The following is a 72089-nucleotide window of genomic DNA, read 5'->3' as shown; positions in this document are numbered from 1 at the left end:
GCGCGTGCGTATTCCGAAACGAGTATGCGCGTGTGCATTCAAAAACGAGTATGCGCGTGCGCATTCAAGACGAGTATACGCATGCGCATTCGAAAACGAGTACGCGTGTGCCTGTTCAAAATCGCGTATGCGCGTGCGCATTCAAAAACGAGTATGCACGTGCCTATTGCAAAACGAGTATGCGCGTGCGCATTCAAAAACGAGTATGCGCGTGCCTATTCCAAAATGAGTATGCGCGTGTGTACTCAAAAACGAGTATGTGTGTGCGCGTTCAAAAACGAGTATGCGCGTGCTTATTCCAAAACGAGTATGTGCATGTGCATTCAAAAACGAGTATGCGCTTGCGCAATCAAATACGAGTATGCGTGTGCGTATTCAAAAACGAGTATGTGCGTGCCTATTCCAAAACGAGTATGCGCGTGTGCATTCAAAAAAGAATATTCGCGTGCGCATTCAAGAACGAGTACGCGCATGCCTATTCAAAAACGAGTATGCGCGTGCGCCTTCCCAAACGAGTATGCGCGTGCCCATTTCGAAACGAGTATGCGCGTGTGCATTCAAAAACGAGTATGCGCGTGTGCATTCAAAAACGAGTATACGCGTGCGCAGTCAAAACGAGTTTACGCGAGCGCATTCAAAAACGAGTACGCGCGTGCCTATTCAAAAACGAGTATGCGCGTTCACGTTCAAAAACGAGTACGCGCGTGCCTATTCAAAAACGAGTATGCGCGTGCGCATTCCAAATTGAGTATGTGCGTGCGTATTCCGAAACGAGTATGCGCGCGTGCATTCAAGAACGAGTATGTGTGTGCGCATTGAAAAACGAGTATGCGCGTGCCTATTCGAAAAAGAATATGCGCGTGCGCATTCAAAACCAGTATACGCGAGCGCATTCAAAAAATAGTACGCGTGTGCATGTTCAAAAACGCGTATGCGCGTGCGCATTCAAAAACGAGTACGCGTGTGCATGTTCAAAAACGCGTATGCGCATTCGCATTCAAAAACGAGTACGCACGTGCCTATTCCAACACGAGTATGCGCGTGCGCATTCCAAAACGAGTATGCGCGTGTGTATTCCGAAACGAGTATGCGCGTGTGCATTCAAAAACGAGTATGCGTGTGCGCATTCAAAAACGAGTATGCGCGTGCCTATTCAAAAACGCGTATGCGCGTTCGCGTTCAAAAACGAGTACGCGCGTGCCTATTCAAAAACGAGTATGCGCGTGCGCATTCCAAATTGAGTATGTGCGTTCGTATTCCGAAACGAGTATGCGCGCGTGCATTCAAGAACGAGTATGTGTGTGCGCATTGAAAAACGAGTATGCGCGTGCCTATTCGAAAAAGAATATGCGCGTGCGCATTCAAAACCAGTATACGCATGCGCATTTAAAAAAGAGTACGCGTGTGCATGTTCAAAAACGCGTATGCGCGTGCGCATTCAAAAACGAGTACGCGTGTGCATGTTCAAAAACGCGTATGTGCGTTCGCATTCAAAAACGAGTACGCACGTGCCTATTCCAACACGAGTATGCGCGTGCGCATTCAAAAACGAGTATACGCGTGCACATTCGAACGAGTGTACGCGTGCGCATTCAAAACGAGTATACCCGTGCGCATTCATGACAAAGTAGGCGTGTGCATGTTCAAAAACGCGTATGCGCGTTCGCTTTCAAAAACGAGTATGCGTGTGCGCATTTAAAAACAACTATGCGCGTGCCTATTCGAAAACGAGTATGCGCGTGCGCATTCCGAAACGAGTATACGCGTGCGCATTCAAAAACGAGTACGCGCGTGCCTATTCGAAAACGAGTATGCGCGTGTGCATTCAAAACGAGTATACGCGTGCGCATTCAAAAACGAGTACGCGTGTGCATGTTCAAAAACGCGCATGCGCGTGCGCATTCAAAAACGAGTACGCACGTGCCTATTCCAAAACGAGTACGCGCGTGTGCAATCCAAAACGAGTACGCGTGTGCATGTTTAAAAACGCGTATGTGCTTTCGCATTCAAAAACGAGTACGCACGTGCCTATTCCAAAACGATTATGCGCGTGCGCATTCCAAAACGAGTATGCGCGTGCGTATTCCGAAACGAGTATGCGCGTGTGCATTCAAATACGAGTATGCGTGGGCGCATTCAAAAACGAGTATGCACGTGCCTATTTCAAAACGAGTACGCGCGTGTGCATTCAAATACGAGTATGCGTGTGCGCATTCAAAAACGAGTATGTGCGGGCCTATTCCAAAACGAGTATGCGCGCGTGCATTCAAAAACGAGTATGCGCGTGCGCATTCAAACACGAGTACGCGCGTGCCTATTCGAAAACGAGTATGCGCGTGTGCATTCAAAAACGAGTATGCGCGTGCGCAATCAAAAACGAGTACGCGCGTGCCTATTCAAAAACGAGTATACGCGTGCGCATTCCAAAATGAGTATGCGCGTGTGCATTCAAAAACGAGTATGCATGTGCGCGTTCAAAAACGAGTATGCGCGTGCTTATTCCAAAATGAGTATGCGCATGTGCATTCAAAAACGAGTATGCGCGTGCGCATTCAAAAACGAGTACGCGCGTGCGCATTCAAAAACGAGTATGCGCGTGCGCATTCCAAAACGAGTATGCGCGTGCGTATTCCGAAACGAGTATGCGCGTGAGCATTCAAAACGAGTATGCGCGTGCGGAGTCAAAACGAGTATACGCGTGCGCATTCAAAAACGAGTACGCGTGTGCCTGTTCAAAAACGCGTATGCGCGTGCGCATTCAAAAACGAGTATGCACGTGCTTTTGCAAAACGAGTATGCGTGTGTGCATTCAAAAACGACTATGCGCGTGCCTATTTCAAAACGAGTATGCGCGTGTGCATTCAAAACCAAGTATGCGCGTGCGCATTCAAAAACGATTACGCGCATGCCTATTCAAAAACGAGTATGCGCGTGCGCCTTCCAAACCAGTATGCGCGTGCCTATTCAAAAACGAGTATACGCGTGCGCATCATAAAACGAGTATGCGCGTGTGTATTCAAAAACGAGTATGTGTGTGCGCGTTCAAAAACGAGTATGCGCGTGCTTATTCCAAAACGAGTATGTGCAAGTGCATTCAAAAACGAGTATGCGCGTGCACAATCAAAAACGAGTACGCGCGTGCGCATTAAAAAACGAGTATGCGCGTTCGCATTCCAAAACGAGTATGCGCGTGCGTATTCCGAAACGAGTATGCGCGTTTGCATTCAAAAACGAGTATGCGCGTGCGCATTCAAGACGAGTATACGCGTGCGCATTCAAAAACGAGTATGCACGTGCCTATTGCAAAACGAGTATGCGCTTGCGCAATCAAATACGAGTATGCGTGTGCGTATTCAAAAACGAGTATGCGCGTGCCTATTCCAAAACGAGTATGCGCGTGTGCATTCAAAAACAAATATGCGCGTGCGCATTCAAAAACGAGTACGCGCATGCCTATTCAAAAACGAGTATGCGCGTGCGCCTTCCCAAACGAGTATGCGCGTGCCCATTTCGAAACGAGTATGCGCGTGTGCATTCAAAAACGAGTATTCGCGTGCCTATTCGAAAACGAGTATGCACGTGTGCATTCAAAAACGAGTATACGCGTGCGCATTCAAAGCGAGTGTACGCGAGCGCATTCAAAAACGAGTACGCGCGTGCCTATTCAAAAACGAGTATGCGTGTTCGCGTTCAAAAACGAGTACGCGCGTGCCTATTCAAAAACGAGTATGCGCGTGCGCATTCCAAAACGAGTATGTGCGTGCGTATTCCGAAACGAGTATGCGCACGTGCATTCAAGAACGAGTATGTGTGTGCGCATTGAAAAACGAGTATGCGCGTGCCTATTCGAAAAAGAATATGCGCGTGCGCATTCAAAACCAGTATACGCGTGCGCATTCAAAAAAGAGTACGCGTGTGCATGTTCAAAAACGCGTATGCGCGTGCGCATTCAAAAACGAGTACGCGTGTGCATGTTCAAAAACGCGTATGAGCGTTCGCATTCAAAGACGAGTACGCACGTGCCTATTCCAAAACGAGTATGCGCGTGCGCATTCCAAAACGAGTATGCGCGTGCGTATTCCGAAACGAGTATGCGCGTGTGCATTCAAAAACGAGTATGCGCGTGCGCATTCAAGACGAGTATACGCGTGCGCATTCAAAAACGAGTACGCGTGTGCCTGTTCAAAAACGCGTATGCGCGTGCGCATTCAAAAACGAGTACGCGCGTGCCTATTCAAAAACGAGTATACGCGTGCGCATCATAAAACGAGTATGCGCGTGTGTATTCAAAAACGAGTATGTGTGTGCGCGTTCAAAAACGAGTATGCGCGTGGTTATTCCAAAACGAGTATGCGCATGCGCATTCAAAAACGAGTATGCGCGTGCGCAACCAAAAACGAGTACGCGCGTGCGCATTATAAAACGAGTATGCGCGTTCGCATTCCAAAACGAGTATGCGCGTGCGTATTCAGAAACGAGTATGCGCGTTTGCATTCAAAAACGAGTATGCGCGTGCGCATTCAAGACGAGTATACGCGTGCGCATTCAAAAACGAGTAAGCGTGTGCCTGTTCAAAAAAGCCTATGCGCGTGCGCATTCAAAAACGAGTATGCGCGTGCGCCTTCCCAAACGAGTATGCGCGTGCCCATTTCGAAACGAGTATGCGCGTGTGCATTCAAAAACGAGTATGCGCGTGTGCATTCAAAAACGAGTATTCGCGTGCCTATTCGAAAACGAGTATGCGCGTGTGCATTCAAAAACGAGTATACGCGTGCGCATTCAAAACGAGTGTACGCGAGCGCATTCAAAAACGAGTACGCGTGTGCCTATTCAAAAACGAGCATGCGCGTGCGCATTCCGAAACGAGTATACACGTGCCCAGTCAAAAACGTATACGCGTGCCTATTCAAAAACGAGTATGCGCGTGTGCATTCAAAACGAGTGTACGCGTGCCTATTCAAAAACGAGCATGCGCGTGCGCATTCCGAAACGAGTATACACGTGCGCAGTCAAAAACGAGTATGCGCGTGCCTATTCAAAAACGAGTATGCGCGTGTGCATTCAAAACGAGTATACCCGTGCGCATTCATAACAAAGTACGCGTGTGCATGTTCAAAAACGCGTATGCGCGTTCGCTTTCAAAAACGAGCACGCACGTGCCTATTCCAAAACGAATATGCGCGTGCGCATTCCGAAACGAGTATGCGCGTGTGCAATCAAAAACGAGTATGCGTGTTCGCATTCAAAAACGAGTATGCGCGTGCCTATTCGAAAACAAGTATGCGCGTGCGCATTCCGAAACGAGTATACGCGTGCGCATTCAAAAACGAGTACGCGTGTGCATGTTCAAAAACGCGTATGCGCGTGCGGATTCAAAAAACGAGTACGCACGTGCCTATTCCAAAAAGAGTACGCGCGTGTGCAATCAAAAACGAGTACGCGTGTGCATGTTCAAATACGCGTATGCGCGTTCGCATTCAAAAACGAGTACGCACGTGCCTATTCCAAAACGAGTATGCGCGTGCGCATTCCAAAACGAGTAAGCGCGTGCGTATTCCGAAACGAGTATGCGCGTGTGCATTCAAAAACAAATATGCGCGTGCGCATTCAAAAACGAGTACGCGCATGCCTATTCAAAAACGAGTATGCGCGTGCGCCTTCCCAAACGAGTATGCGCGTGCCCATTTCGAAACGAGTATGCGCGTGTGCATTCAAAAACGAGTATTCGCGTGCCTATTCGAAAACGAGTATGCACGTGTGCATTCAAAAACGAGTATACGCGTGCGCATTCAAAGCGAGTATACGCGTGCGCATCATAAAACGAGTATGCGCGTGTGTATTCAAAAACGAGTATGTGTGTGCGCGTTCAAAAACGAGTATGCGCGTGCTTATTCCAAAACGAGTATGTGCAAGTGCATTCAAAAACGAGTATGCGCGTGCACAATCAAAAACGAGTACGCGCGTGCGCATTAAAAAACGAGTATGCGCGTTCGCATTCCAAAACGAGTATGCGCGTGCGTATTCCGAAACGAGTATGCGCGTTTGCATTCAAAAACGAGTATGCGCGTGCGCATTCAAGACGAGTATACGCGTGCGCATTCAAAAACGAGTATGCACGTGCCTATTGCAAAACGAGTATGCGCTTGCGCAATCAAATACGAGTATGCGTGTGCGTATTCAAAAACGAGTATGCGCGTGCCTATTCCAAAACGAGTATGCGCGTGTGCATTCAAAAACAAATATGCGCGTGCGCATTCAAAAACGAGTACGCGCATGCCTATTCAAAAACGAGTATGCGCGTGCGCCTTCCCAAACGAGTATGCGCGTGCCCATTTCGAAACGAGTATGCGCGTGTGCATTCAAAAACGAGTATTCGCGTGCCTATTCGAAAACGAGTATGCACGTGTGCATTCAAAAACGAGTATACGCGTGCGCATTCAAAGCGAGTGTACGCGAGCGCATTCAAAAACGAGTACGCGCGTGCCTATTCAAAAACGAGTATGCGTGTTCGCGTTCAAAAACGAGTACGCGCGTGCCTATTCAAAAACGAGTATGCGCGTGCGCATTCCAAAACGAGTATGTGCGTGCGTATTCCGAAACGAGTATGCGCACGTGCATTCAAGAACGAGTATGTGTGTGCGCATTGAAAAACGAGTATGCGCGTGCCTATTCGAAAAAGAATATGCGCGTGCGCATTCAAAACCAGTATACGCGTGCGCATTCAAAAAAGAGTACGCGTGTGCATGTTCAAAAACGCGTATGCGCGTGCGCATTCAAAAACGAGTACGCGTGTGCATGTTCAAAAACGCGTATGAGCGTTCGCATTCAAAGACGAGTACGCACGTGCCTATTCCAAAACGAGTATGCGCGTGCGCATTCCAAAACGAGTATGCGCGTGCGTATTCCGAAACGAGTATGCGCGTGTGCATTCAAAAACGAGTATGCGCGTGCGCATTCAAGACGAGTATACGCGTGCGCATTCAAAAACGAGTACGCGTGTGCCTGTTCAAAAACGCGTATGCGCGTGCGCATTCAAAAACGAGTACGCGCGTGCCTATTCAAAAACGAGTATACGCGTGCGCATCATAAAACGAGTATGCGCGTGTGTATTCAAAAACGAGTATGTGTGTGCGCGTTCAAAAACGAGTATGCGCGTGGTTATTCCAAAACGAGTATGCGCATGCGCATTCAAAAACGAGTATGCGCGTGCGCAACCAAAAACGAGTACGCGCGTGCGCATTATAAAACGAGTATGCGCGTTCGCATTCCAAAACGAGTATGCGCGTGCGTATTCAGAAACGAGTATGCGCGTTTGCATTCAAAAACGAGTATGCGCGTGCGCATTCAAGACGAGTATACGCGTGCGCATTCAAAAACGAGTAAGCGTGTGCCTGTTCAAAAAAGCCTATGCGCGTGCGCATTCAAAAACGAGTATGCGCGTGCGCCTTCCCAAACGAGTATGCGCGTGCCCATTTCGAAACGAGTATGCGCGTGTGCATTCAAAAACGAGTATGCGCGTGTGCATTCAAAAACGAGTATTCGCGTGCCTATTCGAAAACGAGTATGCGCGTGTGCATTCAAAAACGAGTATACGCGTGCGCATTCAAAACGAGTGTACGCGAGCGCATTCAAAAACGAGTACGCGTGTGCCTATTCAAAAACGAGCATGCGCGTGCGCATTCCGAAACGAGTATACACGTGCCCAGTCAAAAACGTATACGCGTGCCTATTCAAAAACGAGTATGCGCGTGTGCATTCAAAACGAGTGTACGCGTGCCTATTCAAAAACGAGCATGCGCGTGCGCATTCCGAAACGAGTATACACGTGCGCAGTCAAAAACGAGTATGCGCGTGCCTATTCAAAAACGAGTATGCGCGTGTGCATTCAAAACGAGTATACCCGTGCGCATTCATAACAAAGTACGCGTGTGCATGTTCAAAAACGCGTATGCGCGTTCGCTTTCAAAAACGAGCACGCACGTGCCTATTCCAAAACGAATATGCGCGTGCGCATTCCGAAACGAGTATGCGCGTGTGCAATCAAAAACGAGTATGCGTGTTCGCATTCAAAAACGAGTATGCGCGTGCCTATTCGAAAACAAGTATGCGCGTGCGCATTCCGAAACGAGTATACGCGTGCGCATTCAAAAACGAGTACGCGTGTGCATGTTCAAAAACGCGTATGCGCGTGCGGATTCAAAAAACGAGTACGCACGTGCCTATTCCAAAAAGAGTACGCGCGTGTGCAATCAAAAACGAGTACGCGTGTGCATGTTCAAATACGCGTATGCGCGTTCGCATTCAAAAACGAGTACGCACGTGCCTATTCCAAAACGAGTATGCGCGTGCGCATTCCAAAACGAGTAAGCGCGTGCGTATTCCGAAACGAGTATGCGCGTGTGCATGTTCAAAAACGCGTATGCGCGTTCGCTTTCAAAAACGAGCACGCACGTGCCTATTCCAAAACGAATATGCGCGTGCGAATTCTGAAACGAGTATGCGCGTGTGCATTCAAAAACGCGTATGCGCGTTCGCATTCAAAAACGAGTACGCACGTGCCTATTCCAAAACGAGTATGCGCGTGCGCATTCCGAAACGAGTATGCGCGTGCGTATTCCGAAACGAGTAGGCGCGTGTGCAATCAAAAACGAGTATGCGTGTACGCATTCAAAAACGAGTATGCGCGTGCCTATTCGAAAACGAGTATGCGCGTGCGCATTCCGAAACGAGTATACGCGTGCGCATTCAAAAACGAGTACGCGCGTGCCCATTCAAAAACGAGTATGCGCGTGTGCATTCAAAACGAGTATACGCGTGCGCATTCAAAAACGAGTACGCGTGTGCGTGTTCAAAAACGCGTATGCGCGTTCGCGTTCAAAAACGAGTACGCGCGTGCCTATTCAAAAACGAGTAGTCGCATGCGTATTCCAAAACGAGTATGCGCGTGTGCATTCAAAAACGAGTATGCGTGTGCGCATTCAAAAACGAGTTTGCGCGGGCCTATTCGAAAACGAGTATGCGCGTGCGCATTCCGAAACGAGTATATGCGTGCGCATTCAAAAACGAGTACGCGCATGCCTATTCAAAAACGAGTATGCGCGTGTGCATTCAAAACCAGTATACGCGTGTGCATTCAAAAACGAGTACGCTTGTGCATGTTCAAAAACGCGTATGCGCGTTCGCGTTCAAAAACGAGTACGCGCGTGCCTATTCAAAAACGAGTATGCGCGTGCGCCTTCCAAACGAGTATGCGCGTGCGTATTCCGAAACGAGTATGCGCGTGTGCATTGAAAAACGAGTATGCTTGTGCGCAATCAAAAACGAGTATGCGCGTGCCTATTCGAAAACTAGTATGCGCGTGCGCATTCAAAACGAGTATACGCGTGCGCATTAAAAAACGAGTACGCGTGTGCATGTTCAAAAACGCGTATGCGCGTGCGCATTCAAAAACGAGTACGCGCGTCCCTATTCCGAAAGGAGTATGCGCGTGCGAATTAAAAAACGAGTACGCGCGTGCGCATTCAAAAACGAGTACGCGCATGCCTATTCAAAAACGAGTATGCGCGTTCGCCTTCCCAAACGAGTATGCGCGTGCCTATTTCGAAACGAGTATGCGCGTGTGCATTCAAAAACGAGTATGCGCGTGTGCAATCAAAAACGAGAATGCGCGTGCCTATTCGAAAACGAGTATACACGTGCGCAGTCAAAAACGAGTATGCGCGTGCCTATTCCAAAACGAGTACGCGTGTGTGCATTCAAAAACGAGTATGCGCTCCGCATTCCAAAACGAGCATGCGCGTGCGCATTCCAAAACGAGTATGCGCGTGCGTATTCCGAAACGAGTATGCGCGTGTGCATTCAAAAACGAGTATGGGCGTGTGCGTTCAAAACCGAGTATGCGCGTGCGCATTGAAATGCTTATACGCGTGCGCATTCAAAAACGAGTACGCGTGTGCCTGTTCAAAAACGCGTATGCGCGTGCGCATTCAAGAACGAGTATGCACGTGCCTATTTCAAAACGAGTATGCGCGTGTGCATTCAAATACGAGTATGCGTGTGCGCATTCAAAAACGAGTATGCACGTGCCTATTTCAAAACGAGTACGCGCGTGTGCATTCTATTACGAGTATGCGTGTGCGCATTCAAAAACGAGTATGTGCGTGCCTATTCCAAAACGAGTATGCGCGTGTGCATTCAAAACGAGCATGCGCGTGCGCATTCAAAAACGAGTACGCGCGTGCCTATTCAAAAACGAGTATGCGCGTGTGCATTCAAAAACGAGTATGCACGTGCCTACTGCAAAACGGATATGCGCGTGCGCAATCAAATACGAGTATACGTGTGCGTATTCAAAAACGAGTATGCGCGTGCCTATTCCAAAACGAGTATGCGCGTGTGCATTCAAAAACAAGTATGCACGTGCGCATTCAAAAACGAGTACGCGCATGCCTATTCAAAAACGAGTATCCGCGTGCGCCTTCCCAAACGAGTATTCGCGTGCCCATTTCGAAACTAGTATGCGCGTGTGCATTCAAAAAACGAGTATGCGTGTGTGCATTCAAAAACGAGTATGCGCGTGCCTATTTGAAAACGAGTATGCGCGTGTGCATTCAAAAACGAGTATACGCGTGCGCATTCAAAACGAGTGTACGCGTGCGCAATCAAAAACGAGTACGCGCGTGCCTACTCAAAAATGAGCATGCACATGCGCATTCCGAAACGAGTATACACGTGCGCAGTCAAAAACGAGTATGCGCGTGCTTATTCAAAAACGAGTATGCGCGTGTGCATTCAAAACGAGTATACCCGTGCGCATTCATAACAAAGTACGCGTGTGCATGTTCAAAAACGCGTATGTGCGTTCGCTTTCAAAAACGAGCACGCACGTGCCTATTTCAAAATGAATATGCGCGTGTGCATTCCGAAACGAGTATGCGCGTGTGCATTCAAAAACGCGTATGCGCGTTCGCATTCAAAAACGAGTACGCACGTGCCTATTCCAAAACGAAAATGCGCGTGTGCATTCCGAAACGAGTGTGCGCGTGCGTATTCTGAAACGAGTATGCGCGTGTGCATTCAAAAACGAGTATGCGTGTACGCATTCAAAAACAAGTATGCGCGTGCCTATACGAAAACGAGTATGCGCGTGCGCATTCCGAAACGAGTATACGCGTGCGCATTCGAAAACGAGTATGCGCGTGCCTATTCAAAAACGAGTATGCGTGTGCGCATTCAAAAACGAGTATGCGCGTGCCTATTCGAAAACGAGTATGCGCGTGCGCATTCCGAAACGAGTATATGCGTGCGCATTCAAAAACGAGTACGCGCATGCCTATTCAAAAACGAGTATGCGTGTGTGCATTCAAAACGAGTATACGCGTGTGCATTCAAAAACGAGTACGCGTGTGCATGTTCAAAAACGCGTATGCGCGTTCGCGTTCAAAAACGAGTACGCGCGTGCCTATTGAAAAACGAGTATGCGCGTGCGCCTTCCAAAACGAGTATGCGCGTGCGTATTCAGAAACGAGTATGCGCGTGTGCATTCAGAAACGAGTATGCTTGTGCGCATTCAAAAACGAGTATGCGCTTGCCTAATCGAAAACTAGTATGCGCGTGCACATTCAAAACGAGTATACGCGTGCGCATTAAAAAACGAGTACGCGTGTGCATGTTCAAAAACGCGTATGCGCGTGCGCATTCAAAAACGAGTACGCGCGTGCCTTTTCCGAAAGGAGTATGCGCGTGCGAATTAAAAAACGAGTACGCGCGTGCGCATTCAAAAACGAGTATGCGCTTCGCATTCCAAAACGAGCATGCGCGTGCGCATTCAAAAACGAGTACGCGCGTCCCTATTCCGAAAGGAGTATGCGCGTGCGAATTAAAAAACGAGTACGCGCGTGCGCATTCAAAAACGAGTACGCGCATGCCTATTCAAAAACGAGTATGCGCGTGCGCCTTCCCAAACGAGTATGCGCGTGCCTATTTCGAAACGAGTATGCGCGTGTGCATTCAAAAACGAGTATGCGCGTGTGCATTCAAAAACGAGTATGTGCGTGCCTATTCGAAAACGAGTATACACGTGCGCAGTCAAAAACGAGTATGCGCGTGCCTATTCCAAAACGAGTACGCGCGTGTGCATTCAAAAACGAGTATGCGCTTCGCATTCCAAAACGAGTATGCGCGTGCGTATTCCGAAACGAGTATGCGCGTGTGCATTCAAAAACGAGTATGGGCGTGTGCGTTCAAAACCGAGTATGCGCGTGCGCATTCAAATGCTTATACGCGTGCGCATTCAAAAACGAGTACGCGTGTGCCTGTTCAAAAACGCGTATGCGCGTGCGCATTCAAAAACGAGTATGCCCGTGCCTATTTCAAAACGAGTATGCTCGTGTGCATTCAAATACGAGTATGCGTGTGCGCATTCCAAAAACGAGTATGCACGTGCCTATTTCAAAACGAGTACGCGCGTGTGCATTCTATTACGAGTATGCGTGTGCGCATTCAAAAACGAGTATGTGCGTGCCTATTCCAAGACGAGTATGCGCGTGTGCATTCAAAACGAGTATGCGCGTGCGCATTCAAAAACGAGTACGCGCGTGCCTATTCAAAAACGAGTATGCGCGTGTGCATTCAAAAACGAGTATGCACGTGCCTATTGCAAAACGAGTATGCGCGTGCGCAATCAAATACGAGTATACGTGTGCGTATTCAAAAACGAGTATGCGCGTGCCTATTCCAAAAAGAGTATGCGCGTGTGCATTCAAAAACAAGTATGCGCGTGCGCATTCAAAAACGAGTACGCGCATGCCTATTCAAAAACGAGTATCCGCGTGCGCCTTCCCAAACGAGTATTCGCGTGTCCATTTCGAAACTAGTATGGGCGTGTGCATTCAAAAAACGAGTAGGCGTGTGTGCATTCAAAAACGAGTATGCGCGTGCCTATTCGAAAACGAGTATGCGCGTGTGCATTCAAAAACGAGTATACGCGTGCGCATTCAAAACGAGTGTACGCGTGCGCAATCAAAAACGAGTACGCGCGTGCCTACTCAAAAATGAGCATGCGCATGCGCATTCCGAAACGAGTATACACGTGCGCAGTCAAAAACGAGTATGCGCGTGCCTATTCAAAAACGAGTATGCGCGTGTGCATTCAAAACGAGTATACCCGTGCGCATTCATAACAAAGTACGCGTGTGCATGTTCAAAAACGCGTGTGCGCGTTCGCTTTCAAAAACGAGCACGCACGTGCCTATTCCAAAATGAATATGCGCGTGCGCATTCCGAAACGAGTATGCGCGTGCGCATTCAAAAACGCGTATGCGCGTTCGCATTCAAAAACGAGTACGCACGTGCCTATTCCAAAACGAGTATGCGCGTGCGCATTCCGAAACGAGTATGCGCGTGCGTATTCTGAAATGAGCATGCGCGTGTGCATTCAAAAACGAGTATGCGTGTACGCATTCAAAAACAAGTATGCGCGTGCCTATACGAAAACGAGTATGCGCGTGCGCATTCCGAAACGAGTATACGCGTGCGCATTAAAAACGAGTATGCGCGTGCCTATTCAAAAACGAGTATGCGTGTGCGCATTCAAAAACGAGTATGCGCGTGCCTATTCGAAAACGAGTATGCGCGTGCGCATTCCGAAACGAGTATATGCGTGCGCATTCAAAAACGAGTACGCGCATGCCTATTCAAAAACGAGTATGCGCGTGTGCATTCAAAACGAGTATACGCGTGTGCATTCAAAAACGAGTACGCGTGTGCATGTTCAAAAACGCGTATGCGCGTTCGCGTTCAAAAACGAGTACGCGCGTGCCTATTGAAAAACGAGTATGCGCGTGCGCCTTCCAAAACGAGTATGCGCGTGCGTATTCCGAAACGAGTATGCGCGTGTGCATTCAAAAACGAGTATGCTTGTGCGCATTCAAAAACGAGTATGCGCGTGCCTATTCGAAAACTAGTTTGCGCGTGCGCATTCAAAACGAGTATACGCGTGCGCATTAAAAAACGAGTACGCGTGTGCATGTTCAAAAACGCGTATGCGCGTGCGCATTCAAAGACGAGTACGCGCGTGCCTATTCCGAAAGGAGTATGCGCGTGCGAATTAAAAAACGAGTACGCGCGTGCGCATTCAAAAACGAGTATGCGCTTCGCATTCCAAAACGAGCATGCGCGTGCGCATTCCAAAACGAGTATGCGCGTGCGTATTCGGAAACGAGTATGCGCGTGTGCATTCAAAAACGAGTATGGGCGTGTGCATTCAAAACCGAGTATGCGCGTGCCTATTCCAAAACGAGTATGCGCGTTTGCATTCAAAAACGAGTATGCGTGTGCGCATTCAAAAACGAGTAGGCGCGTGCCTATTCGAAAACGAGTATGCGCGTGCGCATTCCGAAACGAGTATATGCGTGCGCATTCAAAAACGAGTACGCGCATGCCTATTCAAAAACGAGTATGCGCGTGTGCATTCAAAACGAGTGTACGCGTGTGCATTCAAAAACGAGTACGCGTGTGCATGTTCAAAAACGCGTATGCGCGTTCGCGTTCAAAAACGAGTACGCGCGTGCCTATTGAAAAACGAGTATGCGCGTGCGCCTTCCAAAACGAGTATGCGCGTGCGTATTCCGAAACGAGTATGCGCGTGTGCATTCAAAAACGAGTATGCTTGTGCGCATTCAAAAACGAGTATGCGCGTGCCTATTCGAAAACTAGTATGCGCGTGCGCATTCAAAACGAGTATACGCGTGCGCATTAAAAAACGAGTACGCGTGTGCATGTTCAAAAACGCGTATGCGCGTGCACATTCAAAAACGAGTACGCGCGTGCCTATTCCGAAAGGAGTATGCGCGTGCGAATTAAAAAACGAGTACGCGCGTGCGCATTCTAAAACGAGTATGCGCTTCGCATTCCAAAACGAGCATGCGCGTGCGCATTCCAAAACGAGTATGCGCGTGCGTATTCGGAAACGAGTATGCGCGTGTGCATTCAAAAACGAGTGTGGGCGTGTGCATTCAAAACCGAGTATGCGCGTGCCTATTCCAAAACGAGTATGCGCGTGTGCATTCAAGAACAAGTATGCGCGTGCGCATTCAAAAACGAGCACGCGCATGCCTATTCAAAAAACGAGTATGCGCATGCGCCTTCCCAAACGAGTATGCGCGTGCCCATTTCGAAACGAGTATGCGCGTGTGCATTCAAAAACGAGTATGCGCGTGTGCATTCAAAAACGAGTATGCGCGTGCCTATTCGAAAACGAGTATACACGTGCGCAGTCAAAAACGAGTATGCGCGTGCGTATTCGGAAACGAGTATGCGCGTGTGCATTCAAAAACGAGTATGGGCGTGTGCATTCAAAACCGAGTATGCGCGTGCCTATTCCAAAACGAGTATGCGCGTTTGCATTCAAAAACGAGTATGCGTGTGCGCATTCAAAAACGAGTAGGCGCGTGCCTTTTCGAAAACGAGTATGCGCGTGCGCATTCCGAAACGAGTATATGCGTGCGCATTCAAAAACGAGTACGCGCATGCCTATTCAAAAACGAGTATGCGCGTGTGCATTCAAAACGAGTATACGCGTGTGCATTCAAAAACGAGTACGCGTGTGCATGTTCAAAAACGCGTATGCGCGTTCGCGTTCAAAAACGAGTACGCGCGTGCCTATTGAAAAACGAGTATGCGCGTGCGCCTTCCAAAACGAGTATGCGCGTGCGTATTCCGAAACGAGTATGCGCGTGTGCATTCAAAAACGAGTATGCTTGTGCGCATTCAAAAACGAGTATGCGCGTGCCTATTCGAAAACTAGTATGCGCGTGCGCATTCAAAACGAGTATACGCGTGCGCATTAAAAAACGAGTACGCGTGTGCATGTTCAAAAACGCGTATGCGAGTGCGCATTCAAAAACGAGTACGCGCGTGCCTATTCCGAAAGGAGTATGCGCGTGCGAATTAAAAAACGAGTACGCGCGTGCGCATTCAAAAACGAGTATGCGCTTCGCATTCCAAAACGAGCATGCGCGTGCGCATTCCAAAACGAGTATGCACCTGCGTATTCGGAAACGAGTATGCGCGTGTGCATTCAAAAACGAGTGTGGGCGTGTGCATTCAAAACCGAGTATGCGCGTGCCTATTCCAAAACGAGTATGCGCGTGTGCATTCAAGAACAAGTATGCGCGTGCGCATTCAAAAACGAGCACGCGCATGCCTATTCAAAAACGAGTATGCGCATGCGCCTTCCCAAACGAGTATGCGCGTGCCTATTTCGAAACGAGTATGCGCGTGTGCATTCAAAAACGAGTATGCGCGTGTGCATTCAAAAACGAGTATGCGCGTGCCTATTCGAAAACGAGTATACACGTGCGCAGTCAAAAACGAGTATGCGCGTGCGTATTCGGAAACGAGTATGCGCGTGTGCATTCAAAAACGAGTATGGGCGTGTGCATTCAAAACCGAGTATGCGCGTGCCTATTCCAAAACGAGTATGCGCGTTTGCATTCAAAAACGAGTATGCGTGTGCGCATTCAAAAACGAGTAGGCGCGTGCCTATTCGAAAACGAGTATGCGCGTGCGCGCTCCGAAACGAGTATATGCGTGCGCATTCAAAAACGAGTACGCGCATGCCTATTCAAAAACGAGTATGCGCGTGTGCATTCAAAACGAGTATACGCGTGTGCATTCAAAAACGAGTAGGCGTGTGCATGTTCAAAAACGCGTATGCGCGTTCGCGTTCAAAAACGAGTACGCGCGTGCCTATTGAAAAACGAGTATGCGCGTGCGCCTTCCAAAACGAGTATGCGCGTGCGTATTCCGAAACGAGTATGCGCGTGTGCATTCAAAAACGAGTATGCTTGTGCGCATTCAAAAACGAGTATGCGCGTGCCTATTCGAAAACTAATATGCGCGTGCGCATTCAAAACGAGTATACGCGTGCGCATTAAAAAACGAGTACGCGTGTGCATGTTCAAAAACGCGTATGCGCGTGCGCATTCAAAAACGAGTACGCGCGTGCCTATTCCGAAAGGAGTATGCGCGTGCGAATTAAAAAACGAGTACGCGCGTGCGCATTCAAAAACGAGTATGCGCTTCGCATTCCAAAACGAGCATGCGCGTGCGCATTCCAAAACGAGTATGAGCGTGCGTATTCGGAAACGAGTATGCGCGTGTGCATTCAAAAACGAGTGTGGGCGTGTGCATTCAAAACCGAGTATGCGCGTGCCTATTCCAAAACGAGTATGCGCGTGTGCATTCAAGAACAAGTATGCGCGTGTGCATTCAAAAACGAGTACGCGCATGCCTATTCAAAAACGAGTATGCGCATGCGCCTTCCCAAACGAGTATGCGCGTGCCTATTTCGAAACGAGTATGCGCGTGTGCATTCAAAAACGAGTATGCGCGTGTGCATTCAAAAACGAGTATGCGCGTGCCTATTCGAAAACGAGTATACACGTGCGCAGTCAAAAACGAGTATGCGCGTGCCTATTCCAAAATGAGTACGCGTGTGTGCATTCAAAAACGAATATGCGCTTCGCATTCCAAAACGAGCATGCGCGTGCGCATTGCAAAACGAGTATGCGCGTGCGTATTCCGAAACGAGTATGCGCGTGTGCATTCAAAAACGAGCATGGGCGTGTGCATTCAAAACCGAGTACGCGCGTGTGCATTCAATTACGAGTATGCGTGTGCGCATTCAAAAACGAGTACGCGCGTGCCTATTCAAAAACGAGTATGCGCGTGCGCCTTCCAAAACGAGTATGCGCGTGCGTATTCCGAAACGAGTATGCGCGTGTGCATTCAAAAACGAGTATGCTTGTGCGCATTCAAAAACGAGTATGCGCGTGCCCATTCGAAAACTAGTATGCGCGTGCGCATTCAAAACGAGTATACGCGTGCGCATTAAAAACGAGTACGCGTGTGCATGTTCAAAAACGCGTATGCGCGTGCGCGTTCGAAAAGGAGTACGCGCGTGCCTATTTCGAAACGAGTATGCGCGTGTGCATTCAAAAACGAGCATGCGCGTGTGCATTCAAAAACGAGTATGCGCGTGCCTATTCGAAAACGAGTATACACGTGCGCAGTCAAATACGAGTATGCGCGTGCCTATTCCAAAACGAGTACGCGTGTGTGCATTCAAAAACGAGTATGCGCTTCGCATTCCAAAACGACCATGCGCGTGCGCATTCCAAAACGAGTATGCGCGTGCGTATTCCGAAACGAGTATGCGCGTGTGCATTCAAAAACGAGTATGGGCGTGTGCATTCAAAACCGAGTATGCGCGTGCGCATTCAAATGCTTATACGCGTGCGCATTCAAAAACGAGTACGCGTGTGCCTGTTCAAAAACGCGTATGCGCGTGCGCATTCACAAACGAGTATGCACGTGGCTATTTCAAAACGAGTATGCGCGTGTGCATTCAAATACGAGTATGCGTGTGCGCATTAAGAAACGAGCATGCACGTGCCTATTTCAAAACGAGTACGCGCGTGTGCATTCTATTACGAGTATGCGTGTGCGCATTCAAAAACGAGTATGTGCGTGCCTATTCCAAAACGAGTATGCGCGTGGGCATTCAAAACGAGTATGCGCGTGCGCATTCAAAAACGAGTACGCGCGTGCCTATTCAAAAACGAGTATGCGCGTGTGCATTCAAAAACGAGTATGCACGTGCCTATTGCAAAACGAGTATGCGCGTGCGCAATCAAATACGAGTATACGTGTGCGTATTCAAAAACGAGCAGGCGCGTGCCCATTCCAAAACGAGTATGCGCGTGTGCATTCAAAAACAAGTATGCGCGTGCGCATTCAAAAGCGGGTACGCGCATGCCTATTCAAAAACGAGTATCCGCGTGCGCCTTCCCAAACGAGTATGCGCGTGCCCATTTCGAAACTAGTATGCGCGTGTGCATTCAAAAACGAGTATGCGCGTGTGCATTCAAAAACGAGTATGCGCGTGCCTATTCGAAAACGAGTATGCGCGTGTGCATTCAAAAATGAGTATACGCGTGCGCATTCAAAACGAGTGTACGCGTGCACATTCAAAAACGAGTACGCGCGTGCCTACTCAAAAATGAGCATGCGCGTGCGCATTCCGAAACGAGTATACACGTGCGCAGTCAAAAACGAGTATGCGCGTGCCTATTCAAAAACGAGTATGCGCGTGTGCATTCAAAACGAGTATACCCGTGCGCATTCATAACAAAGTACGCGTGAGCATGTTCAAAAACGCGTATGCGCGTTCGCTTTCAAAAACGAGCACGCACGTGCCGATTCCAAAATGAATATGCGCGTGCGCATTCCGAAACGAGTATGCGCGTGTGCATTCAAAAACGCGTATGCGCGTTCGTATTCAAAAACGAGTACGCACGTGCCTATTCCAAAACGAGTATGCGCGTGCGCATTCCGAAACGAGTATGCGCGTGCGTATTCTGAAACGAGTATGCGCGTGTGCATTCAAAAACGAGTATGCGTGTACGCATTCAAAAACGAGTATGCGCGTGCCTATACGAAAACGAGTATGCGCGTGCGCATTCCGAAACGAGTATACGCGTGCGCATTCAAAAACGAGTTCGCGCGTGCCCATTCAAAAACGAGTATGCGCGTGTGCATTCAAAAACAAGTACGCGCGTGCCTATTCAAAAACGAGCATGCGCGTGCGCATTCCGAAACGAGTATACACTGCCCAGTCAAAAACGAGTATGCGCGTGTGCATTCAAAAACGAGTATGCGCGTGTGCATTCAAAAACGAGTATGCGCGTGCCTATTCGAAAACGAGTATACACGTGCGCAGTCAAAAACGAGTATGCGCGTGCCTATTCCAAAATGAGTACGCGTGTGTGCATTCAAAAACGAATATGCGCTTCGCATTCCAAAACGAGCATGCGCGTGCGCATTCCAAAACGAGTATGCGCGTGCGTATTCCGAAACGAGTATGCGCGTGTGCATTCAAAAACGAGCATGGGCGTGTGCATTCAAAACCGAGTACGCGCGTGTGCATTCAATTACGAGTATGCGTGTGCGCATTCAAAAACGAGTACGCGCGTGCCTATTCAAAAACGAGTATGCGCGTGCGCCTTCCAAAACGAGTATGCGCGTGCGTATTCCGAAACGAGTATGCGCGTGTGCATTCAAAAACGAGTATGCTTGTGCGCATTCAAAAACGAGTATGCGCGTGCCCATTCGAAAACTAGTATGCGCGTGCGCATTCAAAACGAGTATACACGTGCGCATTAAAAACGAGTACGCGTGTGCATGTTCAAAAACGCGTATGCGCGTGCGCGTTCGAAAAGGAGTACGCGCGTGCCTATTTCGAAACGAGTATGCGCGTGTGCATTCAAAAACGAGCATGCGCGTGTGCATTCAAAAACGAGTATGCGCGTGCCTATTCGAAAACGAGTATACACGTGCGCAGTCAAATACGAGTATGCGCGTGCCTATTCCAAAACGAGTACGCGTGTGTGCATTCAAAAACGAGTATGCGCTTCGCATTCCAAAACGAGCATGCGCGTGCGCATTCCAAAACGAGTATGCGCGTGCGTATTCCGAAACGAGTATGCGCGTGTGCATTCAAAAACGAGTATGGGCGTGTGCATTCAAAACCGAGTATGCGCGTGCGCATTCAAATGCTTATACGCGTGCGCATTCAAAAACGAGTACGCGTGTGCCTGTTCAAAAACGCGTATGCGCGTGCGCATTCAAAAACGAGTATGCACGTGCCTATTTCAAAACGAGTATGCGCGTGTGCATTCAAATACGAGTATGCGTGTGCGCATTAAGAAACGAGCATGCACGTGCCTATTTCAAAACGAGTACGCGCGTGTGCATTCTATTACGAGTATGCGTGTGCGCATTCAAAAACGAGTATGTGCGTGCCTATTCCAAAACGAGTATGCGCGTGGGCATTCAAAACGAGTATGCGCGTGCGCATTCAAAAACGAGTACGCGCGTGCCTATTCAAAAACGAGTATGCGCGTGTGCATTCAAAAACGAGTATGCACGTGCCTATTGCAAAACGAGTATGCGCGTGCGCAATCAAATACGAGTATACGTGTGCGTATTCAAAAACGAGTAGGCCTCGTGCCCATTCCAAAACGAGTATGCGCGTGTGCATTCAAAAACAAGTATGCGCGTGCGCATTCAAAAGCGGGTACGCGCATGCCTATTCAAAAACGAGTATCCGCGTGCGCCTTCCCAAACGAGTATGCGCGTGCCCATTTCGAAACTAGTATGCGCGTGTGCATTCAAAAACGAGTATGCGCGTGTGCATTCAAAAACGAGTATGCGCGTGCCTATTCGAAAACGATTATGCGCGTGTGCATTCAAAAATGAGTATACGCGTGCGCATTCAAAACGAGTGTACGCGTGCGCATTCAAAAACGAGTACGCGCGTGCCTACTCAAAAATGAGCATGCGCGTGCGCATTCCGAAACGAGTATACACGTGCGCAGTCAAAAACGAGTATGCGCGTGCCTATTCAAAAACGAGTATGCGCGTGTGCATTCAAAACGAGTATACCCGTGCGCATTCATAACAAAGTACGCGTGTGCATGTTCAAAAACGCGTATGCGCGTGCGCATTCCGAAACGAGTATGCGCGTGTGCATTCAAAAACGCGTATGCGCGTTCGTATTCAAAAACGAGTACGCACGTGCCTATACCAAAACGAGTATGCGCGTGCGCATTCCGAAACGAGTATGCGCGTGCGTATTCTGAAACGAGTATGCGCGTGTGCATTCAAAAACGAGTATGCGTGTACGCATTCAAAAACGAGTATGCGCGTGCCTATACGAAAACGAGTATGCGCGTGCGCATTCCGAAACGAGTATACGCGTGCGCATTCAAAAACGAGTTCGCGCGTGCCCAGTCAAAAACGAGTATGCGCGTGTGCATTCAAAAACAAGTACGCGCGTGCCTATTCAAAAACGAGCATGCGCGTGCGCATTCCGAAACGAGTATACACGTGCCCAGTCAAAAACGAGTATGCGCGTGCCTAATCAAAAACGAGTATGCGTGTGCGCATTCAAAAACGAGTATGCGCGTGCCTATTCGAAAACGAGTATGTGCGTGCGCATTCCGAAACGAGAATATGCGTGCGCATTCAAAAACGAGTACGCGCATGCCTATTCAAAAACGAGTATGCGCGTGTGCATTCAAAACGAGCATACGCGTGTGCATTCAAAAACGAGTACGCGTGTGCATGTTCAAAAACGCGTATGCGCGTTCGCGTTCAACAACCCAGGCAGCACAGAAGGTTGGCCCAATATTGGGGATAGATCGGCATTGCCTGGCCCATGAACGGCCCAGTTTTCACAACGTACCGCCAAGATTGGCGTTGCCAGCCTAATAGAACGGCGACGTTGGACCAGCGTTGACAACGTACCCCCAATATTGGTTCTGCCATCCGAATAGAACGGCTATGTTGGAACAGCATTAACAACATTCCGCCAATGTTGGCTGTGCCAGTCTATTAGATTGGTTATATTGGGCCAGCTTTCAGAACTTTCCGCCCATATAGGCTGTGCCGGCCTATTAGAACGGACACATCGGGCCAGGTTGTACAAGTAGCAGTCAATATGGGCGGAGCCATCCAATAAGACCGGCATTATTGGCCCGCCGTTTGAACGTTATTGCCGGCGTCAGCTGAAAAGTCAACATCACGATGTCATAATATTAGAATATGAGCCAATTTCTGCGTGTGCTGCTTTTTGGTGCTGTTCTGGCCCCAATTCACGCGCCGATTTTTCAAGTTAGAGAGAGAGTAATATATGTGCCGGGCACAATATTAGAACTATCTTTTCGTCATTAAACCATGCCCCACCGCGGCGGTCTAGTGGCTAAGGTACTCGGCTGCTGACCCGCAGGTCACGGGTTCGAATCCCGGCCGCGGCGGCTGCATTTCTGATGGAGGCGGAAATGTTGTAGGCCCGTGTGCTCAAATTTGGGTGCACGTTAAAGAACCCCAGGTGGTCGAAATTTCCGGAGCCCTCCACTACGGCGTCTCTCATATGGTGGTTTTGGGACGTTAAACCCCACATATCAATCAATCAATCATTAAACCATGCACAGCTCGTTGAAATGCATAATCGTTGGTTGAAGTTGTGCAAGGTAGACTTTTTAAGTGAGAAAAAATTACCGATCAAGTTTCCCTGTCAGACGTGACGTCCGATGCGGTGCTATCCGTACGTATGACGAAGCTGCTGCGGGTACCGCTGTCTTACGCGTGCATGTAGACGTCGAATATCTGACGCAAATCTTATCGTATCATGTGTCGGGCTAGCTATCTACGCGACCTATTCGAATCTGTTTTGCGTTCACAGCACAGTACGGTTAACGGCACTTGCTGCTGCTTGACGTGTGGGAAGAGCGGGGGTCGTCAGTTGCGTTATGGTGACTGAATCATACAACATATGCAGTAGCCGTGATCTAACACACAGACACGCGTGCGCACGCACGCACGCGCTATATTCGTGCAACGACCACACGAATTCCCAACAACATTCCAGCGAACGGTTGGTAAGGTGTTGCGGAGTGTGTGGGCGTCGTAGGGCACCCTGTCGGTGCCCAGCTCGTTGCGAACGCGAATTTCGGCGTGGAACGCTTCTTTTTTATGTACTTTTTTTACGTGTGCCCAAAACGGTAGGCTGCGCGATACGAGCAGTACGACACACACAAAAAAGAAGAAACGTGAATGCATAGGGCAAATCGTTAATAACAAAACAAAAAAAACCACGCACGCTCACGCCACTGCAGTGGCGTGAGCGTGCGTGTTTTTTTATTAACGAAGCACATGTGCTTCCACAAAACATGACAGCCAAGAATGATGAAGTATTCATTTACATACAAATTACTATGAGTTGCTGAAACTCACGCAAAAGAACATAATTTTCTTCCTTGGATATTGATCGAGTGCCTTGGAATTATGCTATGTGAATTTGACACATCAACAGTGCATTATGATTCCCACCATAAGGGGCCACAATCTTGGCAAGTAATAGAAGTACTCTTCCCACCTGATGTGCACCTAACGTAAAGAGGCCTTGTTTCTCAAGTTAGCAATATATATTATATATATATATATATATATATATCCACTGGAAAAATATACCAGGTGTAACCAGAAAAAGGTGCACCTGCAGTTTTAAAGTTTCAAAGAAGCAATGACATGCCAACCATCCAAAATAGAACACCCGAGAAAGGAGCATCAATCAGTATTACAGCAGCTAAAAGCCTGCTAACAGCTGAAGGTAGTCATGCTGCTCTTCCATTCAAGTATAGTGTACACTGAGAAAAGATACTGAAGATACACCATCAGCAAATGACAAAAGCAATACAGACAGAGCTTTCTCTTATAATACAAAAAGTCTTTAGCCGAGGAGGCAAATAAGTCATTGTCACACAATAAGTGCACAAAAAAAAAAGCTGTCGCACGAGGCTCTCAGCGCTTAGACAACACAGGCAAAAATACAGTCGACTTAAGAAGGGAAAACCCATAGCAAAAGTTACCATACTCCTGAGTTCTTGCTTTGCGTGCAAATGAAGCTAGCGTGAAGTTGAACACTACATTAAAGCACCACAATCAAAATCTAGAAGTCAATGCTTTAGGAATAATACAAAGTACTGAAGAAGCATGCAAAGAGCATTCCTGTGAAGGTAAATATAAAGAAAGATTGAAAGCTCTGTGGCCCTGAACAAGACAACACCACAACCAATCGAAGAGCCGTTCGGACACACCAGCAGTTCTGGCCAACACTAAAAAGTCACAAAAACATACCTTTAAGGCCTTTTTTACAAGAGAACTTCAAAAGAAATGTGCATACACCAATGCCAGAAGTATCGATGGAAGCTATTACTCATATTCAGCTCTTCATTGAAACACTGACAGAAGATACTTGTACCTGGATGCTTAATTACTTTGATACAACTCAAGAGCGTCGACGCCAAGTGGCAAAAAAATTATGATGGAAGACTACAATGTGATCAAATGGACACGTCAACCACCAACCAAGGTCCTATGCTAGAGTGAATATCGCAAAAAGTTTTGAACGCCTAATGTCACTGGCTCATGCTCAGCGTTCTCAATCGAAATCTTGACCTCCCAAGCAGCATATTATTTCAACAACCTGCCACCTCTCACCATGTCATGAAACAAGCTCGAGTATACACAAACCCTCCTCACCGTTAGGTAGTTAGATAGCTCCACTAGTGCTTCACTCTCGGAACACATAGACCAGGGCCGTAACTAGACGGGTAGTGAGGAGGTTCTGAGCCCCTGAAGTATTTTCATGCTCTGACTTTTCGTCAACAATAGCTTAATCTGGGCAAGTTGGTTCATCGTGGTTGTGTTCTAGTAACAGTGAGAGAAGTTCAGGAAGAGACAAAAAGGACAGGAAAGAGCGCTGACTGCCAACTAAATTTTATTGAAGGTACTACGCCCACTTTTTTACAGAGTACAAGAACAGTGCTCATGCACAACGACACATGTGAGACCATGATAATATAATCTTAACTGAGAAAAGAATACTTTCTCTCCGAATGGATGAGTGAAGGTATACTGATGCACTGATCCATGGCCTTCCTGACAAGAAAATGCTTTCACAGTCTCTCTTTCATTTTTTGTTTTTGCTTTTTTCAAAAACAGTGTTTTATGAAACATAGAACTGCACTTACATTCTTTACAGTGTAAGGCCATGCGACTACTATAGCCATTCTTAACATTTTAAGCATGCTGTCTTGCTCAAACATTGGGGCATTGCCCAGTTTGTCTTATGTTTACGTTTCCACGTGTCAATAGTATCTCATACACAACATTCTATTGGCATTCAGTATACCTATTCTCGTGACGAATGGTGAAATAATGGCTATTCCTGTTGCTTTTTAGTACACACACTTTTGAAAACTTGCAAGAGATGGCAAATAACAAGATAAAATCATATCGGCTCGCTATTTTCTTTATATTGTGAAACACCTTACTGACCTACGGTACAGCATGCAAAGATCTTTGGTCATTCTGTTTTTATTTTGGTCCTGTTTTGTTTAACTTGACTTTCTGCAGGAGGGTTTAGCACACGGGTGTGATGGTGCTGTTGGGATATCCAGCATCCTTTAGTCTTTTAATCTGTTCTTTAAGGCTTACCTCATCCTTGTGCTCACATGACTTCTGAAGGGTGGCCTCAATGCACGTGGTGGCAATTCCTCTGTGTAAATTGTGTAAATGTGTAATTATGTGTTATGATGTACTGAAAAAGATGTCCCAAGAATCTGAATAAGTGACAGTAGTCAAAGTTTTTGTCACTGCCTTTATACAAATACCAGTTTATTTGTTGCCTCCTGCAGTATTTTAGGGCCTCTTATATAGATAGGATGTTTTCTCACTTTTATTACATTTTTGTATTGATGATGCCATATGCTCAGGAGGTAGAATGTCGTTATGTTCTTTCTGATAACTTCTAGCTTCTGAGCAAAGATAATGTTTCAGAAAAATGAAAAAAGGCTAGCATAATATTAAGACATGGGAAGAAATCAGAGTTTATCAAAAATGAATGCATTAGTTGGGAATGAGAAAAAAAGATGGATGACAGGTCAGTAATGTCAATTAATTTATATTAGGACACATGAAATGTAGCAGAGGGTGGCAGGTGATTAGTTCCAATGAGATCGAGAAATTATCAGCCATAATATGAAATTGGCTCATACAGGACAGGGAACATTGATTGGGCTTCCACCCTGCAGTGGACATAATATAGGCTTAACGCTAACATTGAGCAAAGCCTGTGAAATTAATGCTCCATGAAATGAGCAGTACTGCACAGATTGCTGTGCTAGACTTTCCATTTTGCATGTTTTTACCAGCTTATACTGCTCGCTGTTCAGACACAAAGCTTCACCAGAAAAACAATGTTATACTTGGTGAGGATAATGCCAGTGAATCCAGTGTTTTATCTACACCTTTCCTTGCTTAAGTCCTCCTCCAAACTATACGATTTTTCTTGGAAATGTTCTGCTTACAGCACACCAAACGATCAAGTGAAACAACTTTATTGGGGTCCTGCAGGACGCGCCCTAGTATGCAATCACCATTTCACTTCACGTTACAACATACTGGTGGTAAAAATATTCTCTGGCAGGGTACAGAAGTGCATGCACTGAGCTAGCTTGTGCAGCGCGGTCTATTCCAGAAAGCTGAACCTATGTTTGGTACAGAATTTTGTAACCACACGATGCTTGCACAGATTAAATGTGGCCACACATAGCAACTTCTGAGCTTTTTTATGAAATCATCTCGCAGTATCTGAAAACATTTGTTTTTTTGTTTACTTCATAGTTCCCAGTGAAATATTTCTCTTGTTCCTCTCATTGAATAATGGCATTTGGTGTGACTAAGGTGTTCCTAATGGCTCACCATGAGATCAGAAAAACGATTCTCCTTGAAATTGCTTCACAAGCATTTCCTAAGATATTGAATGACACTGCTTGCACATGTACAAACATTTACTAGTTTTATTGAGGGTTGATGATAAAGGGAATCAGTTGGTGCATCCAAGCCGGACAGAAATTTACTGGCCCTGAAAAGGGCCGTTCAGTTATATATCTTGCAGCTTGTTCCAAGTAGACAGGGCTTCATTCTGTAGAAATGGTAACTCATCACACTGGTTCCCCAGCATGAAGAACATAACTTGATGCTAACACTGACTCAGATGTTCTGAAATGTCATAGAGGGTACATGAAGGCTGGGTACATAAAGGTTGCAGTTATACTAACTGTACAGTCAGCATGCTTGTGTGATATGTGCATAGCTGCATCAAAGCCACGTGTGAGAATTGCGTGAACAGCTGAAAATCTCAATGGCAGCATAGCTTAAGAAGTCTGTCATCCCTTTTTTGCCAGTTTCCAATATCATCCTTCCCTTTTCATGCATCTTCTTTCAATATATCTGGGGTTTTGATTCCCAAAACCACGATATATTAATGAGAAGCAAATTTTGAACATCTGGTGTTCTTTAACATCTTCACTTGTAGCGCAACACCAGAAACACAGGACAGGGAAGGAGCAAAAGAGAAAGAAAAGACGGCGCCGACCCTGAAAAAGACGGCACTGACATCATGACACGCACATGTCGTGATGTAAGCTGCCCAAAGAGTGGCCTCCCGTGAGAATAGTGAAGAATTGGGAATAGGATCTACCAGTAAGGGCTTTGTGTGCAATTCACAAACAGTGAAAAAGATCCACCAGGGGTGAACCACAGGTACACGGTGCACTCTGGTTGAAAGAGAGCAGAGTAAAACAGACGTGCCAGACAGGAGATTATAAATGGTTTTGTCTGGAGCTGGTGCCAGACCGAGCTCTGATTAAGCGTAAGGGAGTATTGAGCGCCAGGCCAATCTAATCCCATTCCTGTGATGGGGTGCAATGTGATGACAGGTGCGAATTCCATTTTCTTTTTTTTCCATGGGTTTAGGGAAATAATTTTTCAGGGATCAGATGAAAATGCCTCCGACATACATAATAACATGCTTATTCTTGGGCGTAGTCATGCCTAGCCACCAGATTGGGAGAAAAAGGAATGTTTCCCGAAATGTGCGATAAAGTGTTTGGTGCTACGCCTTGACGGAAGTATTGATAGGTGCTTCGGAAATCGGTATGCCATTTCTGTAATCGTTAAATATGCAACTGCATGTGCCACTGCTAGGGATAGAGTGACACTCCCAGCCATTTCGGGGTAAGCCGTTTTAATCTACATGAAGATGTTAATGAGCCCGTTCTCCATCACAGCAGTAGCTGTGGCCACTCCTTCAACTAGGCCTACTGCAGCGCCAACTAAACGTCTGCATGAATTTAGCGCTAGTACCGTACATAATAATCAGCACGTGCTTTGGGTTCACTTCGATGGTGTTGTGAATTCATCTTGCGTGACAATGGTTTAAGTTGCATGCGTGTCTTAATCATTATTGCAATAGGAGACCATGATTTATCGTCACGCATGGTGTTGCTTAGCTCGGTCCTCAGTGTTCGAAGCAGGTTCCGCCTTGTGAGTGCATGAGAGAGGCACAAGAGTTGATTTCTGCTCTGTGTTTCTATAATTCCCTAGCCTGTATTATACAGGAAGCAGATAGTGCTGGTGTGCGTCAGCTGCCTCGGTGCGCTCTCAACCGCCTGCCTGGTAAGACTGATAGCTCATTCTATCAGCGCCTTGTCGTACTCCCTCCTCACACTGCGACATGTCCTCCACTTGGAGGACATGATGATGGAACAAGATGATACGAAGCCCAAAACCGCAATGTTTGCAAGCCACAACCCGAGCAAACAATTCAACGGTGAGGCCAGAAAATCTACCTGACTAGGCCTGGAGCAACAAGCCAGAGAGCATATTCTTGGCTGGATAGATGGATGGATGTGGCCGTACCCTTTAGATCGGGCGGCGGCTAACGTCACCTAGCCGTAATGCTTAGTGAACTAACTACTAGATTTTTTTCCCCTTTAAATAGTAAAGTTGTACGGGTACTTTGAAGTGAAGGGTTTAATTTTCAATCGTGCCTTGTCTTTAGCCACCAATCAGATAACCTCCTTCTAGTTAAGTCTACCCGCTTAAAGTATATTTTGCCCTCCCTGTCCCTAAACACCAGTGCTTTGAAAAACTCTGCGCCATCATCTTGAACTATAATGTGAAGCCCTTTACAGAGCATTGTCAAGTGTTCGACAGTTTTTTCTTTCTCTTCGCACGCACTGCATATTGTGTCTACCTTTTCATATTTGGCCCGATATGTCTTGGTTCGCAATACTCCCGTCCTGGCCTCAAACAGTAGAGAACTACCCTGAGTATTATCATAGATTCTTTCTTTGGCAATATCCTGCTTAAAATTTCGATAGATCTCTAGTGCGGACTTCTTAATCATGCCAATTCTCCACATGTCAGTCTCCGTTTCCTGCAGTTCCTTTTTAACCGATAGTTCTTTCTGGTTTGGCCACCTGCTGTTTTCTAAGTATTTACCAGTCAATTTCCTGGTTCGCTTCCTCCATTTTGTATTGACATTCTTCATGTACAAGTAGCTGAAAACCTTCATAGCCCAACGCTCCTCCCCCATTTCTCTCAATCGCTTCTCAAATTTTATCTTGCTGCTAGCTTCCCTGCCATCAAACGATGACCATCCCATATCACCTTGTACTCCCTGGTTTGGTGTATTCCCGTGAGCTCCTAAAGCAAGCCTACATATTTCACGTTGCCTAATTTCTAATCTTGCTTGAACTTCTGACCTCATGCACAAGACCGCGTTGCTGAACGTCAGCCCAGGAACCATGACCCCTTTCCATATTCCTCTCACAACATTATACCTATTGTAATTCCACAGTGCCCTATTTTTCATCACTGCTGCATTCCTGTTATCTTTAGTCGTCACGCATATTTCGTGTTCCCTCAGGTACTCGGTCCCATCGCTTATCCATACGCCCAGTTATTTGTATTTATCTGTTATCTCTAGCGTGACTTCCTGTATTCTAAACTCACTACCTTTGTTATCATTAAAAATCATGACTACTGATTTTTCCTAACTGAATCTAAAATCTAACCTATCTCCCTCATTACCGCAGATGTCCATCAACCTCTGCAAATCTTCCTTGTTGTCGGCCATTAGCACTATATCATCTGCGTAGATTAATGCTGGTAGTGCCTGATCAATGAGTTTTCCTTGTTTGACTAAAGAGAGGTTGAAGCCAAGTCCCCTTGCCTCTAATTTGGCCTCTAATCCTTGTAGGTACATCATGAATAAGAAGGGTGACAGTGGGCACGCTTGCCTAAGTCCACGTTTCACCACTGTGGGCTTGGATACCTGTTTTTCCCACTTTTTAACTACCTTGTTAGTTTTATAGATTACCTTTAAACGATTAGTGACGCCATCTTTTACACCCAGTGTGTCTAGTATTCCCCACAAGTCCTCTTGAACCACGCTATTGTCCGCTCCCTTGAATTTCTGCAGGCCGGTAGGAAGCTTCACAGCGCAGCGCCTGATCTTGTGAAACGGCGCAGCCATGCAGGCAGGGCATTCAATTCCCTCCCTATTTTTTGTATACTACTGTCCTTCTGTACATCGTAGAACACATAACAATAATGATAGCAAACAGATCATTGATTCGGGTAGGCTTGGTGTTTTTATTTAAAATGGAACAACGAGGAAGCTGCTGAAGCTCGTGCCTGTATACAGCTGCTTTATATGGAGATGAAACTTTAACGAAAAAAAAATGTAATGATAAACAGTAGGCTCATAACAAACAACATTTCTCTGAGGGTGCATGGAATATAAGTCCCATGCAAGGCTAGGATTGCAGTCCTTACTGCATTAATTATGTACACGTACTGCAGGGCATGCAAGTGTATGCAGACACACGCTGACGAAATGACATTTTTTGCTACATACAAACGTGCACCGCACCGATTAAGACGCACGTGTTTGTATAGTCAGGGAACACTCGTGAATATTGATGAAATCACACAGCTCGCTTAGAGTATAAAACAAACACAATTGCGAACAATAAAATGCGACGCTGTTTAAAGAGGCGGACCCAGGTTACGAGGAGAATTATCAGTATGGCATACACACCACGTGTCAAGCTTTTGCAACATCTAAAGAGACTAAATATGGAAAGTTGCCTTTGTAAGTTAACATGACAGTACCAAATGGAGAAGCCACACGAGAGAACAATTCATCGTGGGCTAAAGAATGTGTTTTAAATATTATACACAGCTTTGCAAGATAATATCGACGAGTTTTACTCGTCTAGGTGTGGGAGGTGTAGGCCTGATAAAATGCGATGTTGCTTCAGAGCCTTTCTTTCGTAATATTGCAATTTTATTCAACTCTTTCAAACGCGGCACCGTAAATTTCTACTGGGTGCTCGAACACGGCAAGCAGGTCGCGGGGCAAAATCTTTGTAACATTTTATTACCGAAACAGCGATACTAGCAATGCTTGAGCTGCACTTGCTGTTTTCTAAATTGTAACCTCCTCAATCTCATCACTGTGATCAGGAAACAGAGAGGAAAAGTACAGCAGTAGTACGTAGAGAAATATTCAATTTCAAGCCCTTTAGCAATATCATCTAAACAAATTGCCAGTTCACTGTTGAATTCTCGATGGAAACAAACAGCTGATCAGGGACGCAAGCTTGGCTTGGCACTGGCTTGGCCGTTCATACAGAGCCAAAAGCCGCTGCAGGAAACTGGATTGCGGATCGTATTGAGACAAAATATTTTATACATTTTTGTTTTCTTTGTTTCATTTCTCTAATTGCTTTTGTAATGGCGTGGACCGCGCTTCGTGATCTCATGTACTGGCGCACTGTTTTTAAGTTTAGTATGGCGCACGATAATGCATGATTGCGTGCTTTATTTTAAAAAGGTTCGCGAGTATGGCAGCAACACTGCAATGTCGGGAAGAGGCACGGGGAAGAGGATAGTAGTAGAACCAGTAGCAGCTGCATGCCCGGGTGGAGCGACTGATGCCCAGGTGGAGGAATGTCAACCCGATGCCTTTTGTGTTGGCCGTTCTGGCAGTTCCACCGACTTTATAGAAAGAGACGACCCCGTCGCTTGTCCTCTTCTCTTTTCCTTCGGGCATCAGCGACAACATTGACGGACGACGTGTTCGACTTCACCGTGCACGTGAGTATAGGTTGGTTTTTCATTCGAGTGAATTCTTGTTCAGATTTGCAACTTGTCGACTTCATCCTGATCACCTGTCACCGGCAATAAGTCACATAAGTGTGATATTTAGGTGAAATAAATGATAATGCACATTTTCTGCTCCATTTGCGTGACTTAGCTACACCAGGACATGAGGTAAAGCCTTTGTCGCCTAGCCACTAGCAGCCAAGATCGATCACTCGCATCCTTCAGTTCACGAATCAACGCGCCTGCCTTAAAATTAGTAAGCTGCTCGCAAAGAAATCTTACCGAGGCAATTTATTTTTCTCTGAACAATGCACCGTAGATTTGTCTTGAATAACAAAAAAAAAACTTGAAAAATAAATGTCGCGACCTTTTACAAAACGCTGTGTCTCAGAGCTAGACGCGGCATTTTGTAAAAGGCTCATTAAATTCAGTATGCTTTCGTAGTTTCTGCTTGAAATTATTATTGTCTATGAATTTCATGGCCCAATCTTTTGCTTTGGCGGCAAAAACTTTGTTCAGTGTCCCTTTAATGGCAGGTGTAGATGCCATCATTTCAGTCGCAAATCTTTTTGCTAGTCGGTCGGCTGGTTAACAATAAGGGTACTAACTAGAGTTCCAGATTTCATCAGTAACAAATCGTCATGGCTTCATCAGATGCTGCATTATATACATTCTATCCTCGTTTTTAAATAGGTGTACCGTATGGTCCACTGTTACAGGAAACAAGCGAGCTCATGGACAGTGAGCCATGTGGTGCTAACTGGCAGCGAGGCTTGTGAATGGGACGCATGCGCATAGAATCGGGGTGCGCCCAGTTTTGTCTGCCATTTCTCCGCCTGTACGCATGACAGCATTGGAAAGCGCATCCGTATTTTAGCTGCGCAATTTATCTAGCCCAGTGCCTCCTGCTTCAGGGATTTCCTGTGAGCACAAAAAATGCATGATTTTAATCGTTGCTGCAGTGTTTTGCAAGTTGTCACCGTAAAGCACATCATATTTTTCGCATAATGCTCGCTGCAACTAGCAAGTTTCGATGACTCAAAATGCTGTTCAGGTCTGATGTAGCAAACATTTTAAGCTTGTCCTCGTGACCATGAAATATTGGTTTATTAAATAATGGAAGGCAGAGTTGGTATCAGTTGATTTACTGTGTGAAAATGAAAAGTGCGAAGGACCGTGCCTCGCAAGTAAGCCCTGAGAGCATGAGCAAAGAAGTAGCAGATGAGGATGCTCATGCGCTGCATTTCCAAATCTCACCAGCACTAATTCTTGACGGACTGCTGGCCACGCACTAGCGTGTTCTTTTTGAAACAGGACTTTGGCCCTGTAAGCAAGTTCTTGAAGGGCATAAGTAAAACGTAGAATGGGCCCCCTAAATGCACCCATCCTTGAACCATTGGGTTTATGAATTAGTGCCCTTTTCAAAATACAACTATTCTGAGCTATAAATTGTGACAGAACAGTGCACGAAGTTTAAAAATGGGAAAAAAGTCTTTAAATGTCCCCTTTATACATAGTGTTCTTGTGATGTCACTTCTGCCGTTGTCGCCCTCTCCCGCCATGCCCGGGTAACTCCCTGGGTACCTACGGCAGTTCACGTGCTGCAGTGCGGTTTGTTGGGGGCTCGTCATCTGTTGCTGTGAACGATGTGGAAGCATTGTGGTTTTTTCTTGTCTTACTTTAACGAGCTCATTGGATTAGGAAGGCCTCGCTCGTTCACTCGATACAGGACCAGATAATCAAGATGTGCGACACATATACCAGCCACGGCGTACACCGGCTGCCCGCCACAACCTATGAGGGCCTATTATCTTGCTTTCACTACAAATTGCCTGGCCCAAAAACAAGTGAAAGCTCAAAATCTCTCGAGCCGCAATTTTAAGAGTGGATGTGCGAAGCGCAGCTGCTCCCATCGAAAACTAGTCGTGCAGAGCTAGGCAAGTTTACAAGAGATATAATATTATGAATATATTGTCACGGCCTACGCCACCAAAGTAGCAATACCCCCCCCCCCCAAGTGTTTTAAACAGTGCTGATGTTGAGCTTGAGCCTCTTTGATTGCAATTTGTGGAAATAGTCGAGGAAAATATTATACAAGGCAGATAGCGACTTTGCGTGGTGTGTGCCGCGGTAATGCTAGTCATCACTTTATTTTTCGCGTATGCTTTAACACACCTTTCACTTTGTATTTTGCTTTTGTTGTACGCTAATGTACAGTGGAGTCACTGAACATGATAGAGACCGTGTATAGAATTAATTGACTAATTAAAAAAAATCCTGACGCCCAACTTGAACCGATCGGCTATACTTCAAAGTGAACTAATATTGTTTCCCAGTCTTTATAGTTTGTTTCAATGCAATATCAAATCTCCGCGATCGCCATCATGATTTTAACCGCCTTCCTCGCCATCATGATTTTAACTGCGGACAAGTTTGTATGTACAGTATCTTGGTAAGCTATATCTGTTTGCAGGTAAATACTTGGCTATGGCACTTACCCGTAATGAAGTTGCACCTGAAGATGCAAATATTGCAAAGTTTCTTCAAGTAGCTCTTATTAATCTGCACCAGCCAAATACGCTGGTACTTTTAGGAAAATCGGAATGTGCGTTCTCAATTTCAGGTTATAACTTTCAGCGAAGAAACACCCTAAGCTCTGCTCCCTTTGCGTGGTCTACTAAACCAACTTGCCTCACTAGCAGCTCATAATTTCTCAAACTTGCATCGTGAGGCAAAACTAAACGGGTGCAAGCACGAGGAGACAACATGGCAGTTGTAGGCGATAGATTCGGTTGGTGCCCGGGCATGTTGGTGGCGCATTTCGAAAGTGACGAAAAGGCCCTGCGAGATGCACGTGCACACTTTGTATAGTTGCTGTATTGGACAGCAAACTTTTTTTCTTATCTGAGCAGTTTTACCAAAGGAAGCTTCATCATATGGCGTGATAAATGAAGCGAATCCACAGGTTGAACCACATCATAGCCTCGCTGTGCTTTTGTACTTTTTTAGCTCACAAAATTTATTTGTACATATAAGCGACAACTTGCCACTAATAAGGCAGCACTTGTTTCTTTACCATATGATCATCTCCGATGTGCTGCTGCCTCAATATTTCAAATTCTCAGCATTTACACCATTGTATGCTAACTTTTCCTTCAAAGTGAGACAAGCCACATGTGTATCGTAGATCAAGAAGCATGCCAGTTTTACGTACTTGCAAGGTAAACATCAGAAATGCACAGTTGATCAAAAATACTAGTTTAATGGTGCATCTACATAGCAGAGCACCTGTGGCACCTCGGGAACAAGATAATGCCACATATGTTACAAGAGATAATGAAAAAAGACGGGATGTTCCGTGAACAAATAGAAACAAAAATAAAATGGCACGTGGCAGTGAGCGAAGGCGGCAAGGGGGGAGGAGCCCGTGGGACTTCAGCGGATGAACGTAAGGTGTGTGTTTAATATGTGGAAGAAAAAAAAAATTCAAAATTTTGGCGACTGAAATGAGGGTGACTTAGTGAGTGCGCTCATGACGAGAGTAAACACGGTTATTATTTTTTTTTCAAATCTCTTTTGAAAGCCACGAAAAATCTGTATGTGGTGCAGCCTAACAGAAGGTCCGTGAAGGCAAATTATGAATTTGTCATTGTACAAAGGCCTTTTTTTTTCATGTGCACCATCCCCGCCGCGGTGGTCTAGTGGCTAAGGTACTCGGCTGCTGACCCGCAGGGCGCGGGTTCGAATCCCGGCTGCGGCAACTGCATTTCCGATGGAGGCGGGAATGTTGTAGGCCCGTGTGCTCAGATTTAGGTGCATGTTAAAGAACCCCAGGTGGTCTAAATTTCCGGAGCCCTCCACTACGGCGTCTATCATAATCATATAGTGGTTTTGGGACGTTAAGCCCCACATATCAATCAATCAATCATGCGCACCATAAATAGTGCTCAAAAATTAATTGCATATGTTGTTTTCATCCTCGCTGTATTCCGTGCTGTTTATGATGTAAAAAAAAGTAGCACGCTGAAGTGGTGCTGCTTTTGGGCAACAGTTGAAAATGGCGGGATGCATGAATGCGGAATTCTGCCGCTTACACTCAAATCACTCTTGTGGTCACCTCCCACTGTTTGCAGCATGTGTTGTGTATACACAGCTGCATATTTGCTAGCTAGAAAAATTTGATTTTAGGTGTTTCACGCCATTTACCATGTAACTATTCCACAATTGCACACATTGATCAGCAGGCTTTCAATTGCGCTGAAGAACACAGGTGCCATAAAATTCATAGTCGATTCTTTCAAGAAACCGTATGTAAAGGCTGAAGCTTCATGCGTACATACACACACACATACCATATTGTTTTTTGTACTTTATGAAAGCTGCGAAGGTCTCATGTGCCTCCAAGCGTAACCTGTCTTATTTATTCTCCATCACCGCAAAAGTTTTGTGAGTTTCAAATAAAAGTACTTTGCGCATGGCCACTTTTGGGTAATTTTTTTGTGTAGGTGTTATTTGAGCAGCCTACAGTGTTTACTTTATAAGCCTGTATGTATATGTTGCATTATAAGGATGCAGAATGTGTGTAGCTGTACAATATAGATGAAGTGTAAAAATTAAGTGTGTCTATTGTAGTGTTCCTGCAACCAATCTTACCCCCGTATTCTAGAACGTCCCTCCACTCAACGCTTCACCTTCACTTGAGATGGCTGATGGGAGCGCCGTCTCTAAGCAGAGAAAATTGCTGCATGTCAGCAATAATCTGCTGTGATTCTCGAGTAGCGCAGCGTCGCTTTCAAACGAGCAGCGGCACAGTGCTCAACTCTGTCAAGTGAAGGGTGAAAGTCGAGTCGGAGAGCGTTTATGAATATGGGGGTTAGTTTTGTTGTCTTGTTAACCTGCCATTAACACTGGATTGATGCTACTTTGCTCTAGCTGTACAGTGCTCTCCAAGGCTCAAGGAGGCACCGCACGGGGAAGGCTCGGAGCAAACCATGCGTGAGTTTCCTTTCATTGTTACACTATGCACGTATTAAGTGATAGACTTTAATGTATGCTATTTGTATTGTGCAAGTTTTTGGGGACATACAACTTCCAACACTTATATGTTCTGACGAAAATCACGCAAGAATGAGAGAAGCTTGTGCAAAAATTATGCAAGAGTGTAAGAAGCTTTTGCAGAAGTCTGTGAAATGAAGTTTTGAAATTTTGTTGCAATGTGTCATTGTACAGTGGTCAACAGTCTTGCTCAGCATGCTTGACTGCAGGGCTCCCGGCTGCACAGGCGCATCTACGGAGTGCCTGATGCATGATGGGCCAAATGTCAGCCTGCACACTGGTGCCTCTTATCCCCGTTTGTCTGTTACATCAGTGTCTCTTGCAAAGGGGATCAACTGTGCTACCTTTTTTTTCGAATGTAATGAGTTCTTTTTCCAGATTATTGTTTTAAGGTAGAGCCTCGCATTTCTATCAAATACTGAAGATTCTATTTTTCCTTCTAGATGCTATGAAGTCACTCCTTGTGTTACTATAGAGTGAACACTGTTATGAGAAAAGCTACTTTATGGAGTTAACTCACTCCATATTGACTTAACACACAGAATTGGTGAAAACTACACTCCATTCCAGCTGCATTATGAATAATATTCATTTGCATACTTCTGTTTCTTTTGTTTGTTTGTTGGCTGGAGGTTTGGAGTATAGGGTGGCCAGAGGGCACTGTGTAGTCTTTCTTCATCTTCCCAATTTTGTGAACATCAATTGATAGCCGTATGGGAAGCAGCCAGCATGCTGAAACAGCGGTGCAAGCATGCAAGATGTTCACCATTGCATGCAGTCAGTTGCTGTGAGCAACCTACTGCATACAATTAACTGCGAGTGGTGAACTAAGGCTGCACTATGTGTGCCTCCTGGAAAGCTGCAATGGTAAAGTGCCACAATCGTATAGTAACATGGATAACATCGCAATTTGTTTGTTGAATAATTTTGCAACAGAATCAATGGAGTTTTGGATAAATTTGTGTATCTGCCTGGTTCATCAAAGCTACAGAGTCAAATGCGGTATATACTCGCGTATTATGTGTACTTTTTTTGTCAATCCGGTCATGTGCGAAGCTAGTAGGAATCGCTGGCCTAAAAGCTCAACTGGGAACATATGTTGCAGGCGCTGTCACAGCTGTCTCAAAGCGGATTGTCATTTGTTTGCTAAGCCTGTTCAAATGCCCCCATTTTCTTGAAGTTCTTCCGAACAGTGCTCACAAAAACCAGTTCCCACGACAGGGTTATACCAGAGAACAAAAGTACTCTCCAATAATTGTCGGGAACCCAACGTAAAGTAAGATGCAGACAAGGAAGCGCAATGCCAACACAGTGCTGTGTGTGTCGCCCTTCATGTGTGTGTGTGTTCATTCCTTGTCCCAGTCTTCTATTGCGTTGTGTTCCTTCCGATATCTAACCAACACACCCAAGCTTCTATGCTAAGTCTTATTCAACGCACTCTTCTGCTGGCTCCCATACCGAATATTGCATGTCGAAGAACTCCACGCTGATGTGCTTAGCGGTAACACGGTTTCAGTTTTCTTCGGAAAGCTTTATAACGGTAAAAACGCAATAACCAGATGGCGAAACAGGAAAAAAAAATGAGTGCGAAAACCTGTCTCATCTAGTTGATGTGACAGGTCCTTGCACGCGTTCAACATCTGTGCTGTGTCTCGGGAATACATTCTTGCCGTGGAAGAGGTGGGAAGATAGGAGGCAAACCTTTAGGCATTTTGGACTGCACATAAACAAGTTTCAGTTTTCAAGTTCGACATTCCTGGGAAAGCATAAAAGTTCATGGAAGAAGGGACCTTGCACTTAGTCCATTTTGTGTAAGACTGCACTCGCCTGCTCGACAAGAGATGTGCCCGACCAGAGCATCATGAAGTCAAATGTGTCTGTGTGTGTGCTGGCAAGGTGGCTCTGGCTGGTTGGGGAGGGCAAAGTATGCGAGCAAAAAGTTTCTTGTAGTAAAGCAGGCTGGCTAATTATGCTGGTGAGCAAATTATGTGAGGATGCAAATTGTGCGAGTAAATATGGTATGTACTCTTGTATGTTTCAGCTCTATTGCTACAAATCCTGCGGATCCAACTTGGCATCCGGCAGCAACAAAGAGAGGTTCTGCAGGAGGTGCGACAGCTGAAGCACAAGGTACGGCTCTTGTCCGTGCCTCAGCACGCCCAGCCAGCACAGCGCCCCTCTGACCTTCCCCGGCTGCCTGCTGGTACAATTGGAGAAGTGGAGGCAGCAGAGGCAGCTGTGCAGAGTAAAGCTGTGGCTGCGGCTTTGGTGTATATTTCTTGATTTTTAATATGCCTATGTAACATGCAGAAATTTAGTACTGCTTTAAGATACTGTGTTTCGGGAAACAAACTAGTCAGGTTATCTCATGAGCCACTGTACTACAGTCGAATATGAATAATTCGTACTCAAAGAGGCCAGAAAATTTGTTCAAAATAAAAGAAGTTCAAAATAATGAAAGTTGCCGTAATTACTTGAATCTAACACGCACCTTTTTTCCGGTTAAGAGAGTTCATAAGTCGCATGTGCGTTGAAATCGAGTACGAAAAAAAAATGAATATGGTCATTCTATTGCCATCGCCACTTACAAAATGGCCGCCGCCTACGTGCGTCGGCATGGCGCGTCGGTCATTTCTGCCTATGTGTTTCCCAGGCGCGGCACTTCATACGTGTGCTGAGGAGTTCGTCATCTTGTAGTACATTAGCATCGACGACATGGTAGGGCCGACTCCAAAAACTCGACGAGTGCACCACAATGCTGCTTCTAAAAGAAAAGTCGTCGCGTGTGCCGGAACGGACAGAAATCGGGCCGCATCGCGGTCATTCGGAGTTCCCGAAACGTGCGTGTGGGACTGGCGGAAACAAAAGCAGAATATTGTCGACAGCAAAGATTCACGCAAAGGCTTCAGTGGACCAGAGCAGGGTCGGTTTCCACAAATTGAAGAGCTGCTCGGCGAGTATGTGATTAAGCAGTGAGCGGCACAGCGACCCGTGACGACAGAACTGCTCCAAGTGCAGGCTATGCAGTTAGCCTTAGAAAAAGGGCTAATGCAGAGCCATTTTAAAGCGAGCAGGTGCTGGCTAACGAACTTTATGAAGAGAAAAGGTTTTTCCCTCCGAAGGCGAACGGGCATATGCCGGAAGTTGCCGGAGGAGTACGAAGAAAAGCTTCAGAGTCTTCAGAGGTTCCTCCTAAACTTGCGGCACAACAACGGCTACTTGCTTGGGCAAATCGGGAATGCCGATCACACGCCTCTTTACTTCAACATGCCTGGCACCACAACCGCCTAGGAGAAGGGGGCGAAGCAAGTTTGTGTACTGGCATCGGGCCACGGTAAAACTAGAGTGACAGCAATGCTCTGTTGCACGTCAGATAGGCATAAGCTTCCCCCGTACTTCATATTTAAACGGAAAACGCTCTCAAAAAGAGTCGTTTTCGCGAGTGGTGTGATCAAGCGGGCCAACGAGAAAAAAGGGTGCGCATTGCAACCGATGTCTTAGTGTTTTTTTTTTGTGGAAATCGGGCGCGCGTTACAATCGAGGGCGCGGTAGAATAGAGTAAATACGGTAAACGAGCGGAGGGCTCACCATGCAGTGATGCATGTGCATGGAGAAGTTTTATTCACAAATTACAGGACATCCGTCATTAATTAAAGTAGTCAATACATGTCTATACACGTTGGCCTTGCAACGAGAACAAGTTTTGCGTGCAGTTTGCAAAGCATTTGTACTTCGGCTTCAGTATTCTCCTGGCAAAAGAAGTTGCGCGCGGCAATGTCCAGTGCTGACACTCTTCGAAGACAACTGTGTTTCCACTGTTACCATCTGCGCTGCAGCCGGAGCGTGGCCAGCACATGTCGAGAATGGAGGAGCGTCTCCACCTGGAGAAAAGCAGATCGGCATTCGAGAGAGAAACACTCCGCGGCAGCTTTTTTTTTTTTTCTCTCTTCATGCGCGGTGTTGAAAGGAGAAGAGTCTCTACTTAGCAGGAACGAAAAACAGGGAAGCGTGACACCGGCGCGTTGCAGATCGGCATGAGAGAGCCAACTCTCTGTGACAGCTTTTTTTCCCCTCGTTCTCTTCATGCGCAGTGTTAAGAGGAGAAGGGTCTCTACGTGGCAGGGACGGAAAAAGCCGAAGCGGGGCACAGGAATGTCGCAGATTGGCATTTGGCAAACATTCCACCGTGGTCTTTTCTTTCCTTTTCTTCATTTTCTTCTTCAAGCACAGCGATGAGGTGTCTGAAGTGCCACCGCAGGATTGGGCGGGGTGCTGAGAGCATTTTCGGAGCGCGGTATAGCTTTGATAGGACCACAGCGTCAGTTCGAATTAAGTGTGTTGGAATTATTGAGATTCCACTGTATTTACTATAGTCTGTGAAGTCCGAGTGAACTGTCCTAAGCTAGCAGACGATGTAGGCGGCATCGTGTGTTTGATGGGCAGTGACTAGCAATAGCCTGCTTAAAACAGACATTCAGTAATTTTGTTCATTTATCACCCTATTTCGTGTCCGCTGCCGCTCTCTCTACTTTGAGCTACAGTTCACCCTGCCTTGTGTTAGCCGATTTCTTACTTTTTTAAAAATCTAACATGCACCCAATTTCGCAGTGTGAAGAAAAATGCACCTTTGTTTATTGTGATGAGATTTCTATAGCGACATGCCTCTTTGTTGGCTATCACAGAAAAATATAAACAGCAAATGGTGCGACCATCTAGTGCGACCTTTATTTTCTTATCAGTTTCATCTATGACCAAGATTTGGTCGCTCTAAGGTTGCCTCTTAGTACGCCTTGATCATGTTCATTTATCTTGTTGTGCTCTGCTTACAATGCATTGAATAAAAACATGTCCAAGCTTCTTTTTGAATTCCACATATTTTATCGTTTTTCACCTGTAGAAGCAACTCCTGGTCAACATTCAGGCAAAGACATTGTAACCTCGAAGAAACGTGTATTGGAATTTGAGCACTGTACAAAGTAATTATACTATTTCATAGCTAGAATCAATACTTATTAAGGGTTATAACAGTGTTGTATTTGATTTCATAACAGCGAAACTGCATTCAGAGAAGGACTCTGAAAAGTTCTCACACTGAGTGTGAGAGGGCTGATGTGGAAACCATTTTAGGTCAAGTGAGTTGAAGTTAGCGTAAAAAAACAATGAAATGTCGTGATGCCCAAAAATTCAAGTTGTTGTTTTCAGTGTCCTCTTCTTGCAGATTTCTATCATGAAAACATTTCGATGTGCTGTTGCGTTTACCCCATCTATGCTTCTTGCATTTTTTTACAGCGCAAGCACCTCCTGCAGATTGGGGGACGTGGCCTCCGAGAAATTGGTGTGAATGCCATGAAGGCTGTATTGGCACATGCCGTGCAAGTGCTGTACAGCCTTCATGGCAGAAAAGGGAAAAGGGCCTTTGTGAACCTGAGGCTCTGTAGATTAGTGACAGGTTAGACTTGTTCATTGTTTTATGTGTGTGTACCCTTGTGTATTCTCTGTACTGCAGTGCTTCATGTGTGCTATGGTATTTCTGTTCTCGTATGCAGGTGTCATCTGCCAAAAAGCAGGGTGCGACCAGGCGGAGGCCCTCAACTGTATTAAGAGATGGCTGCCAGGGTCTGGTGACCGCTGTGGGGACAGGAAGCGGCTCTTCAGAGAAGCATTTGTTGTGGAGCAGCCCGATGATCCCCACTCTCAGAGTGCAGATTATCGGCTGCTCGCGGCAGCTGGCTTCCTGCCCAGCCACTGCAGCCAGGGCCTTGACAGCACCACTGTCACTGTGCCCCCAACGCAACCTGACCTGCAGTAGAGCGGGCCTTTTTTAGTTGTGTATATATATTTTTCAATGTATACATTTTTTGTTGTACCAAATAAATAAAAAAAACAAAGAATAAATAGTCTGCAGACTGTCGGTGGTGCACTGTTCGGCTAGCTTATGCTGATTCGGAAGCACCATCACCATGTTTTAGTTACAAAATAATGCTCTAAACTATGAATATTCTCGATTACCATGTAGGGGACATATGTGGAGATTGCAAGTGGGGGACATGCGCTTTCAAAATTTACTTCCTAACGACTTTTTTCGATCTGCTGTACCAAATACCAGTACCAAATAAAGCACTCGCTATTGCAAAAGATAAATTGGTAAAAAAATAAACTACACTTCTAGTGTTAGCAAAGGGAATGAGGTATAAAAGATAAAATAGATCGAGTAACTGCTTTCAGTTCTCAGCATTCAATTTTCTGTTGCCCCAAGTATACAGGGCTGCAAAGCTACAAGAGCGGGTCATCAAGGCATATTGTTTAAATCTTCCGGTAAGAAAAATTCGCTCCTAATAATGGTTACATAATGGCAAGCCAATCAGTAGCCAATATTCGTCGTGCAGGAAACATCGGTGTAATAACGGCATTTGATTGGCTGCAATGTGGCCCTGGATTGGTCCAATGTCGGTCGTACATCCGTAGCCAATATTCGTCGTGCAGCAAACATCGGCGTAAAAATGGCATGTGATTGGCTGAAATATGGCCCAATGTTGGCCGAACATTGGCAGCTTTGTCGGCAATACGATGGGCCTTCGTCGGCCCAATGTTGGTTGCATACTGGCTAAAACGTCGGCCCATCATTGGCTTGAACGTCGGCCCGACATTGGAAGAAATTGCACTTCCGACGTCGGCCCGACGTCGGTGCCGATGTTAGCCGATGTTGGTCCAAGATTGGTCCAACGGTGGCGTGCTGCCTGGGAACGAGTACGCGCGTGCCTATTCAAAAACGAGTATGCGCGTGCGCCTTCCAAAACGAGTATGCGCGTGCGTATTCCGAAACGAGTATGCGCGTGTGCATTCAAAAAAGAGTATGCTTGTGCGCATTCAAAAACGAGTATGCGCGTGCCTATTCGAAAACTAGTATGCGCGTGCGCATTCAAAACGAGTATACGCGTGCGCATTAAAAAGCGAGTACGCGTGTGCATGTTCAAAAACGCGTATGCGCGTGCGCATTCAAAAACGAGTACGCGCGTGCCTATTCCGAAAGGAGTATGCGCGTGCGAATTGAAGAACGAGCGCATTCAAAAACGAGTATGTGCTTCGCATTCCAAAACGAGCATGCGCGTGTGCATTCAAAAACGAGTATGCACGTGCCTATTGCAAAACGAGTATGCGCGTGCGCAATCAAATACGAGTATACGTGTGCGTATTTAAAAACGAGTATGCGCGTGCCTATTCCAAAACGAGTATGCGCGTGTGCATTCAGAAACAAGTATGCGCGTGCGCATTCAAAAACGAGTACGCGCATGCCTATTCAAAAACGAGTATCCGCGTGCACCTTCCCAAACGAGTATGCGCGTGCCCATTTCGAAACTAGTATGCGCGTGTGCATTCAAAAAACGAGTATGCGCATTTGCATTCAAAAACGAGTATGCGCGTGCCTATTCGAAAACGAGTATGCGCGTGTGCATTCAAAAACGAGTATACGCGTGCGCATTCAAAACGAGTGTACGCGTGCGCATTCAAACACGAGTACGCGCGTGCCGACTCAAAAATGAGCATGCGCGTGCGCATTCCGAAACGAGTATACACGTGCGCAGTCAAAAACGAGTATGCGCGTGCCTATTCGAAAACAAGTATGCGCGTGTGCATTCAAAACGAGTATACCCGTGCGCATTCATAACAAAGTACGCGTGTGCATGTTCAAAAACGCGTATGCGCGTTCGCTTTCAAAAACGAGCACGCACGTGCCTATTCCAAAATGAATATGCGCGTGCGCATTCGGAAACGAGTATGCGCGTGTGCATTCAAAAACGCGTATGCGCGTTCGCATTCAAAAACGAGTACGCACGTGCCTATTCCAAAACGAGTATGCGCGTGCGCATTCTGAAACGAGTATGCGCGTGCGTATTCTGAAACGAGTATGCGCGTGTGCATTCAAAAACGAGTATGCGTGTACGCATTCAAAAACGAGTACGCGCGTGCCTATTCAAAAACGAGCATGCGCGTGCGCATTCCGAAACGACCCAGGCAGCACGCCACCGTTGGACCAATCTTGGACCAACATCGGCTAACAACGGCACCGACGTCGGGCCGACGTCGGAAGTGCAACTTCTTCCAATGTCGGGCCGACGTTCAAGCCAATGATGGGCCGACGTTTTGCCGATGTTTTAGCCAGTATGCAACCAACATTGGGCCGACGAAGGTCCATCGTATTGCCGTCGTTTTGCCGACAAAGCTGCCAATATTTGGCCAACATTGGGCCATATTTCAGCCAATCACATGCCATTTTTACGCCGATGTTTGCTGCACGACGAATATTGGCTACGGATGTACGACCAACATTGGACCAATCCAGGGCCACATTGCAGCCAATCAAATGCCGTTATTACACCGATGTTTCCTGCACGACGAATATTGGCTACTGATTGGCTTGCCATTACGTAACCATTATTAGTAGGTAATTTTTCTTAGCGGAAGATGTAAACAATATGCCTCGATGACCCGCTCTTGTAACTTTGCAGCCCTGTATACTTGGGGCAACAGAAAAATGCTGAGAACTGAAAGCAGTTACTCGATCTATTTCATCTTTTATACCTCATTCCCTTTGCTAACACTAGAAGCGTAGTTTATTTTTTTACCAATTTATCTTTTGCAATAGCGAGTGCTTTATTTGGTACTGGTATTTGGTACAGTAGATCGAAAAAAGTCGTTAGGAAGTAAATGTTGAAAGCGTATGTCCCCCACTTGCAATCCCCACATATGCCCCCACATGGTAATCGAGAATATTCATAGTTTAGAGCATTTTTTGTAACTAAAACATGGTGATGGTGCTTCCGAATCAGCATAAGCTAGCCGAACAGTGCACCACCGACAGTCTGCAGACTATTTATTCTTTGTTTTTTTATTTATTTATTTGGTACAACAAAAAATGTATACATTGAAAAATATATATACACAACTAAAAAAGGCCCGCTCTACTGCAGGTCAGGTTGCGTTGGGGGCACAGTGACAGTGGTGCTGTCAAGGCCCTGGCTGCTGTGGCTGGGCAGGAAGCCAGCTGCCGCGAGCAGCTGATAATCTGCACTCAGAGTGGGGATCATCGGGCTGCTCCACAACAGATGCTTCTCTGAAGCGCCGCTTCCTGCCCCCACAGCGATCACCAGACCCTGGCAGCCACCTCTTAATAAAGTTGAGGGCCTCCGCCTGGTCGCACCCTGCTTTTTGGCAGATGACATCTGCATACAAGAACAGAAATACCATGGTACACATGAAGCACTGCAGTACAGAGAATACACAAGGGTACACACACATAAAACAATGAACAAGTCTAACCTGTCACTAATCTACAGAGCCTCAGGTTCACAAAGGCCCTTTTCCCTTTTCTGCCATGAAGGCTGTACAGCACTTGCACGTCATGTGCCAATACAGCCTTCATGGCATTCACACCAATTTCTCGGAGGCCACGTCCCCCAATCAGCAGGAGGTGCTTGCACTGTAAAAAAATGCAAGAAGCATAGATGGGGTGGACGCAACAGCACATCGAAATGTTTTCATGATAAAAATCTGCAAGAAGAGGACACTGAAAACAACAACTTGAATTTTTGGGCATTACAACATTTCATTGTTTTCTTACGCTAACTTCAACTCACTTGACCTAAAATGGTTTCCACATCAGCCCTCTCACACTCAGTGTGAGAACTTTTCAGAGTCCTTCTCTGAATGCAGTTTCGCTGTTATGAAATCAAATACAACACTGTTATAACCCTTAATAAATATTCATTCTAGCTATGAAATAGTATAATTACTTTGTACAGTGCTCAAGTTCCAATACACGTTTCTTCGAGGTTACAATGTCTTTGCCTGAATGTTGACCAGGAGTAGCTTCTATAGGTGAAAAACCATAAAATATGTGGAATTCAAAAAGAAGCTTGGACATGTTTTTAATCAATGCATTGTAAGCAGAGCACAACAAGATAAATGAACATGATCAAGGTGTACTAAGAGGCAACCTTAGAGCGACCAAATCTTGGTCATAGATGAAACTGATAGAAAAATAAAGGTCGCACTAGATGGTCGCACCATTTGCTGTTTATATTTTTCTGTGATGGCCAACAAAGAGGCATGTCGCTATAGAAATCTCATCACAATAAACAAAGGTGCATTTTTCTTCACACTGCGAAATTGGGTGCATGTTAGATTTTTAAAAAAGTAAGAAAACGGCTAACACAAGGCAGGGTGAACTGTAGCTCAAAGTAGAGAGAGCCGCAGCGGACACGAAATAGGGTGATAAATGAACAAAATTACTGAATGTCTGTTTTAAGCAGGCTATTGCTAGTCACTGCCCATCAAACACACGATGCCGCCTACATCGTCTGCTAGCTTAATTCACACACTTAATTCGAATTGACGCTGTGGTCCTATCAAAGCTATACCGCGCTCCGAAAATTCTCTCAGCACCCCGCCCAATCCTGCGGTGGCACTTCAGACACCTCATCGCTGTGCTTGAAGAAGAAAATGAAGAAAAGGAAAGAAAAGACTGCGGTGGAATGTTTGCCAAATGCCAATCTGCGACATTCCTGTGCCCCGCTTCGGCTTTTTCCGTCCCTGCCACGTAGAGACCCTTCTCCTCTTAACACTGCGCATGAAGAGAAAGAGGGGAAAAAAGCTGTCGCAGAGAGTTGGCTCTCTCATGCCGATCTGCAACGCGCCGGTGTCACGCTTCCCTGTTTTTCGTTCCTGCTATGTAGAGACTCTTCTCCTTTCAACACCACGCATGAAGAGAGAAAAAAAAAAGCTGCCGCGGAGTGTTTCTCTCTCGAATGCCGATCTGCTTTTCTCCAGGTGGAGACGCTCCTCCATTGTCATCATGTGCTGGCCACGCTCCGGCTGCAGCGCAGATGGTAACAGTGGAAACACAGTTGTCTTCGAAGAGTGTCAGCACTGGACATTGCCGTGCGCAACTTCTTTTGCCAGGAGAATACTGAAGCCGAAGTACAAATGCTTTGCAAACTGCACGCAAAACTTGTTGACTCGTTGCAAGGCCGACGTGTACAGACACGTATTGACTACTTTACTTAATGACGGATGTCCTGTAATTTGTGAATAAAACTTCTCCATGCACATGCATCACTGCATGGTGAGCCCTCCGCTCGTTTACCGTATTTACTTTATTCTACCGCGCCCTCGATTGTAATGCGCGCCCGGTTTCCACGACAAAAAAAAAATCACTAAGACATCGGTTGCAACGCGCACCCTTTTTTCTCGTTGGCCCGCTTGATCACACCACTCGCGAAAACGACTCTTTTTGAGAGCATCTTCCATTTAAATATGAAGTACGGGGGAAGCTTATGCCTATCTGACGTGCAACAGAGCATTGCTGTCACTTTAGTTTTACCGTGGCCCGATGTCAGTACACAAACTTGCTTCGCCCCCTTTTCCTAGACGGTTGTGGTGCCAGGCATGTCGAAGTAAAGAGGCGTGTGATCGGCATTCCCGATTTGCCCAAGCAGGTAGCCGTTGTTGTGCCGCAAGTTTAGGAGGAACCTCTGAAGACTCTGAAGCTTTTCTTCGTACTCCTCCGGCAACTTCCGGCATATGCCCGTTCGCCTTCGGAGGGAAAAGCCTTTTCTCTTCATAAAGATCGTTAGCCAGCACCTGCTCGCTTTAAAATGGCTCTGCATTAGCCCTTTTTCTAAGGCTAACTGCATAGCCTGCACTTGGAGCAGTTCTGTCGTCACGGGCCGCTGTGCCGCTCACTGCTTAATCACATACTCGCCGAGCAGCTCTTCAATTTGTGGAAACCGACCCTGCTGTGGTCCACTGAAGCCTTTGCGTGAATCTTTGCTGTCGACAATATTCTGCTTTTGTTTCCGCCAGTCCCGCACGCACGTTTCGGGAACTCCGAATGACCGCGATGCGGCCCGATTTCTGTCCGTTCCGGCACACGCGACGACTTTTCTTTTAGTAGCAGCATTGTGGTGCACTCGTCGAGTTTTTGGAGTCGGCCCTACCATGCCGTCGATGCTAATGTACTACAAGATGACGAACTCCTCAGCACACGTATGAAGTGCCGCGCATGGGAAACACATAGGCAAAAATGACCGACGCGCCATGCCGACGCACGTAGGGGGCGGCCATTTTGTAAGTGGCGATGACAATAGAATGACCATATTCATTTTTTTTTTCGTACTCGATTCTAACGCACATGCGATTTATGAACTCTCTTAACCGGAAAAAAGGTGCGTGTTAGATTCAAGTAATTACGGTAACTTTCATTATTTTGAACTTCTTTTAATTTGAACAAATTTTCTGGCCTCTTTGAGTACGAATTATTCATATTCGACTGTAGTACAGTGGCTCATGAGATAACCTGACTAGTTTGTTTCCCGAAACACAGTATCTTAAAGCAGTACTAAATTTCTGCATGTTACATAGGCATATTAAAAATCAAGAAATATACACCAAAGCCACAGCCACAGCTTTACTCTGCACAGCTGCCTCTGCTGCCTCCACTTCTCCAATTGTACCAGCAGGCAGCCGGAGAAGGTCAGAGGGGCCCTGTGCTGGCTGGGCGTGCTGAGGCACGGACAAGAGCCGTGCTTCAGCTGTCGCACCTCTTGCAGAACCTGTCTTTGTTGCTGCCGGATGCCAAGTTGGATCCGCAGGATCCGTAGCAATAGAGCTGAAACATACAAGAGTACATACCATATTTACTCGCACAATTTTCATCCTCACATAATTTGCTCACCAGTATAATTAGCCAGCCTGCTTTACTACAAGAAACTTTTTGCTCGCATACTTTGCCCTCCCCAACCAGCCCGAGCCACCTTGCCAGCACACACACAGACACATTTGACTTCATGATGCTCTGGTCAGGCACATCTCTTGTCGAGCAGGCGAGTGCAGTCTTACACAAAATGAACTGAGTGCAAGGTCCCTTCTTCCATGAACTTTTATGCTTTACCTAGAATATCGAACTTGAAAACTGAAACCTGTTTATGTGTAGTCCGAAATGCCTAAAGGTTTGCCTCTTATCTTCCCACCTCTTCCGCGGCAAGAATGTATTCCCGAGACACAGCACAGATGTTGAACGCGTGCAAGGACCTGTCACATCAACTAGATGAGGCAGGTTTTCGCACTCATTTTTTTTTTCGGTTTCGCCATCTGGCCATTGCGTTTTTACCGTTCCTTGTGATAGGCTACAATAATTATATACGAGGCAGATTGCTGTTATAAAGGTTACCGAAGAAAACTGAAACTGTGCTCCCGCTAAGCACATCAGCGTGGAGTTCTTCGACATGCAATATTCAGTATGGGAGCCAGCAGAAGAGTGCGTTGAATAAGACTTAGCATAGAAGCTTGGGTGTGTTGGTTAGATATCGGAGGAAATACAACGCAATAGAAGACTGGGACAAGGAATGGACACACACACACATGAAGGGCGACACACACAGCCCTGTGTTGGCATCGCACTTCCTTGTCTGCATCTTACTTTACGTTGGGTTCCCGACAATTATTGGAGAGTACTTATGTTCTCTGGTATAACCCTGTCGTGGGAACTGGTTTTTGTGAGCACTGTTCGGAAGAACTTCAAGAAAATGGGGGCATTTGAACAGGCTTAGCAAACAAATGACAATCCGCTTTGAGACAGCTGTGACAGCGCCTGCAACATATATTCCCAGTTGAGCTTTTAGGCCAGCGATTCCTACTAGCTTCGCACATGACCGGATTGACAAAAAAAGTACACATAATACGCGAGTATATACCGCATTTGACTCTGTAGCTTTGATGAACCAGGCAGATACACAAATTTATCCAAAACTCCATTGATTCTGTTGCAAAATTATTCAACAAACAAATTGCGATGTTATCCATGTTACTATACGATTGTGGCACTTTACCATTGCAGCTTTCCAGGAGGCACACATAGTGCAGCGTTAGTTCACCACTCGCAGTTAATTGTATGCAGTAGGTTGCTCACAGCAACTGACTGCATGTAATGGTGAACATCTTGCATGCTTGCACCGCTGTTTCAGCATGCTGGCTGCTTCCCATACGGCTATCAATTGATGTTCACAAAATTGGGAAGATGAAGAAAGACTACACAGTGCCCTCTGGCCACCCAATACTCCAAACCTCTAGCCAACAAACAAACAAAAAAAACAGAAGTATGCAAATGAATATTATTCCTAATGCAGCTGGAATGGAGTGTAGTTTTCACCAATTCTGTGTGTTAAGTCAATATGGAGTGAGTTAACTCCATAAAGTAGCTTTTCTCATAACAGTGTTCACTCTATTGTAACACAAGGAGTGACTTCATAGCATCTAGAAGGAAAAATAGAATCTTCAGTATTTGATAGAAATGTGAGGCTCTACCTTAAAACAACAATAATCTGGAAAAAGAACTCATTACATTCGAAAAAAAAAGGTAGCACAGTTGATCCCCTTTACAAGAGACACTGATGTAACAGACAAACGGGGATAAGAGGCACCAGTGTGCAGGCTGACATTTGGCCCATCATGCATCAGGCACTCCGTAGATGCGCCTGTGCAGCCGGGAGCCCTGCAGTCAAGCATGCTGAGCAAGACTGTTGACCACTGTACAATGACACATTGCCACAAATTTTCAAAACTTCATTTCACAGACTTCTGCAAAAGCTTCTTACACTCTTGCATAATTTTTGCACAAGCTTCTCTCATTCTTGCGTGATTTTCGTCAGAACATATAAGTGTTGGAAGTTGTATGTCCCCAAATACTTGCACAATACAAATAGCATACATTAAAGTCTATCACTTAATACGTGCATAGTGTAACAATGAAAGGAAACTCACGCATGGTTTGCTCCGAGCCTTCCCCCTGCGGTGCCTCCTTGTGCCTTGGAGAGCACTGTACAGCTAGAGCAAAGTAGCATCAATACAGTGTTAATGGCAGGTTAACAAGACAACAAAACTAAACCCCATATTCATAAATGCTCCCCCGACTCGACTTTCACCCTTCACTTGACAGAGTTGAGCACTGTGCCGCTGCTCGTTTGAAAGCGACGCTGCGCTACTCGAGAATCACAGCAGATTATTGCTGACATGCAGCGACTTTCTCTGCTTAGAGACGGCGCTCCCATCAGCCATCTCAACTGAAGGTGAAGCGTTGAGTGGAGGGACGTTCTAGAATACGGGGGTAAGATTGGTTGCAAGAACACTACAATAGACACACTTAATTTTCACTTTCATCTATATTGTACAGCCACACACATTCTGCATCCTTATAATGCAACATATACATACAGGCTTATAAAGTAAACACTGTAGGCTGCTCAAATAACACCTACACAAAAAATTACCCAAACGTGGCCATGCGCAAAGTAGCTTTATTTGAAACTCACAAAACTTTTGCGGTGATGGAGAATAAATAAGACAGGTTACGCTTGGAGGCACATGAGACCTTCGCAGCTTTCATAAAGTACAAAAAACAATATGATGTGTGTGTGTATGTGTATGTATGCATGACGCTTCAGCCTTTACATACGGTTTCTTGAAAGAATTGACTATGATTTTTATGGCACCTGTGTCCTTCAGCGCAATTGAAAGCCTGCTGATCAGTGTGTGTAATTGTGGAATAGTTACATGGAAAATGGCGTTAAACACCTAAAATCAAATTTTTCTAGCTAGGAAATATGCAGCTGTGTATACACAACACATGCTGCAAAGAGTGGGAGATGACCACAACAGTGATTTGAGTGTAAGCGGCAGTATTCCGCATTCATGCACCCCGCCATTTTCAACTGTTGCCCAAAAGCAGCACCACTTCAGCGTGCTACTTTTTTTTTTACATCATAAACAGCACGGAATACAGCCAGGATGAAAACAACATATGCAATTAAATTTTGAGCACTATTTATGGTGCGCATGATTGATTGATTGATATGTGGGGTTTAACGTCCCTAAACCACTATATGATTATGAGAGTTTTGTTGAAAAAACAGGTCACTGACCAATGTCAAACAAAACAATGACGTTTCGGGACCCGTACGGGTCCCTTGTTCACAATGGAATGACGGCTGAGCAACAGGTTCTTATGTAACGTTGAGCGCATGACGCAAAGTCCGGGAGTACACGTGGTTTAGTGTGCCAGATGATCTATTGATTGTGTTACTTGTCGTCTGAATGATTAGTGATTCGAGGTTCAGTCTGGTTGTAAAATTCTTCTCCGTGGCTACGATGCGTGCGTTGTCCCAGCTTATCTCGTGGCCCGTCTTCTCGGCATGCTCTGCGAGTGCATTTGTCACTGTGTGGCTCTTGGCGAAGTCATTTTTGTGTTGCATAAGACGTTTGCAGTTTTTTCCACTCGTGCCAATGTACACCGATTCGCAATCGGCGCATGGTATCTTGTAGACCACACCAGGAAAGTGTTGCCGAGGGAGAGGATCCTTCACATTTAGCAACTCAGCCTTAAGCTTGCTTGCTGGAACATGCGCGATCTGTACACCACGTTTTCTGAATAGACGGGCTAGGGCTTCGCTCATATTTCGAATATAAGGAATCGATGCACGCTTTTTTGTAGACGATGTGTTATGCATAGCCTGACTAGTTGACTGCAGTTTATGCATGACGGATTTAGTTGTTTTCCTAATAAAAATCTTGGGGTATCCATTCTTGATCAGGTCATCTTCAATGGTCCGGAGCTCCTCCTGCAGGCTTTCTTCATCGGAACAAATGCGAATCGCTCGTTGAACTGAAGACCGAATCACTGAGCGTTTGTGGGCTACCGGGTGGACTGACTCGTAGTCGAGGTATCTACCGGAGTGCGTTGGCTTTCGGTACACAGCCAACACAGCCGAAAGCCAACGCGCTCCGGTAGATACCTCGACTACGAGTCAGTCCACCCGGTAGCCCACAAACTCTCAGTGATTCGGTCTTTAGTTCAACGAGCGATTCGCATTTGTTCCGATGAAGAAAGCCTGCAGGAGGAGCTCTGGACCATTGAAGATGACCTGATCAAGAATGGATACCCCAAGATTTTTATTAGGAAAACAACTAAATCCGTCATGCATAAACTGCAGTCAACTAGTCAGGCCATGCATAACACATCGTCTACAAAAAAGCGTGCATCGATTCCTTATATTCGAAATATAAGCGAAGCCCTAGCCCGTCTATTCAGAAAACGTGGTGTACAGATCACGCATGTTCCAGCAAGCAAGCTTAAGGCTGAGTTGCTAAATGTGAAGGATCCTCTCCCTCGGCAACACTTTCCTGGTGTGGTCTACAAGATACCATGCGCCGATTGCGAATCGGTGTACATTGGCACGAGTGGAAATTACTGCAAACGTCTTATGCAACACAAAAATGACGTCGCCAAGAGCCACACAGTGACAAATGCACTCGCAGAGCATGCCGAGAAGACGGGCCACGAGATAAGCTGGGACAACGCACGCATCGTAGCCACGGAGAAGAATTTTACAACCAGACTGAACCTCGAATCACTAATCATTCAGACGACAAGTAACACAATCAATAGATCATCTGGCACACTAAACCACGTGTACTCCCGGACTTTGCGTCATGCGCTCAACGTTACATAAGAACCTGTTGCTCAGCCGTCATTCCATTGTGAACAAGGGACCCGTACGGGTCCCGAAACGTCATTGTTTTGTTTGACATTGGTCAGTGACCTGTTTTTTCAACAACGCCTTTACCTGACCAGACGGCATTCCGTCGAACTCTCGACTATGATTATGAGAGACGCCGTAGTGGAGAGCTCCGGAAATTTAGACCACCTGGGGTTCTTTAACGTGCACCTAAATCTGAGCACACGGGCCTACAACATTTCCGCCTCCATCGGAAGTGCAGCCGCCGCAGCCGGGATCCGAACCCGCGCCCTGCGGGTCAGCAGCCGAGTACCTTAGCCACTAGACCATCGCGGCGAGGATGGTGCGCATGAAAAAAAAAAAAGGCCTTTGTACAATGACGAATTCATAATTTGCCTTCACAGACCTTCTGTTAGGCTGCACCACATACAGATTTTTCGTGGCTTTCAAAAGAGATTTGAAAAAAAAATAATAACCGTGTTTACTCTCGTCATGAGCGCACTCACTATGTCACCCTCATTTCAATCGCCAAAATTTTGAATTTTTTTTTCTTCCACATATTAAACACACACCCTACGTTCATCCGCTGCAGTCCCACGGGCTCCCCCCCCTTGCCGCCTTCGCTCGCTGCCACGTGCCATTTTATTTTTGTTTCAATTTGTTCACGGCACGTCCCCTGTCTTTTTTTTAATTATCTGTTGTAACATATGTGGCATTATCTTGTTCCCGAGGTGCCACAGGTGCTCTGCTATGTAGATGCACCATTAAACTAGTATTTTTGATCAATTGTGCATTTCTGATGTTTACCTTGCAAGTACGTGAAACTGGCATGCTTCTTAATCTACGATACACATGTGGCTTGTCTCACTTTGAAGGAAAAGTTAGCATACAATGGTGTAAATGCTTAGAATTTGAAATATTGAGGCAGCAGCACACCGGAGATGATCATATGGTAACGAAACGAGTGCTACCTTATTACTGGCAAGTTGTCACTTATATGTACAAATAAATTTTGCGAGCTAAAAAAAGTACAAAAGCACAGCGAGGCTATGATGTGGTTCAACCTGTGGATTTGCTTCATTTATCACGCCATACGATGAAGCTTCCTTTGGTAAAACTGCCCAGATAAGAAAAAAAGTTTGCTGTCCAATACAGCAACTATACAAAGTGTGCACGTGGATCTCGCAGCGCCTTTTCGTCACTTCCGAAATGCGCCACCAACATGCCCGGGCACCAACCGAATCTATCGCCTACAACTGCCATGTTGTCTCCTAGTGCTTGCACCCGTTTAGTTTTGCCTCACGATGCAAGTTTGAAAAATTATGAGCTGCTAGTGAGGCAAGTTGATTTAGAAGTCCACGCAGAGGGAGCAGAGCTTAGGGTGTTTCTTCGCTGAAAGTTATAACCTGAAATTGAGAACGCACATTCCGATTTTCCTAAAAGTACCAGCGTATTTGGCTGGTGCAGATTAACAAAAGCTACTTGAAGAAACTTTGCAATATTTGCATCTTCAGGTGACACTTCATTACGGGTAAGTGCCATAGCCAAGTATTTACCTGCAAACAGATATAGCTTACCAAGATACTGTACATACCAACTTGTCCGCAGTTAATATGATGATGGCGAGGAAGGCGGTTAAAATCGTGATGGCGATCGCGGAGATTTGGTATTGCATTGAAACAAACTATAAAGAATGGGAAACAATATTTGTTCACTTTGAAGTATAGCCGATCGGTTCAAGTTGGGCGTCAGGATTTTTTTTAATTAGTCAATTAATTCTATACACGGTCTCTATCATGTTCAGTGACTCCACTGTACATTAGCGTACAACAAAAGCAAAATACAAAGTGAAAAGTGTGTTAAAGCATACGCGAAAAATAAAGTGATGACTGGCATTACCGCGGCACACACCATGCAAAGTCGCTATCTGCCTTGTATAATAATTTCCTCGACTATTTCCACAAATTGCAATCAAAGAGGCTCAAGCTCAACATCAGCATTGTTTAAAACTCTTGGGGGGGGGCATTGCTACTTTGGTGGCGTAGGCCGTGACAATATATTCATAATATTATATCTCTTGTAAACTTGCCTAGCTCTGCACGACTAATTTTCGATGGGACCTGCTGCGCTTCGCACATCCACTCTTAAAATTGCGGCTCGAGAGGTTTTGAGCTTTCACTTGTTTTTGGGCCAGGCAATTTGTAGTGAAAGCAAGATAATAGGCCCTCATAGGTTGTGGCGGGCAGCCGGTGTACGCCGTGGCTGGTGTATGTGTCGCACATCTTGATTATCTGGTCTTGTATGAAGTGAACGAGCGAGGCCTTCCTAATCCAATGGGCTCGTTAAAGTAAGACAACAAAAAACCACAATGCTTCCACATCGTTCACAGCAACAGATGACGAGCCCCCAACAAACCGCACTGCAGCACGTGAACTGCCGTAGGTATCCAGGGAGTTACCCGGGCATGGCGGGAGAGGGCGACAATGGCAGAAGTGACATCACAAGAACACTATGTATAAAGGGGACATTTAAAGACTTTTTTCCCATTTATAAACTTCGTGCACTGTTCTGTCACAATTTATAGCTCAGAATAGTTGTATCTTGAAAAGGGCACTAATTCATAAGCCCAATGGTTCAAGGATGGGTGCATTTAGGGGGCCCATTCTACGTTTTACTTATGCCCTTCAAGAACTTGCTTACAGGGCCAAAGTCCTGTTTCAGAAAGAACACGCTAGTGCGTGGCCAGCAGTCCGTCAAGCATTAGTGCTGGTGAGATTTGGAAATGCAGCGCATGAGCGTCCTCATCTGCTACTTCTCTGCTGATGCTCTCGGGGCTTACTTGTGAGGCACGGTCCTTCGCACTTTTCATTTTCACACTGTAAATCAACTGATACCAACTCTGCCTTCCATTATTTAATAAACCAATATTTCATGGTCACGAGGACGAGCTTAAAATGTTTGCTACATCAAACCTGAACAGCATTTTGAGTCATCGAAACTTTCTAGTTGCAGCGAGCATTATGCGAAAAATATGATGTGCTTTACGGTGACAACTTGCAAAACACTGCAGCAACGATTAAAATCATGCATTTTTTGTGCTCACGGGAAATCCCTGAAGCAGGAGGCACTGGGCTAGATAGATTGCGCAGCTAAAATACGGATGCGCTTTCCAATGCTGTCATGCGTACAGGCGGAGAAATGGCAGACAAAACTGGGCGCACCCCGATTCTATGCGCATGCGTCCCATTCACAAGTCTCGCTGCCAGTTAGCACCACATGGCTCACTGTCCATGAGCTCGCTTGTTTCCTGTAACAGTGGACCATACGGTACACCTATTTAAAAACGAGGATAGAATGTATATAATGCAGCATCTGATGAAGCCATGACGATGTGTTGCTGATGAAATCTGGAACTCTAGTTAGTACCCTTATTGTTAACCAGCCGACCGACTAGCAAAAAGATTTGCGACTGAAATGATGGCATCTACACCTGCCCTTAAAGGGACACTGAACAAAGTTTTTGCCGCCGAGATTTTCAGCCAAAGCAAAAGATTGGGCCATGAAATTCATAGACAATAATAATTTCAAGCAGAAACTACGAAAACATACTGAATTTAATGAGCCTTTTACAAAATGCCGCGTCTAGCTCTTAGACACGGCGTTTTCTAAAAGGTCGCGACATTTATTTTTCAAGTTTTGTTTTGTTATTCAAGACAAATCTACGGTGCATGGTTCACAGAAAACAAAATTGCCTCGGTAAGATTTCTTTGCGAGCAGCTTACCAATTTTAAGGCAGGAGCGTTGATTCGTGAACTGAAGCATGCGAGTGATCGATCTTGCCTGCTATTGGCTAGGCGACAAAGGCTTTACCTTATGTCCTGGTGTAGCTAATTCACGCAAATGGAGCAGAAAATGTGCATTATCATTTATTTCACCTAAATATCACACGTATGTGACTTATTGTCGGTGACAGGTGATCAGGATGAAGTCGACAAGTTGCAAATCTGAACAAGAATTCACTCGAATGAAAAACCAACCTATACTCACGTGCACGGTGAAGTCGAACACGTCGTCCGTCAATGTTGTCGCTGATGCCCGAAGGAAAAGAGAAGAGGACAAGCGACGGGGTCGTCTCTTTCTATAAAGTCGGCGGAACTGCCAGAACGGCCAACACAAAAGGCATCGGGTTGACATTCCTCCATCTGGGCATCAGTCGCTCCACCCGGGCATGCAGCTGCTACTGGTTCTACTACTATCCTCTTCCCCGTGCCTCTTCCCGACATTGCAGTGTTGCTGCCATACTCGCGAACCTTTTTAAATTAAAGCACGCAATCATGTATTATCGTGCGCCATACTAAACTTAAAAACAGTGCGCCGGTACATGAGATCACGAAGCGCGGTCCACGCCATCACAAGAGCAATTAGAGAAATGAAACAAAGAAAACAAAATTGTATAAAATATTTTGTCTCAATACGACCCGCAATCCAGTTTCCTGCAGCGGCTTTTGGCTCTGTATGAACGGCCAAGCCAGTGCCAAGCCAAGCTTGCGTCCCTGATCAGCTGTTTGTTTCCATCGAGAATTCAACAGTGAACTGGCAATTTGTTTAGATGATATTGCTAAAGGGCTTGAAATTGAATATTTCTCTACGTACTACTGCTGTACTTTTCCTCTCTGTTTCCTGATCACAGTGATGAGATTGAGGAGGTTACAATTTAGAAAACAGCAAGTGCAGCTCAAGCATTGCTAGTATCGCTGTTTCGGCAATAAAATGTTACAAAGATTTTGCCCCGCGACCTGCTTGCCGTGTTCGAGCACCCAGTAGAAATTTACGGTGCCGCGTTTGAGAGAGTTGAATAAAATTGCAATATTACGAAAGAAAGGCTCTGAAGCAACATCGCATTTTATCAGGCCTACACCTCCCACACCTAGACGAGTAAAACTCGTCGATATTATCTTGCAAAGCTGTGTATAACATTTAAAACACATTCTTTAGCCCACGATGAATTGTTCTCTCGTGTGGCTTCTCCATTTGGTACTGTCATGTTACCTTACAAAGGCAACTTTCCATATTTAGTCTCTTTAGATGTTGCAAAAGCTTGACACGTGGTGTGTATGCCATACTGATAATTCTCCTCGTAACCTGGGTCCGCCTCTTTAAACAGCGTCGCATTTTATTGTTCGCAATTGTGTTTATTTTATACTGTAAGCGAGCTGTGTGATTTCATCAATATTCACGAGTGTTCACTGACTATACAAACACGTGCGTCTTATTTGGTGCGGTGCACGTTTGTATGTAGCAAAAAATGTCATTTCGTCAGCGTGTGTCTGCATACACTTGCATGCCCTGCAGTACGTGTACATAATTAATGCAGTAAGGACTGCAATGCATAGCCTTGCATGGGACATATATTCCATGCACCCTCAGAGAAATGGTGTTTGTTATGAGCCTACTGTTTATCATTACATTTTTTTTCGTTAAAGTTTCATCTCCATATAAAGCAGCTGTATCCAGGCACGAGCTTCAGCAGCTTCCTCGTTGTTCCATTTTAAATAAAAACACCAAGCCTACCCGAATCAATGATCTGTTTGCTATCATTACTGATATGTGTTCTACGATGTACACAAGGACAGTAGTATACAAAAAATAGGGAGGGAATTGAATGCCCTGCCTGCATGGCTGAGCCGTTTCACAAGATCAGGCGCTGCGCTGTGAAGCTTCCTACCGGCCTGCAGAAATTCAAGGGAGCGTACAATAGCGTGGTTCAAGAGGACTTGTGGGGAATACTAGACACACTGGGTGTAAAAGATGGAGTCACTAATCGTTTAAAGGAAATCTATAAAACTAACAAGGTAGTTAAAAAGTGGGAAAAACAGGTATCCAAGCCCACAGTGGTGAAACGTGGACTTAGGCAGGCGTGCCCACTGTCACCCTTCTTATTCATGATGTACCTACAAGGATTAGAGGCCAAGTTAGAGGCAAGGGGACTTGGCTTCAACCTCTCTTTAGTCAAACAAGGAAAACTCATTGATCAGGCACTACCAGCATTAATCTACGCAGATGATATAGTGCTAATGGCCGACAACAAGGAAGATTTGCAGAGGTTGATGGACATCTGCGGTAATGAGGGAGATAGGTTAGATTTTAGATTCAGTTAGGAAAAATCGGCAGTCATGATTTTCAATAATAACAAAGGTAGTGAGCTTAGAATGCAGGAAGTCACGCTAGAGATAACAGATAAATACAAATATCTGGGCATATGGATAAGCAATGGGACCGAGTACCTAAGGGAACACGAAATATACGTGACGTCTAAAGGTAACAGGAATGCAGCAGTGATGAAAAATAGGGCACTGTGGAATTACAATAGGTATGATGTTGTGAGAGGAATATGGAAAGGGGTCATGGTTCCTGGGCTGACGCGGTTTTGTGCATGAGATCAGAGGTTCGAGCAAGATTAGAAATTAAGCAACGTAGAATAGGTAAGGCTCGCGGGAATACACCAAATCAAGAAGTACAAGGTGATATGGGTTGGACATCATTTGAGAGCAGGGAAGCTAGCAGCAAGATAAAAGTTCAGAAGCGATTGAGAGAAATGGGGGAGGAGCGATGCGCTAGGAAGGTTTTCAGCTACTTGTACATGAAAAATTTCGATACAAAATGGAGGAAGCGAAGCAGGAAATTGATTGGTAAATACTTAGAAAACAGCAGGTGGCCAAACCAAAAAGAACTATCGGTTAAGAAGAAAGTGAAGGAAACAGGGCCTGACATGTGGAGAATTGGCATGATTAAGAACTCCGCACTAGAGATCTATCGAACTTTTAAGCAGGAAATTGCCAAGAAAAGGATCTATGATAATACTCGGGGTAGTTCTTTACTGTTTGAGGCCAGGACGGGAGTATTGCGAACCAAGACATATCGGGCCAAATATGAAGAGGTAGACACAATATGCAGTGCGTGCGAAGAAAAAGAAAAAACTGCCGAACACTTGACAATGCTCTGTAAAGGGCTTCACCTTATAGTTCAAGATGATGGCGCAGAGTTTTTCAAAGCACTGGTGTTTAGGGACAGGGAGGGCAAAATAGACTTTAAGCGGGTAGACTTAACTAGAAGGAGGTTATCTGATTGGTGGCTAAAGTCAAGGCACGATTGAAAATTAAACCCTTCACTTCAAAGTACCTGTCCAACTTTACTATTTAAAGGGGAAAAAAAAATCTAGTGATTAGTTCACTAAGCATTACGGCTAGGTGACGTTAGCCGCCGCCCGACCTAAGGGTACGGCCACATCCATCCATCTATCCAGCCAAGAATATGCTCTCTGGCTTGTTGCTCCAGGCCTAGTCAGGTAGATTTTCTGGCCTCACCGTTGAATTGTTTGCTCGGGTTCTGGCTTGCAAACATTGCGGTTTTAGGCTTCGTATCATCTTGTTCCGTCATCATGTCCTCCAAGTGGAGGACATGTCGCAGTGTGAGGAGGAAGTACGACAAGGCGCTGATAGAATGAGCTATCAGTCTTACCAGGCAGGCGGTTGAGAGCGCACCGAGGCAGCTGACGCACACCAGCACTATTCGCTTCCTGTATAATACAGGTTAGGGAATTATAGAAACACAGAGCAGAAATCAACTCTTGTGCCTCTCTCATGCACTCACAAGGCGGAACCTGCTTCGAGCACTGAGGACCGAGCTAAGCAACATCATGCGTGACGATAAATCATGGTCTCCTATTGCAATAATGATTAAGGCACGCATGCAACTTAAACCATTGTCACGCAAGATGAATTCACAACACCATCGAAGTGAACCCAAGGCACGTGTTGATTATTATGTACGGTACAAGCGCTGAATTCATGCAGACGTTTAGTTGGCGCTGCAGTAGGCCTAGTTGAAGGAATGGCCACAGCTACTGCTGTGATGGAGAACGGGCTCATTAACATCTTCATGTAGATTAAAACGGCTTACCCCGAAATGGCTGAGAGTGTCACGCTATCCCTAGCAGTGGCACATGCAGTTGCATATTTAACGATTACAGAAATGGCGTACCAATTTCCAAAGCACCTATCAATACTTCCGTCAAGGCGTAGCACCAAACACTTTATCGCACATTTCGGAAAACATTCCTTTTTCTCCCAATCTGGTGGCTAGGCATGACTACGCCCAAGAATAAGCATGTTATTATGTATGTCGGAGGCATTTTCATCTGATCCCTGAAAAATTATTTCCCTAAACCCATGGAAAAAAAAGAAAATGGAATTTGCACCTGTCATCACATTGCACCCCATCACAGGAATGGGATCAGATTGGCCTGGCGCTCAATACTCCCTTACGCTTAATCAGAGCTCGGTCTGGCACCAGCTCCAGACAAAACCATTTATAATCTCCTGTCTGGCACATCTGTTTTACTCTGCTCTTTCTCAACCAGAGTGCAGCATGTACCTGTGGTTCACCCCTGGTGGATCTTTTTCACTGTTTGTGAATTGCACACAAAGCCCTTACTGGTAGATCCTATTCCCAATTCTTCACTATTCTCACGGGAGGCCACTCTTTGGGCAGCTTACATCACGACATGTGCGTGTCATGATGTCAGTGCCGTCTTTTTCAGAGTCGGCGCCGTCTTTTCTTTCTCTTTTGCTCCTTCCCTGTCCTGTGTTTCTGGTGTTGTGCTGCAAACAAGTGAAGATATTAAAGAACACCAGATGTTCAAAGTTTGCTTCTCATTAATATATCGTGGTTTTGGGAATTAAAACCCCAGATATATTGAAAGAAGATGCATGAAAAGGGAAGGATGATATTGGAAACTGGCAAAAAAGGGATGACAGACTTCTTAAGCTTAGCTGCCATTGAGATTTTCAGCTGTTCACGCAATTCTCACACGTGGCTTTGATGCAGCTATGCACATATCACACAAGCATGCTGACTGTACAGTTAGTGTAACTGCAACCTTCATGTACCCAGCCTTCATGTACCCTCTATGACATTTCAGAACAACTGAGTCAGTGTTAGCATCAAGTTATGTTCTTCATGCTGTGTGATGAGTTACCATTTCTACAAAATGAAGTCCTGTCTACCTGGAACAAGCTGCAAGACATATAGCTAAACGGCCCTTTTCAGGGCCAGTCAATCTCTGTCCGGCTTGGATGCACCAACTGATTCCCTTTATCATCAACCCTCAATAAAACTAGCAAATGTTTGTACATGTGCAAGCAGTGTCATTCAATATCTTAGGAAATGCTTGTGAAGCAATTTCAAGGAGAATCGTTTTTATGATCTCATAGTGAGGCATTAGGAACACCTTAGTCACACCAAATGCCATTATTCAATGAGAGGAACAAGAGAAATATTTCACTGGGAACTATGAAGTAAACAAAAAGACAAATGTTTTCAGATACTGCGAGATCATTTCATAAAAAAGCTCAGAAGTTGCAATGTGTGGCCACATTTAATCTGTGCAAGCATCGTGTGGTTACAAAATTCTGTACCAAACATAGGTTCAGCTTTCTGGAATAGACCGCGCTGCACAAGCTAGCTCAGTGCATGCACTTCTGTACCCTGCCAGAGAATATTTTTACCACCAGTATGTTGTAACGTGAAGTGAAATGGTGATTGTATACTAGGGCGCGTCCTGCAGGACCCCAATAAAGTTGTTTCACTTGATCGGTTGGTGTGCTGTAAGCAGAACATTTCCAAGAAAAATCGTATAGTTTGGAGGAGGACTTAAGCAAGGAAAGGTGTAGATAAAACACTGGATTCACTGGCATTATCCTCACCAAGTATAACATTGTTTTTCTGGTGGAGCTTTGTGTCTGAACAGCGAGCAGGATAAGCTGGTAAAAACATGCAAAATGGGAAGTCTAGCACAGCAATCTGTGCAGTACTGCTCATTTCATGGAGCATTAATTTCACAGGCTTTGCTCATTGTTAGCGTTAAGCCTATATTATGTCCACTGCAGGGTGGAAGCCCAATCAATGTTCCCTGTCCTGTATGAGCCAATCTCATATTATGGCTGATAATTTCTCGATCTCATTGGAACTAATCGCCTGCCACCCTCTGCTACATTTCATGTGTCCTAATATAAATTAATTGACATTACTGACCTGTCATCCATCTTTTTTTCTCATTCCCAACTAATGCATTCATTTTTCGTAAACTCTGCTTTCTTCCCATGTCTTAATATTATGCTAGCCTTTTTTCATTTTTCTGAAACATTATCTTTGCTCAGAAGCTAGAAGTTATCAGAAAGAACATAACGACATTCTACCTCCTGAGCATATGGCATCATCAATACAAAAATGTAATAAAAGTGAGAAAACATCCTATCTATATAAGAGGCCCTAAAATACTGCAGGAGGCAACAAATAAACTGGTATTTGTATAAAGGCAGTGACAAAAACTTTGACTACTGTCACTTATTCTGATTCTTGGGACATCTTTTTTAGTACATCATAACACATGATTACACATTTACAGAATTTACACAGACGAATTGCCACCACGTGCATTGAGGCCACCCTTTAGAAGTCATGTGAGCACAAGGATGAGGTAAGCCTTAAAAACCAGATTAAAAGACTAAAGGATGCTGGATATCCCAACAGCACCATAACACCCGTGTGCTAAACCCTCCTGCAGAAAGTCAAGTTAAACAAAACAGGACCAAAATAAAAACAGAATGACCAAAGATCTTTGCATGCTATACCGTACGTACATAAGGTGTTTCACAATATAAGGAAAATAGCGAGCCGATATGATTTTATCTTGTTATTTGCCATCCCTTGCAAGTTTTCAAAAGTGTGTGTACTAAAAAGCAACAGGAATAGCCATTATTTCACCATTCGTCACGAGAATAGGTATACTGAATGCCAATATAATGTTGTGTATGAGATACTATTGACACGTGGAAACGTAAACATAAGACAAACTGGGCAATGCCCCAATGTTTGAGCAAGACAGCATGCTTAAAATGTTAAGAATGGCTATGGTAGTCGCATGGCCATACACTGTAAAGAATGTAAGTGCAGTTCTATGTTTCATAAAACACTGTTTTTGAAAAAAGCAAGAACAAGAAATGAAAGAGAGACTGTGAAAGCATTTTCTTGTCAGGAAGGCCATGGATCAGTGCATCAGTATACTTTCACTCATCCATTCGGAGAGAGAGTATTCTTTTCTCAGTTAAGATTATATTATCATGGTCTCACATGTGTCGTTGTGCATGAGCACTGTTCTTGTACTCTGTAAAAAAGTGGGCGTAGTACCTTCAATAAAATTTAGTTGGCAGTCAGCGCTCTTTCCTGTCCTTTTTGTCTCTTCCTGAACTTCTCTCACTGTTACTAGAACACAACCACGATGAACCAACTTGCCCAGATTAAGCTATTGTTGACGAAAAGTCAGAGCATGAAAATACTTCAGGGGCTCAGAACCTCCTCACTACCCGTCTAGTTACGGCCCTGGTCTATGTGTTTCGAGAGTGAAGCACTAGTGGAGCTATCTAACTACCTAACGGTGAGGAGGGTTTGTGTATACTCGAGCTTGTTTCATGACATGGTGAGAGGTGGCAGGTTGTTGAAATAATATGCTGTGTGGGAGGTCAAGATTTTGATTGAGAACGCTGAGTATGAGCCAGTGACATTAGGCGTTCAAGACTTTTTGCGATATTCACTCTAGCATAGAACCTTGGTTGGTGGTTGACGTGTGCATTTGATCACATTGTTTCCATCATAATTTTTTTTGCCACTTGGCGTCGACGCTCTTGAGTTGTACCAAAGTAATTAAGCATTTAGGTACAAGTATCTTCTGTCAGTGTTTCAATGAAGAGCTGAATATGAGTAATAGCTTCCATCGATACTTCTGGCATTGGTGTATGCACATTTCTTTTGAAGTTCTCTTGTAAAAAAGGCATTAAAGGTATGTTTTTCTGACTTTTTAGTGTTGGCCAGAACTGCTGGTGTGTCCGAACGGCTCTTCGATTGGTTGTGGTGTTGTCTTGTTCAGGGCCACAGAGCTTTCAGTCTTTTTTTATATTTGCCTTCACAGGAATGCTCTTTGCATGCTTCTTCAGTACTTTGTACTATTCCTAAAGCATTGACTTCCAGATTTTGATTGTGGTGCTTTAATCTAGTGTTCAACTTCACGCTACCTTCATTTGCAGGCAAAGCAAGAACTCAGGAGTATGGTAACTTTTGCTATGGGTTTTCCCTTCTTCAGTCTACTGTATTTTTGCCTGTGTTGTCTAAGCGCTGACAGCCTCGTGCGACAGCTTTTTTTTTGTGCACTTATTGTGTGCCAATGACTTATTTGCCTCCTCAGCTAAAGACTTTTTGTATTATAAGAGAAAGCTCTGTCTGTCTTGCTTTTGTCATTTGCTGATGGTGTATCTTCAGTATCTTTTCTCAGTGTACACTATACTTGAATGGAAGAGCAGCATGACTACCTTCAGCTGTTAGCAGGCTTTTAGCTGCTGTAATACTGATTGATGCTCCTTTCTCGGGCGTTCTATTTTGGATGGTTGGCATGTCATTGCTTCTTTTAAACTTTAAAACTGCAGGTGCACCTTTTTCTGGTTACACCTGGTATATTTTTCCAGTGGTTATATATATATATATATATATATATATATATATATATATATATATATATATATATATATATATATATTGCTAACTTGAGAAACAAGGCCTCTTTACGTTAGGTGCACATCAGGTGGGAAGAGTACTTCTATTACTTGCCAAGATTGTGGCCCCTTATGGTGGGAATCATAATGCACTGTTGATGTGTCAAATTCACATAGCATAATTCCAAGGCACTCGATCAATATCCAAGGAAGAAAATTATGTTCTTTTGCGTGAGTTCCAGCAACTCATAGTAATTTGTATGTAAATGAATACTTCATCATTCTTGGCTGTCATGTTTTATGGAAGCACATGTGCTTCGTTAATAACAAAAAAACACCCACGCTCACGCCACTGCAGTGACTTGAGCGTGCGTGTTTTTTTTGTTTTTTTTTGTTATTAACGATTTGCCCTGTGCATTCACGTTTCTTCTTTTTTTGTGTGTCGTACTTCTCGTATCGCGCAGCCTACCGTTTTGGGCACACGTAAAAAAAGTACATAAAAAAGATGCGTTCCACGCCGAAATTCGCGTTCGCAACGAGCTGGGCACCGACAGGGTGCCCTACGACGCCCACACACTCCGCAACACCTTACCAACCGTTCGCTGCGATGTTGTTGGGAATTCGTGAGGTCGTTGCATGAATATAGCGCGTGCATGCGTGCGCACGCGCGTCTGTGTGTTAGATCACGGCAACTGCATATGTTGTATGATTCAGTCACCATAACGCAACTGACGACCCCCGCTCTTCCCACACGTCAAGCAGCAGCAAGTGCCGTTAACCGTACTGTGCTGTGAACGCAAAACAGATTCGAATAGGTCGCGTAGATAGCTAGCCCGACACATGATACGATAAGATTTGCGTCAGATATTCGCCGTCTACATGCACGCGTAAGACAGCGGTATCCGCAGCAGCTTTGTCATACGTACGGATAGCCCCGCATCGGACGTCACGTCTGACAGAGAAACTTGATCGGTAATTTTTTCTCACTTAAAAAGTCTACCTTGCACAACTTCAACCAACGATTATGCATTTCAACGAGCTGTGCATGGTTTAATGATTGATTGATTGATATGTGGGGTTTAACGTCCCAAAACCACCATATGATTATGAGAGACGCCGTAGTGGAGGGCTCCGGAAATTTCGACCACCTGGGGTTCTTTAACGTGCACCAAAATCTGAGCACACGGGCCTACAACATTTCCGCCTCCATCGGAAATGCAGCCGCCGCAGCCGGGATTCGAACCCGCGACCTGCGGGTCAGCAGCCGAGTACCTTAGCCACTAGACCGCCGCGGCGGGGCATGGTTTAATGACGAAAAGATAGTTCTAATATTGTGCCCGGCATATATATTACTCTCTCTCTAACTTGAAAAATCGGCGCGTGAATTGGGGCCAGAACAGCGCCAAAAAGCAGCACACGCAGAAATTGGCTCATATTTTAATATTATGACATCGTGATGTTGACTTTTCAGCTGACGCCGGCAATAACGTTCAAACGGCGGGCCAATAATGCCGGTCTTATTGGATGGCTCCACCCATATTGGCTGCTACTTGTACAACCTGGCCCGATGTGTCCGTTCTAATAGGCCGGCACAGCCTATATGGGCGGAAAGTTCTGAAAGCTGGCCCAATATAACCAATCTAATAGACTGGCACAGCCATCATTGGCGGAATGTTGTTAATGCTGGTCCAACATAGCCGTTCTATTCGGCTGGCAGAACCAATATTGGGGGTACGTTGTCAACGCTGGTCCAACGTCGCCGTTCTATTTGGCTGGCATAGCCAATCTTGGCGGTACGTTGAGAAAACTGGGCCGTTCATGGGCCAGGCAATGCCGATCTATCCCCAATATTGGGCCAACCTTCTGTGCTGCCTGGGGAGTATACACGTGCGCAGTCAGAAACGAGTATGCGCGTGCCTATTCAAAAACGAGTATGCGCGTGTGCATTCAAAACGAGTGTACGCGTGCGCATTAAAAAACGAGTATGCACGTGCCTATTCGAAAACGAGTATGCGCGTGCGCATTCCGAAACGAGTACGCGCGTGCCTATTCAAAAACGAGTATGCGCGTGTGCATTCAAAACGAGTATGCGCTTCGCATTCCAAAACGAGCATGCGCGTGCGCATTCCAAAGCGAGTATGCGCGTGCGTATTCCGAAACGAGTATGCGCGTGTGCATTCAAAAACGAGTATGGGCGTGTGCATTCAAAACCGAGTATGCGCGTGCGCATTCAAATGCTTATACGCGTGCGCATTCAAAAACGAGTACGCGTGTGCCTGTTCAAAAACGCGTATGCGCGTGCGCATTCAAAAACGAGTATGCACGTGCCTATTTCAAAACGAGTATGCGCGTGTGCATTCAAATACGAGTGTGCGTGTGCGCATTCAAAAACGAGTATGGACGCGCCTATTTCAAAACGAGTACGCGCGTGTGCATTCTATTACGAGTATGCGTGTGCGCATTCAAAAACGAGTATGTGCGTGCCTATTCCAAAACGAGTATGCGCGTGTGCATTCAAAACGAGTATGCGCGTGCGCATTCAAAAACGAGTACGCGCGTGCCTATTCAAAAACGAGTATGCGCGTGTGCATTCAAAAACGAGTATGCACGTGCCTATTGCAAAACGAGTATGCGCGTGCGCAATCAAATACGAGTATACGTGTGCGTATTCAAAAACGAGTATGCGCGTGCCTATTCCAAAACGAGTATGCGCGTGTGCATTCAAAAACAAGTATGCGCGTGCGCATTCAAAAACGAGTACGCGCATGCCTATTCAAAAACGAGTATCCGCGTGCGCCTTCCCAAACGAGTATGCGCGTGCCCATTTCGAAACTAGTATGCGCGTGTGCATTCAAAATACGAGTATGCGCGTGTGCATTCAAAAACGAGTATGCGCGTGCCTATTCCAAAATGAATATGCGCGTGCGCATTCCGAAACGAGTATGCGCGTGTGCATTCAGAAACGCGTATGCGCGTTCGCATTCAAAAACGAGTACGCACGTGCCTATTCCAAAACGAGTATGCGCGTGCGCATTCCGAAACGAGTATACGCGTGCGCATTCAAAAACGAGTATGCGCGTGTGCATTCAAAAACGAGTACGCGCGTGCCTATTCAAAAACGAGCATGCGCGTGCGCATTCCGAAACGAGTATACACGTGCGCAGTCAGAAACGAGTATGCGCGTGCCTATTCAAAAACGAGTATGCGCGTGTGCATTCAAAACGAGTGTACCCGTGCGCATTAAAAAACGAGTATGCACGTGCCTATTCGAAAACGAGTATGCGCGTGCGCATTCCGAAACGAGTACGCGCGTGCCTATTCAAAAACGAGTATGCGCGTGTGCATTCAAAACGAGTATACGCGTGCGCATTCAAAAACGAGTACGCGTGTGCATGTTTAAAAACGCGTATGCGCGTGCGCATTCAAAAACGAGTACGCACGTGCCTATTCCAAAACGAGTACGCGCGTGTGCAATCAAAAACGAGTACGCGTGTGCATGTTCAAAAACGCGTATGCGCGTTCGCATTCAAAAACGAGTACGCACGTGCCTATTCCAAAACGAGTATGCGCGTGCGCATTCCGAAACGAGTATGCGCGTGCGTATTCCGAAACGAGTATGCGCGTGTGCATTCAAAAACGAGTATGCGTGTACGCATTCAAAAACGAGTACGCGTGTGCCTGTTCAAAAACGCGTATGCGCGTGCGCAGTCAAAAACGAGTATGCGCGTGCCTATTCCAAAACAAGTACGCGTGTGTGCATTCAAAAACGAGTACGCGCGTGCCTATTCGAAAACGAGTATGCGCGTGCGAATTCAAAAACGAGTACGCGCGTGCGCATTCAAAAACGAGTATGCGCTTCGCATTCAAAAAAGAGCATGCGCGTGCGCATTCCAAAACGAGTATGCGCGTGCGCATTCCAAAACGAGTATGCGCGAGTGCATTCAAAAACGAGTATGGGCGTGTGCATTCAAAACCTAGTATGCGCGTGCGCATTCAAAACGAGTATACGCGGGCGCATTCAAAAACGAGTACGCGTGTGCCTGTTCAAAAACGCGTATGCGCGTGCGCATTCAAAAACGAGTATGCGCGTGCGCATTCAAAACGAGTACGCGTGTGCCTGTTCAAAAACGCGTATGTGCGTGCGCATTCAAAAACGAGTATGCACGTGCCTATTTCAAAACGAGTATGCGCGTGTGCATTCAAATACGAGTATGCG

At 45.7% G+C, this 72089-nt stretch overlaps 2 protein-coding genes across 3 annotated transcripts; one reads left to right on the top strand and one right to left on the bottom strand.

Annotated features, from left to right (window-relative positions):
- The first annotated feature begins 42758 nt into the window (after positions 1-42758).
- Positions 42759-43657, top strand: LOC142769401 (uncharacterized). Its single transcript, XM_075872619.1, has 2 exons — positions 42759-43153; positions 43251-43657. The coding sequence occupies exons 1-2, from the start codon at positions 42877-42879 to the stop codon at positions 43511-43513; spliced, it is 540 nt and encodes a 179-aa protein (XP_075728734.1). The 5' UTR covers positions 42759-42876; the 3' UTR covers positions 43514-43657.
- A 6016-nt stretch (positions 43658-49673) lies between these two features.
- LOC142769400 (uncharacterized) lies at positions 49674-59934 on the bottom strand. 2 transcript variants are annotated; one of them, XM_075872618.1, is made up of 3 exons: positions 59319-59934; positions 52522-52584; positions 49674-50371 (listed from the first exon to the last, which is right to left on the bottom strand). In XM_075872618.1, exons 2-3 carry the CDS (start codon positions 52523-52525, stop codon positions 50130-50132), a joined length of 246 nt encoding a protein of 81 aa, XP_075728733.1. In that variant the 5' UTR covers positions 52526-52584; positions 59319-59934; the 3' UTR covers positions 49674-50129. The 2 variants fall into 2 exon arrangements, with proteins under 2 accessions (XP_075728733.1, XP_075728732.1); XM_075872617.1 differs by having other exon boundaries at positions 52522-52576; positions 59319-59933.
- Positions 59935-72089: the final 12155 nt, after the last annotated feature.

This window comes from Rhipicephalus microplus, chromosome 8 (genome assembly GCF_043290135.1).
Source record: "Rhipicephalus microplus isolate Deutch F79 chromosome 8, USDA_Rmic, whole genome shotgun sequence".
Classification (NCBI taxonomy): Eukaryota; Metazoa; Arthropoda; class Arachnida; order Ixodida; family Ixodidae; genus Rhipicephalus; species Rhipicephalus microplus.
The sequence above is the reverse complement of the archived record's forward strand: the minus strand, read 5'-3'. Positions and strand labels throughout refer to the sequence as shown.

Excerpts from the sequence above, each read along its gene's own strand:
- LOC142769401 (XM_075872619.1), top strand. The coding sequence starts at position 42,877 with ATGCCCAAAAATTCAAGTTGTTGTTTTCAGTGTCCTCTTCTTGCAGAT. Across the intron at positions 43,154-43,250 it reads GCTCTGTAGATTAGTGACAG|GTGTCATCTGCCAAAAAGCA; the intron begins GTTAGACTTGTT and ends TCTCGTATGCAG.
- LOC142769400 (XM_075872617.1), bottom strand. The coding sequence starts at position 59,465 with ATGTCAACCCGATGCCTTTTGTGTTGGCCGTTCTGGCAGTTCCGCCGA. Across the intron at positions 52,577-59,318 it reads TGTTCGACTTCACCGTGCAC|TGCTCTCCAAGGCACAAGGA; the intron begins GTGAGTATAGGT and ends CTAGCTGTACAG. Across the intron at positions 50,372-52,521 it reads AGGCTCGGAGCAAACCATGC|CTCTATTGCTACGGATCCTG; the intron begins GTGAGTTTCCTT and ends TGTATGTTTCAG.